This window comes from Aythya marila (assembly GCF_965140915.1).
Source record: "Aythya marila genome assembly, chromosome: 1".
NCBI classification, from domain to species: domain Eukaryota; kingdom Metazoa; phylum Chordata; class Aves; order Anseriformes; family Anatidae; genus Aythya; species Aythya marila.
Window position 1 is genome coordinate 22456793 of NC_139042.1, and position 67903 is coordinate 22524695.

At 48.5% G+C, this 67903-nt stretch overlaps 1 protein-coding gene across 1 annotated transcript; it reads right to left on the reverse strand.

The window, feature by feature from the left end:
• Window positions 1–20933: 20933 nt before the first annotated feature.
• KATNAL1 (katanin catalytic subunit A1 like 1) lies at window positions 20934–53791 on the reverse strand. Its single transcript, XM_082756665.1, has 11 exons — window positions 53706–53791; window positions 48031–48206; window positions 40571–40731; window positions 38420–38588; window positions 32615–32742; window positions 32001–32106; window positions 27817–27975; window positions 26852–26978; window positions 25761–25895; window positions 23312–23438; window positions 20934–22150 (listed from the first exon to the last, which is right to left on the reverse strand). Exons 2-11 carry the CDS (start codon window positions 48190–48192, stop codon window positions 21952–21954), a joined length of 1473 nt encoding a protein of 490 aa, XP_082612791.1. The 5' UTR covers window positions 48193–48206; window positions 53706–53791; the 3' UTR covers window positions 20934–21951.
• Window positions 53792–67903: the final 14112 nt, after the last annotated feature.

Consider the following 67903-nt stretch of genomic DNA (forward strand, 5'->3'; position numbering starts at 1 on the left):
AGGAGAAAAAGAGAAATCCATTCAATTAAAAAAATAAAATAAAATGAAATGTGCTTTGGAGGGCAGATGTCAGAGCCAAGCTCGCCCCATTGCTCTTAGGGATTTGTTAACCTTGAGGATTATTAACAGAAAATTCATTTCCTGTTCCTACATAGATTTCATCTGCAATTTGTTGAGTTGTGTAGGGGTTTTTTAATTTTCTGAAAATGTTTCCTCTTCTCTGCGTACACTGAGAAAATTCCCATTACATCGCCCAAGAAAAAGTAATATCTCAATTAAAAGATAAGATGCTGCGCTCCTTCTCCTCTCAGCGCAGAGTGAAATGTGCGGCCCCATAGTGGGGCCACTCCTTCCAAAACACACATCTTCTTCAGGACTTTGTAAAAGGGGGGGGGGGTGGCACTGTGTGCAATGTGTGGGTGGTTTGCTTCTTTCTGAGAAATAGTTTACAAGCAGAAAAAGAAAAAATAAAAATTAAAAAAAAAAAAAGAAAAATATATAAATAAAAAAAGATATAAATCTTTCCTTTTGGTGTTCATCCCCACAAAAATGAAGGCTGTGCATGGTTTTACCAGGCTAAGGCAGAAAGAAGGCTTTACAATGCTCCACCACTTGCACAGCACCACCGTTCCCATCCCAACCTGTGGGGAAATTCAGGGCAGAGGGCCCCCATCTCAGGATGCTGCTCTCCATCCAGCATGAGCCCCCACTGGCTCCTCTGGAGCACATCATTTTTGCTAAACCTGATAAAACCTCTGTTTGAGGACAGTGTATACATGTGGGCATTTTTCCAAAGCCGCCTCCTTCGGCGTACAGCAAATTAAATTCAGTGTCAGCCTTTGGTCTGCTTCCCTCAGGGTTCTTTGAAGGCCCCAGCTTTTGTGTCATGCCTCAAACTGGTAGCGGTTTACTGTAAAACTTAACAAGCTTAATTTGGTCGGTTTTCTTTTTGTTTCCCCAACACTCTGGCTCAGAGCAGTCTTTGCCATGTCCCAGAAGAGGCTGTTTTGAGCAAAAACATGGCAATATAACATACCCACACAAAACTGGCTGAGGTGAAAGTTTTTCCACTGCTTTGGAAACCTTCACCAAAGCCCACCACTGACATGCCATGAGGTTCCCCTGGACACCCAGGGCTGCAGAAGACCTCCTGAGGACATGGGGCCACCTGGGGCAGCTTTGCACCCCCCCGGGAAAGCATCCTCCCATATATTCACTATGTGAATGGCTGAAGTGCCATTGCAGGTGATATTCCTAATGAGGGGAAGTTCGTTTAAGCTTGGAGAGGAGCCAGAGCTTGTTTCTCTGTTCAGTGACCACTCTGGCTTAACTGGAGCTGTGCGGAAAAGCACAAAGCCAGAAATTATGATGGAGACAGGGACTGCAGGTGAAGGAGGAGGATATTCATGGCTCTCACAGGTCCACAACTCTCTCCCCACACATATAAATAAAAAAAATGTAGAGAAAAAGAAAAAAAGGAGAGAAAAAAAGCGGTGTACTCCACTGAATGCTTCGTGAAGCACCAGCTCCTGTCTGCATTTCCTTGTAACAGCCCTTGCTGAGCTTCCTCCTCCTATTCAGTTCCTTCGACCTAGGCTTCATTTTCCATTATTTCCTGATACTTTAATGCAGTAGCACAAGGTGGAGCTCTGTGTGGAGAAGCACAGACCATGAGGGACCAGGGCCCGAAAATTGGGAAGCGCACCTGAAGGCGGTCTGGGAAGGGGGCAGGAGCATCCCCTCGGTGACACAGGACATCTCTTCCAGCCGTGGCCACGCTGAGACCTGGCTCTTGGTGTGGCAGTGGCCCGGCCACCCGAGCCCCGAGCAGCTCGGGCTCCAGCTTTTATCTTTAGGAGAGGGATTTTGCTAATTTTATAGGCTGTCGAGACTGATGTTTCTCTGACAGCAAAAAATAGTGCCATTAAAAATGGATCGAGCACGTGACTCGGAACTTGAAGTGGGCTGCCTATAAAATTTGGGATTTGTGCTTTAATCTGGCGAGGCTGGTTTATAAAGGAGCTCCGCTTCAGATTCCTGCTTTAATCTCTTTGCACAGCCAGCGCTGAATGCTTACAAATGTTTTTCTGACGGGCTCTTTGTTTGCACCCTCTCTCCTGCATCCCTTAAAATCACAAAGTGAGTTTTTCGATACCCTCTTAGTCACCTAAAAACACAATTCGCACTGAAATTCAATATTTGCAATCTAAGAAAGAGCTGTGACACATAGTAATTAAAGCCTTATTAAAAAAATCCTTTATTTTTCCAAGGAAAATTGCATTCCTCTAGTAATATTTATGAATAAGCTCTAACCATCACTAAAGAAAAGTGCTTATTATTATCTAGGCAGGCTCGATATCATCCCTGAGTGCTCAGGCTCAGGTGTGCCAGACCCTGGCTGGGGTGTCCGGAGTCCTCCCTGGCCAGCAACGCATCCCGCTGGAGGCGAGTCAGAAAAGGGCTGTGCCAGAGAAACCTCGCTTGAACCCTCCAGCCCAAAGTCATTCCGACATCTTGCGAGGCTGGATTTGGAAGCCAAAGTCCAGAGTTGAGACGGGGCTGATGGTTGCTCCCTACCTTAACCTTCCACTCAGTAACGTGCCGAAGAACAAAGCACGAGCACGGGGAAGCGTCAGCAGTGTGACTCGTAGCAAATACCCACCTGCTGATGAGCAATTTAATTGGAGCTCAATTACACGCTCCGGAAGCCTGGTTCCCCGGGATGCAATTACCCAAATTTCCCCCTCCAAAGGCGCTCCACCTCGCACGGACACCCCGGGCTGGGCACGGTGCCCACCGTGGAGCTGGGGTGCCCCCAAGCACCACGCCAGCTCGCAGGGCTCAGCCGCCCGGACCCGCCGCCCACTGACATTAACACGAGCTGGCTGGGCCCCCAAGCTACTGCAATTATATTTGGCGGAGGCTTTATCTGCCATGTCCGGTTTGTATTTAGGACGGGTTGTGCAACGTGTTCCCGTGCTGCCAGGCAGGCACTCGTTTCCTTTGACACCGACGGCAGGACTCACGGTGAGCGAGGAGCTGCTAAGGTGGGCAGAGCCTCGCTTCTGGTTTCACACCCGCTGAGAAAAGCTGGGAAATGTGGCAAAGGGATTCCTCTTCTTGGGGGTTTCCCTCTCACGTTTCAACATCACGGCCAGGTGCAGCCCCGTGCTGGTGCAGCCCCGTTTTGGGAGGACATCATGCAATCACAGGTGGATGATTTAAGCACTGGACACTTCAGCCCTTGTCTTAAATGTTTCTGATACGGTCTTTGGCAAAATGTTTTAGCAGCGATTTCCTCGCTGCGTAATGATTTGTGCCCTGATCTCACTCTTTCAAAGCAAAAGAAGCAGGACTATTATAAACGTAGCTGCAGCAAGAATAATTCCAGCGTAATTGTTTAAAAACGATCAGTGTTGGGGCGTCCACCATGAGCAAGCAGCCGGTATTACTAGAGGTGAATAAAGCCTTATATTGCTTTTATCCACACTCTACAGGAAGACTCGAAGTGATATACTCACAGATCACGTCACAGCAAGCTGTAATACACAGTGTTTGCCATGAAAGCATGGGGAAGAAACATTCCTGCTGTTACAAGATCAGCATTTTGGGGGTGAGGAGATGGTGCCTGGTAAGAGCAGGGTCTGCTCTCCCCTCTGCCATGTCTCACCAGGAGCCTTGCGAGGTCCCAGCTGAGCAAAAGCCTTCTCCACCTTCTCTCCATCACCGGCTCCGTTCTCTGTAAGCATGGCCAAGGCCACTTGCAGCATCAACCTCCAAAACCACCAACTTAATGCCACAGCTTCCCAGTCCAGCTCCTCAGAAAAGCAGGCCTAGCTCCACAATCAGCCTTATTTAGTGTGAAAGAAAAGAAAGAGAGGAAAAAAAAAAAACAACACAAAGGCTATCAGTTGCTGAAGTCAGGTTTACGTGTCCTCGATTTCTATGGCAACTGCCTGCAGTTCAGCCATGACACTGGTGCAGCCACAAGCCCTCGTACCAGCAGCCACCAAACACCACGGTGGAGATGTGGCCGGCCGCCCCCAGAGCATGGGACGGGAACTGAGGGTTTCCAGCACCACCAGGCAGTGGGTCCAGCTGTGTTTTTTCTCTTAAGTCTTAGGAGATCCTTGCTGCAAATGCAAGCTGAAGTTTCTTGATACCTCCAGGGAGTATTTGTCCATACCTTTCCCCCGAGGCTGAATATCTTTAATCCTTTATGTCCTCTTCCTGCTGTCTCATTTCCCAAGTCATCCTCTTCATCTCATTCTCAGCAAATACAGTCTTTAGGCTTCCCGAAAAGCCAAATATTGAAGCAGAAATGGCTTTTTCCCTCCCAGTTCTGTGGCTACCACATCACTGCTTGCTGGGAGCTTGTTGAGGAGGCGAGGGCTGGCCACGCATGGGTCACCTTCAGCAGGAGCCTACTTGGTGACCAAAGTACAAAACTGAAAGTCTGGGCTGGCCTTTGAAGCTAGCCCCAGATTAAATGATTTTGTGATCTACAGTTTCATTGTTCACATGAAAAAAAAGATACTGCAAAAGAACAAAGAAGAGTAAATGTTGTTGCTGGTTGATTTTTGACAGCAAGGAAAAGCAAAGCGGCAGTCTTGACTACAGCTCTGAAATGATTCAGTCTGATGAGCCTGCTGCTGGTTTTGCCTGGGAATAACAAAAACTGCAAAATATAGCTGAGCGTTGTTTATTTTAAACCTAACACCAGATTTTCCTTTTTTTTGTTGTTGTTGTTTGTTTTTTTTTTTTTCCCTCATGAGTTTCCAAGTTCGCACAGGCAGCTCCTGCCTCCCTGGCTGCACCCCTACCAAATTTGCTTTGCTGTACGGAAGCGGAGCCCGTGCAGGAGCTCCTCAAAACCCATTTCCCTGCAGGAGGCTGTGCTTATTCCAGGCGAGCTCCTCGCACCGTGGGGCTGTGGCGTTTCTGATTTGCTGGAGGAGGTCCCGGAGCCCCGTCTGCCTTCCTGCAAGCCGAGGGAATCCTCTCCACCCCACCAGCCGTGGCTTCCCCAGCACCAGGCGCAGCATCAGCCGCGCCTGATGCGTGCCATCTGCATGCTGCTCACGTCGGGCTTCTGAGCTGAGGCGATCAGCTGGTGGTAGGGAGCCCGCTGCTCTCTCTCAGCGTGGACCTCTAAAAATATTACAGCCTGCCAGACGCTCGGGGCCGCATTTTTTGGGGTTGTAACTGGCGTTTCTAATTGTTTCACCAGGGCTGAGGATTTCATCTCAACGAGATCGCCTGGCCGGGTCGCAGCTTTGGATGGGGCGCCCTGAGGGCAATTCCAGAAGCGTGTCTGTGCCCTGTCCCCGTGCCGTGGGCACGGTGCCAGCCCCAGGAGCATTGTCACGGCCTCACAGTGCTCTGTGAGCCCGGCAGGGCTCCTCGGGGGATGCTGGAGGGCACAGGAGGACCAGGGGACACACCAAGGGGACATCTGCCCAAGGAACGTTTCCAGTGACCCATGTAGAAATGGTTACAGCCAAGCAGGAGCCCACAAGTCACAGCAGGCCTCTTCTGCGTGAAGGGGACACACAGCCAGAGGGAGACAGTTCCCACACCCTCCCTTTCTTTCCCTTTTACTATTTTTACCCCCTGCCAAATCAAGAACAAAGCCAGCACCAAGGGAACGCAGCCCACATCTCTCCAAAGCGATGCGCCGGGGAGAAACCTGTGCAGGATCCACACACCGTGAGGGATACATCTGTATTTATATACCTAAATCTACATCAATCCGTGCCCGGGAGGTCTCCGTGTGGCACTGGCAGCCCCCAGGATGAGCTGACCAGCTCCAGCCCAGCCCCTGGCCCAGCAGCAAGGGCACGGGGACGCGCCTTTGCTCACAGGACAGCACCGAATCCAGCTGGCAGGCAGCTCTCCAAAACCCCACTGCAACCGAAAAACCCTCTCAGCCCGCCCACTTGCTCTGCTTGAGCATCGCCTCAGCATCTTACGAGGCTTTATTGATCATTAGGCAGGTAATGAGGAGTGAAATTGTCCATCTCCCCCCTCCCGCACCTGCTTTTCATGGAGTGCACTCGGGGAGCCGAGGCGATGCGATATTTTCATTTCTCACCCACTCGTCTCGGACACGCACACCAAGTGACTACGGCACAAACAGCAGCAATAAGAAGCAAGCACACAGTATACCAAACCCACAATCTGCTTTTTTTTTTTTTTTTTTAGCTGCAGAGTTGTGTTTTAAGCCGGGTGTTACCCGGCTTACTCACCACCTTATTTTAAAACCCAAGGAGAGCGGAGGAGCCCCGTGACTCAGCCCGCCGCCCCGCTCCTCCCTGCTGGCCCCAGCTCCGAGTTCAGCCCCCGGGGAGATGATGCGAGACCAGATTCAGGGCACAGAAGGTAAATGATGGAGTGCGAGCAAACATCCGAGCTCAGTAAAACACCAGCGTGCACGGAAAGTGGCAGGAGAAGGAAGGTGCACGGGTATGTGTGGCTAAGGCTCAGGTTTGGATACCCAGGCTGGGAGCAGAGTCACCGAGGGCTGCAGGGAGGAAGGCAAATTTCGGTCCCCTTGCAGCTGAAGGATTTATCGCTCTGCCTGGCAGCGATGCCCGCAGAGCACTGGCTCTGGCGAGATGCCTGCCTGCCTGAAGCACAAACTGCGCCCCTCTCATCCTTCCGGGGCTGTTCCAGGTTCACCCGAGGAACCTGCCAGCGAGCAATGAGTTTGCTGCCCAGCTGAGGTCTTTTTATTTTATTTTATTTTATTTTATTTTATTTTATTTTATTTTATTTTATTTTATTTTATTTTATTTTATTTTATTTTATTTTATTTTATTTTATTTTTTCCCAGGTGATCTGGCTGCGCAGTCCTGGAAATAAAACCAAGCCTGGTTTTATTTCAGGGCTCACCCACACCACATCTCAAAAGGTGCAGGGCACCCAGGGCACAGTCTCCATTTGGAGTGACCCAGGGGACACCAGACCCTCCGGCATTTTTAATATCCTGGTGTAGACTGGCTTTGTAAGAGGGCTACCAGCCTCTCCTGACCTTCTCATGCTGAGCAGATGTTTCTGCTCTCTCGTTCATGCGCCACAGAGGCTCTGGGTGATGGCTGCCACTGTTCGTTCAGGTTTTTGGATTCCTGCACATGCAGCAGCTCCTGGCTGAGCTCTTTAGTTATTAAAACGGAGGCTGGGATTTCAGCATTAGCTTTTCCAAAGCCCCTGGGAAAAGCTGGAAGTTTGCTGCGAAAAAAAGAGAAAACCACCGAGGGGGATGTTTTCTGGTCAGACAGGAGCGTTCCTTACTGCTAAGCAAATCAGAGATGCCTCAGGGCTACTCGTGAGTGCCTGCTTTTGGGTATTTGCATGGGTGGCCGAGAGCAGGGACAATCCCAGCCAGCTGCCACGCCTCTGTGGGAGCCAAACGTGCCGCTTATCTGATCTCACCCAGGGCCACGTCCCGCGTGGAATCGGCTGCAGGTCGTGGGGCTTCGCATCCCCGGCCGAAGGCGCTGTGCGAGGTTTCCTCCCCAAGGTTGGACGTGGTGCTTGGGGACATGGCTCAGTGGTGACATTGGTGGCAGGGGGATGGTTGGACCAGGTGATTTTGGAGGGCTTGTCCAACCTTAACGATTCAGTGATTCTCCTCATCCCCTGTCCCTCTTGTTGGCGTGCTTCGTGCCAAGGAAGAGGAGCCCTGTCCCGGGCAGGCAGGGCTGGGGTGCAGGTGTGGGCACGTACCTGCAGGGCCACGAAGGCTTCCCACAGAAGCAGCAGGAGCTGTTTATGTGTGATTTCAGACCAGAAGGAGGGCCGGGCTGCTCCTGCAGCGTTTCCGAGGCGTTTGGCCCTGGGGACAGCCCGCGGCTGCTCCCGAGAGCGGGGACAGCAGCACCAGCTGCGGCTGCTTCCCCTTTCGGCCCCTGCTCAGACCCGGGGCAGGAAAATCCCTCCAGATTTCATTTCTTCTTTTGATCATCATTTTGTTTGTTTTGCAGTTTCCAAGGCTGGCACTGCCCTGGGGTCACCTCCCACCGTCAGCTCTCCGTTGTCTCACGCCGCCGCGCAGCCTCACGGGCTGGCCAAAGCAAAGACCACAGAGGGAACAACTTCATAAGGCACGGCAGCCCCCGATGTGTCCAGCACGGGACACTTGGAGCATCCACGAGCTGCCCATAACCCCCAAATTCATCTTCTGTACGTGTGAGGCCAGGTGAGATGGCTCTCCAAGCACCCTCTCTCCACCTCCTGGGGTTTGTGGTTCAAACCCCAAGATTTCTGCCATCCTCAGGTGGGTGATTACCGTCTCACCTGGTCTCAGGGCAGCCCCAGCAACACCTCGAGGTCTGCAAAGAGAGAACAGCGCCAGCTTACCCGGTGTGAGACCCCCTGGTGTTGGATTAATGCGTTGTTGAGCATTACCCATGTAATCAATCGATTTTCAAATCAAATAATCAATAAAACACCTGAACAGGGATCTCCAGACAGCAAAAGCAGGAGGTGGGGGTGAGAAGGAGGCGAAGGTCCCAGACACAGCCCCGGGGTGGCTCCCTGCTGCGGGACGTCCTCGCCTGGCCCCGCTGCGTCACGGCGCGATGAGAGGCTGCCAAAACGTGTCAGAGCAGGGCGGGTGGGGACGGGGCTCTGCTCGCTGCTGGCGTTTTTCTCATTTTTGGCAGCCTGAGTCATTTCAGGCTCATTCAGTGTCTCCTTGTGCTCTGTCACTTGGGTTTGCTCTCTGTCATTACGGCTATAATTGCGTTTATGATATCTATTTTTTGGTTAAATATTAAATAGTAAATACCCACGTTCAGTCATCACAGTAAGAAACACTCAGATTTTCTCTCCTGTCTCCAGCCTGCCCCGGAGCACCCAGCAACATGGGACCTGGGAGCAACGTGTGAAATTGGGAAGCGAAAATCAGAGCATCACCTCTGGGCAAGCCCCAGGAGCCACGGGTGTAGGTCCTCCTTGCTTCCCTCCCCATAGCTACCCGCTTGTGCCTCCACCTGCAGGAGGCATGAATATTCCCCGTGCTATTTATTTCTGCAGTCTCTCATCTCTTCGGCATTTTAGGGTGCTCAAAATGATCTCCAGATGCACTGAGATACGAGAACACCCTCAGCAACAACACCCACGAGGGTAGCGGCAGCGTCCCGTGGCCGGGGCTGGGATCTGTCCCCTCGGGCACGTTGCGATTCCTCATCCCGGGTAAAGACAACACCTCGCCTCGGGTGGGCAGGGGACACGAGGCAGGGATGGAGGGAGGAAGGAAGTCATTAAGGACAGGACAGGAGGTGTCCCATCATCATCGCTGCTGCTGCTGGGCGGAGGTTGTCCCATAACCATGAGCACGGGGGACGTCGTGTGCTCGTGAGCTGTCCCACAGCCCCGGGGCAGGCAAAGCCCTCCGGTGCTGCTTCGTTTTGTGGCCAGTTCCCATTTCTTGAAACCTTTGGGACGGCAGAGCCAGAGCTGGCTGAGTGCCTGCCCGTCCCCACGGCAGGAGGGGACACCTTTGGCTGGACAAGGAGGAATTCCCAACGCGTGGCTGCAGCCTGCCACGGAAGAGAAACCTGACCTGAAAAACACTGGGGGGCTCCAGGGTGTCCAAACGGAGGAAGGATTGACCCGAACAGCAATAGGTGGTCAAACAGCAATAGGAACTCGCCCACGAGAAGGTGCTCGGTCATTTCATGACACCCCGGGGTTTGCATCACCCATGTTGGGCCGGTCATGGCCTGACTAAGCAAGGCCAGGCCCTATATTTACTGCAATTTATATAAATTGGGAGAGATCTCGTGGGAGACAAACAACCGGCCTAATTGCTCCGGGGACAAATTCCTTCTGACACACACACACACACACACACACACACACGTCCGATAACATCAATTACCTGGCAAACAGACTGATTCAAGGGCTGTGGGTGTTTCCAGAGGTGATAAACACGATGGGAGGAGGCTGGAAACACGCTGGCAAAGGCAAGGAGCTGTAAGGCTCTGCATCTGTCGGGAGCACACACTCAGGGGAAACGGAGATGCCAGGGTGTCATTCACGTGTCCCTGCAAGCTTCCAGCATCATAAAAGAAAGCTCAGACCTCCATTTAAAAAAAAAAAATAAAAGGAAAAGAAGAAATCAAAGCTAGGCTGTGCTAGCTAGGATGTCAAAATCTCCTGTGATAGCAGGGAATACGTTGAATAAAAACCATTTCGGACTGCTTGGAGCCCTCTCCTCCACGAGCCCCTTCCAAGCCTCTTCAGCCCCATCCCAGTCTCCGTCCATACCCCACCCCATCACCACAGGTGAGTCCTGTGTGCCTTGGGGTGCAGTAAAAGGGCCTGATGGCAAAGGGGCCACTGGGGCACAGCACTGTGGGACCACCAAGCCGGGCAGGGCACAGCAAATAGGGGCTGTTTGGAGAGGCTCGGGGGGCAAATCTCCCCCCTCAGTGCTCCCTTTGTCCTCAAAGGGCAAGCCAAGCAAACTTTAGTGCAGAGGTGCAAGCGTTGGCATCCTCCTGAAAGCAAAAAACCTCCTTTAGGGGTTTAGTAGGGTTTTTTAGGGGTTCATTTCGGGGGTCATACCAACACCAAGGCTCTGCAGACCTTCCCAGGAGCCGTCCTGTTGAGCGTCTCACTCGCTGCAGGTAGGAAAGGGGAAGGGTGAAAGGGGGAGGAGGAGCCAGGCAGGAATTCAGAGCACTGCAAACTAAGCCTAGAGAGAGGCTAAAAAAAGGGGAAATTTTAAATAAAGTGGCTGGGAAGCAGTAGCTACAGGGGTCCTAGAGGAGTCCTTGGGGAAATAAAAGAGGACGGAGCCCGTGTTACAGCAGCAGGGAGGGCTGAGCTCTCCGAAAGCACTCCCGTGGCTGTGAGAGCTGGATGCCAAAGCGAATACATCATCGCCCACACTCAGAAGCGCTGCAGCAAACCACGGCACCACGAGGCACATCCGTAACTGAGGGACGGGCGGGCTGCAGCTGGGAAGGACCTCCGGTCTTCAGGTCCTCTTCCCAGGAAAGAAAAACCTGAAAACCCTGCGGCCAGCCCCAGGTGAAATGGAGAAACCGAGCGGCAGGCGAATGGAGCTAATTGCTCCTGATTGGAAAGGACTAAAAATAAATCCTGGGGGAAGACCTCGGCAGGCGGCATGTCCCAAGGGGATGCCGACTCCATGGTCCTAAGCAGAAACCTCCCTCATCGCGGCTGCTGGGCTGTTCCTGCTAACCTGCCTCCTATTTACTGCCTCCAGGGCTTCGGCAAGGGGCGTTAGGACTGGAATGCAGAAAGGAGAAATGCGGGCTGAAAGAAATCTCCCTGACACAGCAAGACATGCCGAGTGTGTCCGCGGGGAGATTTTCCGACACCATCAGCGGGCACGGTGTGGATTGAAACACTTTGGGACCTCCCTGCCAGGCACCTGGGGGCTCCTGGGACCTGTGTGTGGGGGGCAGCAAAGATGCAAAATTCCCCCCGAGCATCCTTGGGGCAGGGATGCTGCCACCGAGCAGGGGGAGATGGACTTTGAGCCCCCAGATGCGCTGAGCAGAGAGGTGTAGGTCAAGTGCAGTGGTGGCCACTCCAGAGCAATGAAACTTGAGCAGGTGCCCACCCAGCATAAACCAACCAAAAACTAAGAAAATTTAAAGAAAAGCACTGTGGACCCAGCCCTGGTCATGGACTGCACATTTCTTCCCATTCTCCTGTCCCCAGGGCTGTCCTCTCTGGTACCCAGCGTGGGCACCCAGGCTGGTGCCGCAATGAGGGGCTGCCATGTGCCGCCTGTCCTCTGATTCCCTGAGCCCAAAGCCCCGTGCAGGCTCCTGCCTCACCTCAGAGGCTATCACAGGAGCTGCGAGGGGCTCACTGGGCAGGAGGTGGCACTAAGTCCTTCTTCTCAGAAGGTTTCTGCCTCCTGCGGGCTCCGTGCTGGCTGCCCCTGGGCGAAACCCCAACCTGAGCTACGGCCTCCTGCCGTCCTCCACCCAAACCAGTGCTTGTATTCCCCAGAGCAAAACCACCCCAACAAACTCTTCCCATTCCCTTAAACAACACCAGAGTATTCCTGGAACCTGTGGCTGTCCAACCAAATGGTTATTAATCACAGGAAATTAGGGTGGGGACGGTTCGGTTTCAAATCATCGGTTTTGTCCCGAGAGGAACAACAAGAATAAGTTTTTTTTCCCCGTTAGCACCCCCCAGGCTGTCCCCCAGATCCCCCCAGATTTTGCTTCTGATGCTCTGCAGGAGGCTTCAGGTGTGGCATCGAGCAGGAGGAGAGGAAAGCGGGGTAGGGTGGGTGTGACAAGCGAAACAACAATCCCAGGTGGAGCTGGGACGATTTGCTTTAAAAGCTACTATTTAAATTCATTTCTAAAATTTTATTCAAGGGATTTATTGCCCACTAAAGCACCCCTCAGCCAGCTCTCCCCTGCCAGCAGCAGAAACGCCCTGGGGATGGCATAGGACCACCAGGAAACCCCGAAAGCAGAAGCAGCACCTGGGGACACCCGAGCAGAGACCCTCCATCCTCTCTGTGTCATCCAGGTGCTGCGGTGTTTACAGCTCTGATTTAATTTCCTCCTCCATCATACAGCAGTGGTGAGCCAGGGGAAGCTCCAGACAGCCAAAACACCATTTCTGCACCCTTCCAGGAGAAGATGCCGTGCCGCAGGCAAGAACAGCTCATTTCCAGAAAGCCCCGTTGGCCGCAGAGGAGCGTGCCTGTGCCGGCCCCTTTATATCCTAAATAATAAACAGTACGGAGCGGAGACAGCAGAGGGCAGCTCCACCCTGCCTAACGCACGAAACATTGTGTGCAAGCAGCTGCTGTTTGCATGCTGCATGAGAAGGTGAGGCGGATGATTTTGCAGCCAGGAAAGAGCTGGGATGATGCTCCTCATCCCATCCATCCATCCATCCATCCATCCATCCATCCATCCATCCATCCATCCATCCATCCACCCATCCATCCATCAAGTGCTGGGGTCTGTCACATCGCTGGGGCTGTGAGGGACAATCTGTGGGGTCCTGCCCTGCTGCTGGGGGCTTGATGTGGCCCCGGGGATGTTCCCCTGCAGCCCTGTGTCCTGGGGAAATGCTGGGCTCGTCCCGGTCATGACTCGCACCAGGACCCAGCATCTTCCCATCCACCTGATTTCCCTTCCAGCGACTCCTCCAGCTTTTCTCTTCATGCCATGAAGAAGCAAGTCGGAGACCTTCCCTTTTTTATGGGGTTTTATCCACAAAACGAGCTGTTTCCACAGGAGCATCGCAGCCCAGGGGCTGAGCACAGCTCCTTAAGCTCCTTCCCCCCGAGCCACAGCTCGCCCTCGGTTACACGCCTCCAGCAGAAGGTGGGCAGAGGAAGTTTTGTAGCTCTCAAGCATACAAACGATCACTCAATAAATAGAAATCCTTTCCCAGACACGAAAACGGCGGCAGCAGAGTCCCCGGTGCCCCGGGGCTGTTTGCTCGGCTGTGCAATTGGCAGCGTGGATCCGGCTTTGTAGTGCCCGTCTCTGCTCCAGCACTTCTCCTGCCTGTCTGCTCGGCTCGGAAACAACCAGGAGGCACAGCCTGCTGCTCGAGGTCTCCCTCTTCTCCCTCCGTCCATCCCTTTTGGCTGATCCTGCTGGGTTTGAAGGCAAAGCGTTGCTCCTTGCCTCGTGTGAGGGCACGGCCCTGCACCCCTCTCAGCGCCCGTGGTGCAAATACCCCGCTCTGCAAATACCCATTCGCACTCTTCACGGTTGTCTGATGTTGTATTTTACAAAATCAAGGAAAAACGCACTCGTGCTGGACCAAAAATGGGAATTTCCTGTCAGACAGCCCCTCGACAACATCCCTGCTCGCACCGCAGGCCCCGTTCCCTGCGCTGGGCCTCAGCGCTCCCCCAGGCCGAACACAACCTCCCTGCCCCTCCCTGGGGAGGCTCTGGAGTTATTATAGGATAAAAACCCTTCCCAGCAGGCTCCAAGAGGGCAGCCACGCTATTTGGGGCTGACACGGCCTGGGTGGGTGGGTGCCAGCCCCCTGCTGAGCCCTGTGTTCGGGTGCCCTTCACCCACAGCTCAGTCCCAGCCCCTTCAGGCCCACCTCGTGCTGTGGTGTCCCAGCAGGAGCATCAGGGGGGTGCCACCTCTTGGCATCTTGGCAGGGACAATGTGGTTATTTGGGGTGTCATTTTGGTGTGCTGGTGCACCCGTCCTGCCTATCGGGGTCACCGAGGACAGCCAAGAAATAAGGGGCCAAGCCTCAGCTCCTGTAGGGTCCCGGTGCTCCGTGCCCCGTTACAAGCAGGACATGTGGGGAGGAAGGAGAGGAGCTGTATGCCGTGGGGTTGTGAGATACCTTCAGGAAGACGTCGGGGCTCGTGGCTAATATCTGGCTTCTCGAGCCTGGCAATTAAATGCTGAGCTCCTCATCTAATTTCCTAGCACATTAAGCACACAGAACGACAGCTTAGTCTTTTATGATTGCTCCCGGGGGACGCGGAGCCATTGCGGCATCCTGCAAGATCAGCAGCGAAGGCTGAAGGTTGCCCTCGTGTCTCTGACAACCTCGCTGGGACAGCCAAAAATCCAGCAGCACCCACAATTTGGAGCCACCAGGCTTGTGCCTGCACCCTGCCAGCCAGCTCCCTGGCCTCGTCCATGTGGGGTGGACAGCCCCAGAGAGACCAAACTCTAGATGATGGAGTTTTTTATGGCCATGGGAGAAGGAAATGGTCGTGTCTTCAAGGATTATGACAACAAAAAGGCTAATAGGCAAAAATCATTACTAATAATAATAATAAATAGGTATTTTCTTCCAGGGTTTTTCTTCCACAACCCTAGTGAGCTCCTTTTGGCCATTCATCTCTCCTTGGTCTCTCTGACCTCTTCCTTCCCACCCCAGAGCAAAGCCTCCCACCCCTCTGCAGCCTCCCCTGCCCCCTGCGGCTCTCACAAGAGATTCAGGGCTTTCCTCTCCGTCTTTCTCCTTCAGTCTCATTTCTGCAGCTATCAAGTGCTGCTTAATGCAAATGTCCTCATAGGTCAAGTCACTTCAGACGCTGAGCTGCCAGAGCTGAGAAAAGCAACAGGTTGCTGTGAAGTCTGCTCAGTTTCTATGGCAGCACCGAGAGAGATTTTCTATCAGGCTCCGTTTTTGAGATGCTGCCTCCAGAGCTGATCCCAGGCCCCGGCAGCGAGCGGTCCCCGTCTGACCCAAGGCATCAGGAGCCACCAGACCCATGGAGGTGGCTGCTGGAGCTGGCGGGGTCGGGAACAGAGCAGGGGACATGGGGCTGAAGGGCTATCAGGCAGAAATTTGGGAGAGAGAGTGAAGGGCTAGGAAAACTTGGTGAGGGTGGACTGGTAGATGAACCAGATGAACCAGCACTCGTGCTCCTTCAAGTGGTCTCATCACCAGAGGACACCGTCTCAACCCCTGTGAGCTAACACGAAAAAAACCTGTTTTTACAAAGAGGTGAGATGCTGAACAAGTGACTAAAGGTTTCATCCTACATGGCATTACGCCAGGCTGAAAGGGCATCATCAGATACTGACAGAACAGGGAGACCTTTGCCGTGCAAGGGTGGAACAAAATCTACACATTAAATTTGATTTCGTGTTTCCTATGGACAACCTCAAGCCCACGAGTGGTGTTTTGCAATGAATGAGAACCTGTTGGTGTCAGGGCTAGGAGCGCTGGGTGAGACAGCGGGGCTTTGTACACTCATAGGCATCCTCCAAAATCTTGTTTGGAGATTTCTACAGATACCTACCTGCGACCTCCCCTTGGGTAAGGGCAATACTGGCTCCCTCCTTTGCCCTCTCTTCCTCTCTTTCCTTGAACACCCCCAGGGACAGTGACTCCATCACCCCCCTGGGCAACCCGTCCCAGTGCCTGACTGCTCTTTTGGGGAAGAAATGTCTCTGCCGGGCAGTACAGGAGCACCCCGACCCCACAGCGCTCCCCAGCCCACCCTGCACACCCCATCCCATGGTGCTGAGCCTGCCCACTGCAGAGGTGCCCAGAGAAAACACCCAAGGCACCGGCCTCTACCAGGCTCTGAAGTGGAAGAAAGCATTTTCTCAGCATTTTATTCCAGCTAACGCGTTCAGGCTGGCCTCACGCTGGGCTATTAACGCCGCCCCGGTTTGTAATTCTGCTTTCACGTTGGCTCCATTTTTCTCTTTTAATGCCGCTCTCTAGCCTCGCGGGTCTCAAACGTGGGACCTATTTTTCTGGCTGCTGTAGCAGAAAGAGCTAATTTGGTCCTTCTGTGTATAAGCAAGAGGACTGTGAAGAGGAATAGCGGGTGATTTTATCTCCGCTTACGTCCTTGGTCAGGCTGACACCATCCTGCTGAGGTGCCCATATTTTAAGGAGGACATCACAAAATTGGAGCGGGTGAAGAAAAGAGCCATAAAAAAAAAAAACGGCTTGAGAGCTGAGGAAAACCACTTACGGGGGAGACTTCTGGAGGTCAGCCTCTGTAACTCGTCAGAAAGAAACCCGAGGAGTGATGTGATGAAGTGCGTAAGTACATGTGAGGAGAGGAAATTCGGGATGCTAAGGGGCACCGAAAAGTTCGTCCGAGAGAGGCACACGGCGAGGCAGTGACGGGCTCCAGAGCTGAATTAGGAATCAGACTTTTAATCAGGCTTTTTAACCACAGGGGTGTTCAGTGTCGGAGCAAGGTGGCAAAGTGAGTGGTGGGGTGGAGGCGAGTTTGGGTGCTCGTGCTGCATGTCGGGGCAGAGGTCCTGGGGGAATCATGGTGAGCTTGCCCAGATCCAGCCCGGGAAGGGACTGGAGTTTGGGGAAGGGTACTGCCCATCAGCTCACATCTTCAGTTCAGGGGAAGGCAACAAAATGTTGCAGTGCCCAAATCATCACAGAGATCATCAGGAGCAGGTCTGGCAGACGACATAGCATGCCCACGGCTAATATATGTCTGCAGGCAGCGCTTCGGGCGCTGAAATCACATCCAGCCCCAAACACCAGAGCTGCCCCGAGCACAATCTGAAAGTGCCGGGCATGTAGAGCAACTTTTCCCCCTTAAAACTTCCTCAGGTGCTTACAAATCCCGAAAGCAGGTAGAATATTTTCTCCCCCTGATGATTTCTTGCCCCTGAAGGATGTGTTTTGGCAGACAGACACAGTCGGGAGGACTCTGTGGGCTCCAGGAGTCAAGTGGTCTTCAAGCATTCAGAGCCCAGCACAGCTCTGAAACCTTTCCAGGTTTCTGCAGCCTCTGCATGGTGAAAGAAACGTCAATACCTGTGAACGTGGCACATGCCGGGGAACCCTAAATCAAAGGGTTATAAGCTCTGCGAACACGGCCTTAAAAACGGGATCTGTCCATAAACCACTCTGGCCATGAGAAACAAAGGTTCAGCCACCAAAGCCATACAGACTTGCAGACTCTCCAAACTTTTAGCACGTTTGGAGTTCACATTTCCAGTCCCCTTCCCCAGGAGGAGATCGAGCTTGGCCCCAGCCTGAAGGACGGGGAGACCCGGCTGTTCATATTTGCTTGATTACAACACGCCAATGTGGCAACCTCATTTTTCCTCGCCTTGCTGGGTCCTTGGCCACGTGTGGCTTATTGTGCACCCTCCTTGTGACTGGTGTTAGAAAAAAAAAACAAGCGGGTGCAGGTGGAGAGAAAGGCTGCTGAAGAGGATCTGTCTCATAAAAAAGGGCTGAAGGAGCTCGTGCTAACAAAGCACATGGCGCTGCTTCGCGTGGTGACTATAAATACATCCACGGATTCAGGGTAAGTGTCAGGGAGCGAGAACTCCCACAAGTCAAGCGGGAACAGATTTAGACTGGAGACCAGCAGCGAGTTCCCAAATCACCCCAGAACGCCAAGCCTCTGGAGGTGCCACGCAGCTGGAGAAGGGTCGCTGGCAGCGGTGACTCCATCCCAAAATTGGGTGAGGATTTGGATCCGGGGAGGGGAGCTGACGTGGCAGCGCCTGCACCCTCCGGGCAGCACGGCAGAAATGTCTCGTTAGGCACAGCAGAGGAATCGATATGCATGCTCAGGGCCCTTCCTACACGGGCATGAATTAAAGAAAGGCAAATATTTGCTTTGAGCGGCTGTGCCATATGCTGAGGAAATGCTAATCTGCGCAGAAGAGACGCAGTGTAAATAACCTCCCCTGCAGCACCTTGCTTTCGCCGAGCTTCGTCTTTCCAGGCAAACCAACAAGAAAACAAACCCGAGCGCATCCATTTTCCTCCCCTCTGTAGGAAATTCAGGCGAGATTAGGGCCAGCGCCTCGACGCTATCGCCTGCCAGCCCTGGGAGCAGCACAGGCTGCTTGTGAGGTGCCTGCAGGAGGTACCGAAGGGAAAGAAACTCACTGGGTTCGGCTCGCAGTACCTTCAGCCAAAAGCAACCGGAAAACACTACGATACCCAAAACCCTGAGGACGTTTCGAGGTGGGAAGCGAGCCCTTGGGATTTCAAACCCCTTCCCGTGCCAGGCAGATGTTGCCGTGGCTGTACGAAGCCTGACCTGGAGGCTGGCAGGTTTTGCAGCAGCCAGGCGGGCGATGCAGCCCGTCGGCTTCCTTTGCTCCCCAAGCGACCTCCATCCCCTCACACACATCCTCCTCCCCGGGAAGGACGCAGAGAGCCCCACTTTCACCACCACGCACACCGCGGGGCTGTCGGCAGCTCCTTCAGGCTCTCCCCTTCCCTTTGGGGCTGGATTTGTAAGCCCTGCGCGGAGTTGCTATGGTTTCTGTCCCCGTCGGTCCCGTTGGTATTCAGCGCGTCTCCTCTCACCTTCCCCGCGCCGGTGACCTTTCCTGCAGGAGGAGGATCTTTCACAGTGTCAGTCCACTTGGTGAGCCCAAAATACCTGCCACCGAGCGGGAGAGCACACCTGCAAAAGGCTGGCTGCGAGGTGGATGAACAGTGGTGAGAATTTCCAAACAAACTGGAAGCAGAAAGCGCAACCCAGCGCTATCGGGCAGCCCCTTTTAAAGCCGAGCGAGCTGAAATTTCTCTGCAAAGATTTGACCTCTCCCTGAATCCCTCAATCAGCAATTTCCCCTACTCGCTCTTTCATCTCGGAGGCCTTGTGAGGCGCTGGGAACCAGCCGGGCTTCCACGAGGAAGTCGGAGAGAAAGCTCAAATAATCGACTCGGCCCCAAGAGATGTGGGGGCTCTTTGCAGCCCGGAGAGCTCCTTGCTAATGGGAGTTTGGGTTTTGGAAGCCTTCTGGTGAGCGAGCAGCTGATGATAGCTTCTCTGGAGCCTGGTTAGACGTTCAGCCCAGGGGCAAGCCATAAAAAAAACAAAACCTGCCCAGCTCTGTGAGGTCTGAATCAGGTGCTAACACCGAACATCTGCTGGGGCCGCTGCTCGCCTCTCCCCCCTCCGTCCCTGTGCTGGATGCTGGAACATTTCGGGTTTTATAGCCCGCGGCAATGAAAGGCCAATTTAAGAGGGAAAGCATTGCTGACAGTGTTACCCAAAAAAGAGCAGGCTCTGCTCTAACCGCTCTCCGCCCAGGGTTTTGGTGGATCCAACACCGCTGCGACACGCTGAAACAATCCGCCTTCGGAAACGGAGCCAGGCAGACTCTCCACGTACATTTATTACTTTGTACACCCAAACTGCTCGTTGCACCAAAATTAACAGTGCCACCCAGGCGGGCGTTTCACAGACCTTTCGAAGGGGACGCGGAAACACAGCTCTGAAACCTGGTTTTGTGCAAGGGGAAGCCCAAGCCAGCCAAGCGCCACGCGTGCACACATCCACACACCGACAGACCTAAAAACTGGTTGCAGCAGGCTGTGATGTGCCAGTTTGTCACTCTCTGATGAATCACACAGCCCCTAAGTGAGGGTTTCAACAGGGGGATGTGTGTTGGACTGGTGTAGGGTCTTGCCTTGCTACTGCTGTTGGCCCAGCCTTCCTTCCCTGTTGCTCCTTGCTGCATCCTGGCTCCCTTTTTGAGGTAATAACCCAGCCTCCACGGGCATTTCTGCTGAACGTGGTGCTTCCAGCAGCAGCAAGGGCCCTGCTGTTGCCCGTGCAGAGTAAGCTCCTCGGGCAGCAGTGGTGTGAGACCAGCGAGAGCCTCTGAAGTGCTAAAGTGCTAATCTGGCACCAGCCACGGAAGAGGCAGAGCTTTACGTGTTTCTACTGCAGTAAAAGCAAAAAAAAAAAAAAAAAAAAAAAAAAAAAGAAAGCAAAGCAAAACAGGCGCAGCACACAGCTTTCAGGAGGAACTGACAGGCTGTGCTGTGGCCAGGCTTTCAAAGCGTTCTCTCTGTAAAGATCCAGTTATTCCCTGGGAGGAACAGACTGGCCCTGGGAGGAATTTAGCCCCAAATTACGAAGAGCCAACACGGCTCTGTGCTTGCTCATCTTCCAGGGCACAGAGAGCTGCTCCTTCCACAGCCTGCGAAGCCCAAGGGCTGTTGGTGCCAAGCGGGCAGCCGGGAGGAAAGGGGAGCTTTTATTCTGCCTGCAGGTGAAGAGGGAAAGGCTGATATTCTCCCTGCACTGACCTTCCTGGCCAACAGGTAACTCGAAGATATTCCAGCTCCCCACATCTGACATCTCAGCAGGAAGCCAGAGGGCACAGTCACCCCCTGAACTGCACAGCAACTCACAGCCAACGCGCTGCTTGGCATCCAGCTCACAAAATCACCACGAGTTTCAGAGCTTGTGTATTCCTCTGTAAATTTGTCCTGTCCTTCTCATTCCTTCCATGGGAAACCTTCACCTGTCAGACTTGCAGCCCAGGTCTGTGAAAAGCGTGACAATTATGCTCCAGAGAGGACTTCTCTGCTAGGGTTTATAACCCCTCCCTCCTCATCCTTGCACGTGGGAAGGGAAGTCACAGATAAGAACATAAATGAGATTGTACAGGTTATTTTCCCCTTAAATCAATTGCATTTGTACATTTGAAAGACATCTTCATTAAAAAAAAAAAAACAAAAAAAGCAAACACATTACCAGTTGAACAGTTCTGCAACATAAACAAGTGCAAATTCCATCGCCCGGTAAAGCTAGGAAAGGGCTCAGGCCTAATTGGAAGAACTGGAAGTCCACAGTCACGTAGTTTGAGGACAGCCTTGATATGAGTGTCTTTACTGTATTAAAGTCCTACTTAAATAACAACAAGAACAATAAGGGTAAGATCTAGAAAGCAAAGTACAGGATTCTACAGAAGCATAAAAGTGCACGGTATAACTTAAGTCAAAGTGCCTACTGGCCAAACGGGTACAAACGATGTGCAGAGATCAGGTACGGGCTGAAAGCAGCCAAGGCCCTTCCCTTTTCCTCTCATTTCCATCAGGAGAAGTCAAAAAAGCAACGTTGGTCCAGCCTGCAGTCACATCGATGCCAAACGATGCCCACGTCGTGATGGCAAACTGATCCTCGTTTCCTCCACGTAAATTTCAATTAATCCACAGGCTTCACTCTGGAAATGTGTGCGGAGAACAGCAGCAAGGGACAGCAGCATCGACGCCACGTCCAGGGGAGGCAGAGCGGGAGGCTCACCAAAAATACAGCACGTGGAGCAGGGGGTGCAGCGAGCCCCCAGCTGATTTACTGATTCTAGCCATGAAAGATGACTGTGAGGAGGTAAACAACACCGCTCGTCATTGGGAAAATGAAAAGATCTTTCTCAGAAGTATTTTTTCCCTTCCTGTTTGTCTGATTTTACTATTTCAGACATAAAATATATGTATTTTTTTACAGTATCAGCCTGTTATTGTGTTCGCTCCCTTTAAAGGCAAATGGAGTTTAAAGGATCTTGTCACCAGAAGGGGGGCAGCACAGGGAGGGAGGCAGACCTTTTATTAAACCTTTCTTTTTTTTTTTTTTAAAAAAAAAAAAAAAAAAAAAAAAAAAAAAAAAAGATTTCCAACTCATTTTGCAAGTGAAAACAACAAAAGCCATAAAACTCTAGCAAGGGAGAGCTGTCGGTGAGGCTAAGCAGATCCGAACTCCGCCATCCATTTTTCGTACTTCTCCAGGTCCGCAGCGGAAACAGATTTGGAGATTTTCTTCAGAGCCAGCTCGAAGTCCCCCTTGGTAACCGGCATCTGAAGCTCCTCTTTCGAAAGAGCCCGAATCTCTTCCGGAGTTAAGCCGTTAATACGCCGCCGCATCGCCATCAGAGAGGCATCCCTGGAAATACAGGACAAGGTTTGGGAGCTGATTGCCAGCAGCACGTGCTGTAAGCCTGTGGATTTCATCTTCAGCACAGGGCAGGGCACGGTGGGAGAGGAACTGCACCCAGGGCTATCTATTCATCCTTTTCTTCCCCAAAAGCACTCTGGATTTCGCAGACCCCTCTTTAAGATTTAAGATTTTCCCCTTCTCCCCAGAGGACAGCCAGCAAGTGCCGTGCAACAATTGCTAACACCACGGGACCATCGGTGCCTGTGGCTTCTCGTGCTCTTTCTGCTCCTCCTCTCCTCGAGAACACCGCTCGTTTCTCACGGCACGGCCCACATGCAGCTTGAAATTACCTTTTCTCTCCCCCCAGTTTTTTTCCCAGCAGGGGATAACACAGGCCTCAGGGAGAACAGGTCATTTCACTGTTGCACCGTGTGACACACACCGGGTTTCCAAAACCACGGAATCATTTCACAATCTCAGCAAAATAGGAAAGGAAAAAATAATCCCAAGCCACGTTCTTAAAGGATCAGTTTCTCCTGGCAGGGACCCCATCTCTGTAAGGGACGGACAGCTCCTACTGGTAAGCTTTTTCAAATATCTGTCCTCCCCCAGAAAGGCCTGATTTGTCAAAAATTGACACAAGTTGTGTGAATGGGATGGAAATGAATTCAATACTAATGCTATATGCTATCTGTTATACCCTTGCACCTATAAAATTCCAGCAGAAACCAAGACACTGCTGTGCTGGGGCTGTCCAAGCATACACCATTGGGAAGCCCCAAAGAAGGGGAAAAATTCTAGGAAAAAATCTTTTCCATTGCACAATCACAGAATTGTAGCTCTTCACCTCACAGGATTTAAGAAAAGAATCCAACCCTGTTGTGCACTGCATTAACAAACATCACTAAATGCAGACAAGGGTAACACAAGATTTGCTCAATTTTTTTCCTTTATATCTAAGCAAACCCGCTCACCTCTCATGCAAAACACCACGGTTTTTAGAGTGCTCAACAAGACAGCAATGCACGTTTTCAGTGAATAGATCTGGGCCCCAAAAGTAGTCGCTGTTAGCTCAGCTTCAGCTGTTGTGGGCACTGCCTTTTATCACGCAATGTAAATGACGACTTGCCAGGCAATTTTATTTGCAAATTAAGGGGAAGGAGATACCTGCAAACATTAGTGATGTCAGCGCCAGAATAACCTTCAATCTTCTCAGCAATTTCTTCGAGGCTGATATCAGGATCCAGTTCTACTTCCCGGAGATTAATCTTAAGCAGATCTGCTCTGCCTTTTACTACAACACACAAAAAAATATTTGTTTGAAGCCTTGCAAGAGTAACATTAAAAAAAAAAGAAGATACGAGCACAACTTAGATTTTTCATACAAACAAAAGGCTTTAATATAAGGAAAGGAAAAAGAGACAGAGCAAATCATAAATCTTAGCAAAGTGCACAATCAAATACAGTAGAGTACGTGTTTTAAAATTGGATATTAAAAACAGCATACTCTAGAGATGCCTTCCAAAGGCATACATCATTAAAAATGCCTGTTATGTCTCAGGTGACAAAGCATTTGGTGACACGCTACCCAAAGGCACTAAAGCACAAGGCTACAAACGTCTGCTGCTTCTCGCATCCCTTTGGATTCATTCTCTGCTCGGGTGTTTGATTGCATATTAGTCACACAGTTTCATTAAAAACACAACGAGGATTCTATTAGCAGAGCTTTAAACAACACCAAAGCCCTAACAATAGGCTGAACTTTAAGCATGTGTTTAAGCACTTTACCCAGTTGGGACCCCAGAAAGCTGCTGAAGCCTGATAGAAAACAGATACATTAAGAGGGTAAACACATTCATGTATTTACAACCCAAATGCCCTGGCATCCCACTTTCAGACCTGGGTGCAGCGCACACGAAGGGATAGCCAGCTGTGTAAGTGAGTACTTGCGCAGCCAATTAACCATTTTGCTTGTGGAGAGCACACAGGAGTGTGTGCGTTGGGGTACACACGCTAAAGAGCCCAGGCTTCTAACAGGGAATTCGCATTTGACAGCTCGGGCCTCGGCGTTACTCTGCATAACGGTGCTGAAGGAGGGACAAATGCTTTCCTGGCTTTCGCCGTGCAGAACCACAAAGCAGCTCAGCATCTTCATATCCACAGGGACCAATTTTTACGGCTTTGAAAAGAGGACAGCCATGGCAGGGGAAGTAGCACTAGGAAAAGCTAAAAGTCTGAAGGAAATATCCACGCTTTCTATTCACTGACGCCACAAATTAAAATAAATAAATAAAAGCAGAGGGGAATCAGAAAGCTAATCCAAGGCTGCTGGCGTGGAGAGCTTCACAGACCTGTCAGGAATGCAGGCAGGTATCAATCAGGCAGCTGGCACTGGATATAAAACAGGGATTTACTATTTACAGCAGTGTACACACGGCGTACCTGCAGAGAGCTTCTTGGCTCAGAGAATATTCATCTGATTTTTCTACTGGGATAAGCAAGCCCTGACAGTATCTCAAAAACGAAACACTGCAGACATATACTTGTACCAAATTCTACAATATAGAAGTGTATATATGAAATCTCTCTCTTTTTTTGCAATTAAACCACATCAAACGCCACAAGGCGGTTACAAATGCATCATTTAGGCTTGCACGGAACAGCTCGACTTCCTTATACACAGGATAAACGCGCCGGCACAGAAGGCTGGAAATAAAACAGGAGCCCATCTTGTATGTTGTCCAGGGTGTAATCTACTGTGTCAAAAAACCAATCTTGCTTAATTAGAAACAAGAGCAGGAGCTGATAGGATTTTAAACTAATTGGTCATAAAGACAGGCATCCCGTTAGTAGCTGTGGCTGCCTGTAACCTGCGCAGACAAGCTGTAGGCCTATTAAGTGTCCTTATACCTGCTCAGCTCAATCACAATTGCTGTCAGCTCACACGCAGCATCTTGTTATCTGGAGTGCTCACGCAGGGAGACGAGGCGCCCGCTGCACGGGTGCAGAAACAAAGCCACGCAAACTTCAAGCGCTGGGGATCTCAAAATTAATAGGACAGCTGAGTGACAGCCAGAAAAGCCGAGCCGAGCCGTCGCGAGGCAGGAAGGCAGGAAGGCAATCAGCCCGCTGCATTCGGAGCGGCTCGAAGCCTAGTTTAAGGCAAGCAAGTGGTGATTTACAAGGCACTGAGCCTGGAAGTGCAAATTCACGGAGCCATTTCTTTGCATTCGTCTGCGAGGGCATGGGTGCGTTCGCAGTATTTCTTAACGTGTCCAAAGGGTGCCTTTGATGATCACTCAAGGACTGACTGTTAAACATTTAAAATAATTCCAGGCTCATTAAAATGAGCTCCCTTTCAAAATGTAAGAAGCCAGCAATGGGCTTGCAAAGCAACGCAGCAGCTCTTTGTTTTTAAGCCCCCAAGCGAGCTCTTTTTTTTTTTTTTCCCCTCACTCTTTTTAAATATAAAGCAATCCCACCAAACGATTAACTCCTAAATTTCACTGCTCATCACAAAAGCATCACAATTCCTCACAAATCCAGCAGTCCCAGAGCAGTCCTAAGGCAGGCTTGTAAAGGCCATTTTAAAGAAAAAGGCTTGTTCCAAACGTACCTGTGGGTAGAGGTATATAAATCCTCTTTTCCAGTCTCCTTCGGAGAGCTTCATCGATATCCCAGGGAAAATTGGTAGCAGCTAACACCATGACCATCTTGGAGGGGTCGTCGTTTTCCAGAGCACCACCTACCCCTGCAAGCACAACGGTTGGGAGAAATTTCACTCGAGATGCTTGCTAAGAAACATTGCACAAACACTGCAAAAGCTCAAACAAAGCTCAGCAACTGCTCCTTATGCTCCTAGAGCCACTTTCCAGACTTTCCATGGCTTAGATGTGGCAGGATCATCACTGCCACAGACAGAGGGACAGTTCATTCTTCTGCTGAGTCAAGGAAAGGCTTTCTTTGGCAGTGCTAATAACACCATGTGTGAAATAATGTGTGTTAATAAATATGTGTGTTAATTAATATGTGTGTGCAGCACTGTCAGCCCCACCAACAATTCTCTCTCTGCTAAATCTGGCCACGGAGGTCACAAAATCACCCCCTGGCCTCCCAAATGAGGACTGCAAAGAAATGATCACTTTGGGGCAAAAAGTTGCCTACGCAGGGTGAATATTTGAGGCAATTATAAATGGTGGTTCAACAGCAACTGCAGTGCAGAGGTGATTGTCGAAGCACTACGCCACAAAATGTTCCTCATGGCGGTGTGTCGTGTCGCACAGAACTGGTACGAAATGTGACTTAAAGGGTAATGTTAGCTGCCACCACAGCAAAATGAGATCTGGTCACTGGGTCCCTGAGCAGGAGATGCCAGGAAATAAGAGAAATTTGTTTAAATTGCATCAGAAATGAAGGCCTGCTTTAAACTTCTCAAATTCCCATTATCTGCTTCTCCTAGAGTAAGGTGCCTCTTAAAAAGGAGTTCTCAATTTTCCAGCAAAATGGCTGTTTTAGAAAGAAAGAAAGCAGAGCGCCTTGCTCCGTTATCTGCCTTCAAGCACTCAGAAAACGCACTCCTCCCAGTTTGTCTTATTTCCCCCCACCCACAAAGCTAGGTTTATCCAGCTGGTTCGAGGTTTTTACATCCCCATCTGTAACGGAACAGCACCCCGGCCCCCAAATTACAGCTCAGCCTGGAATCCTTACCGTCCATTTGCACCAGCAGCTCCGACTTGACTCTGCGACTGGCCTCGTGCTCGTCGGACGTGCCTCTGCGGCTGCAGATGGAATCTATTTCATCTATGAAGATTGTTGTCGGAGCGTAAAACCTCGCCTTGATTCAAATGAAAGCACCGCTGTTAAGACCGAAGCAGCAAGCACAGGCCCTCATCTGACCACGACGCAGTTCAGGCAGAAATACCACAGAGTTGACTTCCCCGCTTGCCACAAGAAAACAATTCAATACCTTTGACTTACAAACTGCTTAAGTTTCTGCACTTCAAATTGTGCCCCTCGAGTCAGAGGTCTTTCAGTGTTGGTTGGTTTTCCTCAGAAACCAGCATTGAAAAGGGGAAAAGGAACACAAGCACTGTTCAGGCAGATTTTTTTTAATGTTTAGGTTTTTGTGCTGGTGAGGGCAAGGCACAGGGAACAAAAAGGAACCCGGTCTACCCCAAAATAGAGACGTTTCAACTGAGAGAGTGCTAGAAGCAAAACAAAGATCCCAAAGAGGTGAATGACCCTGCAGAGTAGATCCTGTCTTTCACACAGCCTGCATGATGGACTGCACTCAAAAATTCAGTGAGAAGCTCATGTCCATCACTCAGAGCAGAAACAGAACTCATGTTTGTATTGCTCCTAAAATAACAGCTCCCAGGCCCTTCCAATTTCAAATTACTTATTACTATGGGCTTGGTATCCCATAACTAAATAACTGAATTTCTGTCAAGGTCACCTTTAGCCTGGAAAAAGCTCTCCTGAACACAGGTGATGAACCATTTCCTTCCTAACCCTCAGTGACATATCAGAACAAGATGGATACACACAGATTGTCTTTTGCTGTCTCGGTGCAGCGAGCTCCATGCTTTCAGAGCCCTACTGAGGGGCAGGAAACCGCGAGAGAGGTCCCTGCTCACCTTGGAGCTCCCCAGAGCACATCATCGAGGACGTACCATTTCAAACAAGAGGCGGACAAGCTTCTCAGACTCGCCCCTGTACTTCGATGTCAGCGTGGAGGAGGACACGTTGAAGAAGGTCGTTCCACATTCTGTAGCAACAGCTTTCGCGAGCATTGTTTTGCCAGTGCCGGGAGGGCCAACCATCAGCACGCCCTGAGAGGTGAAAACAAAGGGGATGAACAACAAATGAAGCAAATTTGCACTGTAGCCCTCTACACTACATCTCAATATAATCCCAAATCTGTATTTTAACTGCTTAATGACAATTGTCATCAGTGGAAAACAAAAGAACACCGTATAATGAGAGCAGCATGAAAATGTTCTGCCGTTTCTTTGCCTTACCACTTCACCCGAGTCAGAATCACAACAGGCACCAGCTGCTGCTGCAGCTCTCACCTGGCAGGCAGGTGACAGATTTACAGCCTTGCTCTGAAACAGACAGAGCCCAGACTTGAACTCGGGCCCTTCCCGTCTCACAGGTGGCTGTACACGTGGATGAAGAGAGTGAAGTCATCACCTTTTTGGAACAAAGGCTGCTTCGTGAAGAAAGCTTCACAGAAACCAAAACGCTTTTGCAGAAAGTAGAGCATTTTTCTGCAGAACAACACTTTGCCAACAAATCCTAACCAAGTGCGTGTATGAATCTGGTTGATTTTTACAAGTCAGTGTTTTTTACAAGATGAGATGTTAGGAAGAAATTCTTCCCTCCGAGGGTGGTGAGGCCCTGGCACAGGCTGCCCAGAGAAGCTGTGGGTGCCCCACCCCTGGAAGTGCTCAAGGCCAGGCTGGATGGGGCTTTGGGCAACCTGGTGTGGTGGGAGGTGTCCCTGCCCATGGCAGGGGGTTGGGACTGGGTGGGCTTTAAGGTCCCTTCCAACCCATTCTGTGATTCCATGATTGTCTCAGCACTATGCAAGCAGGTTTTGAGTTGGACACGAGTGTCCACGTAAAGCCTGCAGCACAGAGGTTGGTTAACCACCCTGACTATAAAGCAAAGACAGGCTCTTTAAGCGAGCCACAACAAAAACAATGCAGGTTTCTGAAGATAACTGACCCATCATGAGGTCACTGCTCACTCTCAGCACTAAATCAGGATAACGTTTTTAACTAGTTACCTTCACAAATCATCTTTCCAACCCTTTCAGCACCAGAGCTGGGACAACACATTGTTCCAGCCCCTCACAGCACTAGGAAAGGCCGCTGGTGTTTTGAGCATGCTATGAAATCGCGGTGCTCCAGCAGCTTTTTTTTTCCCCCAACGGCAAGGTCTGACTACATGCTAACAAGAGCTTCCTCAAGTAAAGTTGTGGCGTGTTGCAGGGGTAATGAAATTAGCCGGAATTAGAATTGCACATCATAATGTGCTTGGCAATTAATATCTTACAGAAAACGCCACAGCAGTAAAGTATCTGTTAAATGCAAGCCACGGAGCAAATTAGATTTCAGCTGTTCCCTGCAACAAAAAATTTACTTCAAACAGCACAAAGAATGGCCTGGAAGAGATCTATAAAAACAAATCAACCGGGAATGCAATTATTCAAAAACGAACTCTTCAAAAGCAATCGCCTGTCTGTATTCCATTTTCCATTAACTCTTAATACCTTTATTGCCATTTAACACTTAGCTAATGCAAGCTCAACATACATTCACTGGGAAATTAAGTCAGAAATGTTCATCCTTCCCCCGTGCAGCTAACGGCCCAATGTCACTCTTCAGGCTGCTCAAGGTTCCCTGAATTCCAGGGCAGCAAGCATGAAAAGTAAATTGAGGTTTTTTTTACTCTACACGAGCACTCAGACAGATACGGATTTGAGTTGCTGCAGAGTCACGCTGATGTTGTGATAATATTGCAAGTACAAGCCTGGAGTGCCTGGGTGAAAATCATTCAGCCTGTAACAGAGCTGACTTATCGGCCTCTCAGAGTTTCAAAATGTGCTTATTTAATATTTTAAAACAAGCAGCGCCTCACTTCAAATCCCACTTCACCTGGGTTCAACAAACAGCACTTACTGCAGGACCTAGTGACCCCAGGGGCTAACGTCCTTTCTTTGTGTCCTGGTTTCAGTTTTGGATGCATTTTTAGTCCTCCATCATTCTGGAAGGGCAAATTCCAGCTTCAGCCACACACCCTGCTCCCTGCTGAACCCAAAGCCCATCGCTTCGGGCCTCCTGCACAAGTATTTCAGCGAGCATTACCCAGCACAGGACAGTGGTGGCATTATCTACGTGCCTGACACAGGTGCAAAGCCCAGGGAACACCACGTTCTACAGGGATTTAAAAAGAAAAAAGTCAGCTATAAAAAAAAAAAAAAAGCAGACAAACCTTGAAGACTCAGGAAAACAAGGTGTTCAGGGCTGCAAAGAGAAGCACATCGGATCAAGTTGCTCTTTCTCCTTGCAACTAGGAGGGGCTGCCACTTACTCACTAGTTAAAATCCTTGACGAACACAAAGGCTTCTTTATTCCTCCTCTAAGGCTCTGTTAATCCCAAGTATTCCAATAAGAAGCTGAAACACACCACGGGGAGTAAGTGTTTTGATGAAATCACCGCGGGGTTACTTCTTGTTGTTGTAACAATCACTAGCAGAGCAGTGGGAAGCACGGGGAGCAAGAGGGCCTTCTTGGAACAAAACAGTTCAGAGGACAAGGAGGAGCAAGCCTTGGGACCCTCAGCAACCTGCAGCTGCAAGCACACAGCCCGGTGCTGGATCAGGAAGGCAGCTGGCTCCTCTGTGCCAGGCAGTGTCCTGGGAATGAATGCAGGGGCAAACTGTGAGGGCTGTCGTGGGAATTGTTCTCGGCAGCGTCTGAACATCCCAAGCCAGATCTGGCTGCCTGCTCCCCGAGTTCCTGTCCTGAATGCCCAGGCTCAAACGCCTGCTGCTCCGCTGATTACCGCGAGCAGCAGCCTTCCCTTCAGAGCTTCTCATCCTTGCGGCACAGCCAGAGGTCAGCAGTAGGGAAAACACATGCTGTTCTACGTGAAAAATAAATTCAGGAGAGTTACAGCTTCACAAGCCCCCAGGGAGAAGGCTAACAATGAAGACTCTTCATGGACTCGTCAGAAATCAATTTGCATTTCAGGCTGAAAGGAGGAAATCATCTTAGCATTTTTTTTCCACATCTGCAACCACCTCGCTTTCAGAAGTGATACTGGCCAGCAAGAAAGGATAACCCCATGCAAAGAGGAAGAGACTAACTCTGAAGGTGAGGCTGTTGTTTCTCTACCCACTGACACAATATTTGGAGAGGCAAGGCCATCAGCACTCTACATTCCCTGCAGCCTGCTGAGATACCTGCCTTAAAAGACAGGTGGCCACTGCATGCTCCAGGCCTGTTAGGTGGAAAAGCAGCACAGCAGCTTTTCAATCCCTTAAAAAGCTTTTGAAGGCAGGGCAGGTGAAGCCTCTGTAGTCTATGAGGGAATGGATCAAATTCCTCTGTGCCAAGATGAAGGGAGAGAGTTTCAATAGACACTGAAGAGAAGCATGAGGACCAAACAGGAGAAGACGGGGTTAGTAACGCAAGGTCTGACGTATGCTGCTGAGCCAATGACTAAAAAACTACTCGTGGACACAGCAATCCCTACACACGCCATTTCTTTGGAGACTCCGGATGACAGACAACTTGCAACAGAGTCTGTCCTCCCCAGTTAAATTAAATTAATCATTAAATGCTTCCACATAACCAGAAGGCTCATCTCAGGTCCATCAGGAGCCCAGCCCAGCCCCATGTCCTTGCTGTTGCCTACAGTTGGTGGTCAGAGTAAAAAAGAGCTGCCATGTGCAGAATAAAACAGTTCCCCAAACTGCTTTCCTTGGTGAAATGCTGAAGAGCAGCCGTTCTATTAAGCAGAGCTTCCCATTAAGCGTTTCTGCCTCTCTCAGTGCACTCTATATGCTTGCTAACGTGTACAGGCTGACACACAGAAAGTATTAGCATCGAGAAGCAATCACGGAGTAAGCACAGGAGAATTATTCAGTGTAAAGCCTGCATCCATTCCCAGCTGTTTACTCCTGCACATTTGATGTGAATCATTATGAGAGGATTTCACGAAACAAATTCCTGAACTTTCCTGTTTGGCATTTTAGCCAGACTGCAGTCAGCCACACATGCTAAAACAGCAGACGTGCATAACTAGGGCTTGCCATTTACTCAGACACCAAATAAATCCCCACCTTCCAAGGTCTTCGGATCCCTTTGAAGAAATCAGGCATCCACATCGGAAGGACGACAGCTTCTCTTAATAATTTCTTGGCTTCTTCCAAATCTGCTATGTCATCCCTGGGCGAGAAGAAACTTTTATGAGATTCCCGTACAGCAATATTCCTCCTGCCTTTACACAAGGACAACCAAAAGCTTTCCACCCGCTGCCATCCCTTTTTAGCATGCCAGTGTGTGCCTCGTGAAAGCACTCCTATAATCCCACAACCTAAAACTAAATCCGTTTGTGAAAGGTAGGGGGAAAAAATGATTTTCCCGACTCAAGTTTCTCTGAGCTGCTTAATTAAAAATTGTTTTGGATAACGTGAACACCCAAGCAGTATCTTTAGAGATCTCTGGAGTACGCTTTTATTTCGGCAGCACTTGCAGTGGATGTGCTGCACCGTAACACCAGTTGGCAGCAAGAGCCTGACTGTCATCAAATTAATACACTGTTAAAACCAAAAGATCTTGCTTTGCTCATTTGTAGAAGATTGTGGTGGCTCCCTGTTTTAAAGGCTTAGGAGAAGAACAATTCCTCCCCCTTTCCATGCTGGCAAAACCACTTCAATGGAGAAAATCCTCATACCAATGAATGCTCGGATTCCTTGACACAATATCCCTTTCCAGAGCTTCAACCAAGTCTTTGTCGTAACCCGCTCCGTCAAATTTTGGGATTTCCCCATCACCAACACCTTCCTGGGGTATTTTCTTGCCCTAGGAGTGAAAGTCACACAGGCTCATGAGGACATTTTGCTTTGCACATTTTCTTAACCATTAAAACATTGCAGTGATGGCTGGTTTAGCCTCTGCTGGAGCCACAAGATGATGTGAACCTTTAATGCAGCACCACGATGGGCAGCAAAACCAATGTTTTCACATTGTGTTTTCAAGGTGTTTTTTTTTTTCAAGGTGTGTTTTCACACCTTGCACACCATGAGAAGCCCCCAAACACTCGTGTTTGCTGGTTAAATTAGTGAACCCAATGCTCTTACCAGTGCTAAACCACTCTTTAGACGCCTGACACACTTCTTGGCCAGCCAAATGCATGAATGCAACTCGTGGAAGAACGGAGATGGTGCTGGGACTTCGTGCTGCGCTGCAGCCTGGTTGAAGACCAGACCACTTGAAGCCTGTCTGGAAGATGCTAAACCTGCTGCATCCCCTGCCTGAGCTCAGCCAGGGGCACCCCACCACGACAGAAGAACACAAAGCTCTTACACCCGCTGTCTTTGATGGAGGAAAACTGAGAAGGATCTCTCCTGGTGTTTAAATAAAGCCTTCCTGCCCGGCAATTTCTCCTGCAAGCTATCCATTTCACTTCTCTCATTCACAAGCAAGCTCTGTGAAGAGTTAAAAGCTTCGCAAAAGGTCATGTTTATTTAAGGACGGCACTGAAAGCCCTGAGCAAGCTCCCCGGTCACCCAGGCTTCTTTGAACTCCAGTCATTTCTGCAGCAAGCTGCAATCCATTGAGCAACTGAGTCCAGTCCTCCCTCTGCCCCTGACAGCCCCCACTTTCTGGCTTAATGCCTCCACAACGCCAGCGAGCTTACAGGGTTGAAGCAATATTTTCACTTTGAAGCATCACAGCTCTTGCTCCTCCTTCTCTTGGGCCTCTGACGACAGAAAGTGCCCAAGGAGCTGCTGCAGGACTCTCCAACTCAGCCTCCAAATGCCAGCAGCGAGCAGGTTACAGAATCCCAGCTGGCGGCACAAGAGCAGCCTCAGCAAAGGGCTCAGAGGCAGCTGGAGACACACAAAATAACCTCATGGAGGAGAAAGGAAAAGGCAGTGACTGCACCCTCCTGCCCACCGTTTGCCCCCGAGGCCAGTGAGGGAGCAGATTTATCTCCCCCGTTTTTATTTCTACCTTCTGAGCGAATGTGGTGTTGTTCAGTGCTCCCAGCTCAGGGTTTCTGCGCTGGAAAGCAAGCTGAGGGCTGTGGTTAGCCAAAAAGGTGGCGTCAGAAACGTAATGGCCTGGCATAGAAAGGAAAGGGAGAGAAAAAGCCCCGTGGAGTTCGGAAGGCTTCAGAAGAGAGAAAATGCAATCCAAATGGAACTATAAAAAATCACAGTAAAGCAAAAGGTATTTGCTGTCTTTGTTAAAATCTCTCTCATATCCCTCTGTAAGGAACTGATTTTCCTAGTGGAAGAGTGAAACTGAGCAAGGGCAGCTTAGGAGGCAGGGCAAGCTGGTGGAAGAGGTTGGAGCAGCTCAAACCCACAGCCCTGAGGCAGGGCTGCCTGCTGGAGATGGGTTAGGGGGAGGAAAAGGGATGAACAAATAAATCAGCCCAGGTGATGGTGGGCTCTTAGTGTGGTATACCTGAAAGAAGAAGGAAAAAGGGAGAAAAGGAAAAGCAAAAAAGGGAGAGAGGGAGAGAAAGAAGAGAGGCAAAAGCAACAACTGCCAGATGCCCTCCGCACCCCGTGCTGCTATAGCCAAAGGTGGCAGCTCAGCTGGGCAGCCAGCCCTTCCCAGCACTGCCAGGGAAACGGGGACGTGCCAAACAAAGCTGGACATGATGATTTCTGCTGATACATCCCAGCCTTTCTTCTCCACGGCTGCCGAGCTCCCGTCCTCCAGCAGAAATTGTCCTTACTGCCTCCGAGGGCATGGCTGCTCTGCACCACTGACCACCGACCCATTTCCGTGACATCCAACTCCTCTTGGGTCATCCTCCTCAATGGGATGACCTTTGTGCCAAGGTCATTAATTTAAGGGTAAAAGAAGAGTCCTGGTCCTGAGGAAATCCATGGGTAATTTGCAAATTGATTGAGACTTTCAGTTTAAACTCCTCTTGCTGCTTAATTCCTCCCCAACTCTTCTTCTACACCACACGCCCTTGAGATTAACTAATTAATTCCCATGTGGCAGCCAGGTAGATGAATTTCTTTCCCTAAGACATTAACTCAAACTCTGTTTGAGCTTTCTTTCACAGAAAGTGCTAGTAAAGGCAATACCTGTGCTCAAGCCGTTCATTTTCCCTCCATTCTGCATTTATTCTACAACACTGCATACTGTTTAGATAAAATTAACAACTCCAGTTGCCTGGAACCCTTTTTCTTGTCCCTTCTCAATACAGGCATGGTCAACACAACTCATAATTCCCCTGAGACTAGAGCAGACCCAGGAAGTTTTACTGGAAATCCCTGCTCCCAACCCTGCCATCTACCTACCAGTTCTTTCTTTATTCTGGGATGGAGATTAAAAAGCCTTCCAGTTCCCATTCATGGAGGTCTGTACTTCCACCTACGTGCAGCTACCTCATCTCGCATCTTCTTTTCCATAATCTGCCTTGCCTATATGCTTCTGATGTTGCATGTTGGAATAATCGAGCAAAACCCACTCTTTTATGGTATTTTAAATCACATCTTGATCGATTTTAATATTCACTTCGCTGATAGAGCAGCACAGCCCTTCGCTATTTCATACCCTTTGCAGCACCCGTCTTTGCCCACAGAGGATCAAAAATAATCTGAAGACTACTCATAAAAGCATCCAGGTCTGGTATTATGCAGTTTCTAAAAGACATACAGGGTAACATCCATGCCTCCTCTTTAAGCTGAGCTATTGAACTGAAGCGACGATTCTTGGAAATGATGCAGCAGAAGGTACCTTGAGAACCAGCCCAACAATTTCCCATGGAAATAAGAAGAAAGCAGCACTTGAAAGCAGTATTTTAGAAAAAGGAATGTGTAAATGTAAGGGTTTCGTGGATAAACACAATCCATATGGGTTTCAGGTCCAAATTATTTTACAGAGCACTCTAAAAGGCCATTTACTGGCACAGTCAGGTTAAAACTCCTAATAGCAGGATGGATACAGCCAGAATGAAAAGACGATTTGGCCTGGGAAGGACAAACAGTGATAAAAGGCTTCACACACACAGGCAAAATACTCTTAAAATGTACCTCCTGTAGCTGCTTGAAAAATATTAGAAATAAATATACATATTGCATGGTAGTAATATAGCCAGGAAAGGGTACAACCTACTGCACTGCAGCAAACATCTTAGGAAATGCTTTAACTGCTGTTTTTAACTTAACATAAAGCATTACTGAACTTTGTGATTCAACGTCTGGGGTGACCTCATTGCAGCTTTTCAATACTTAATATTAAAAAAAAAAAAAAAAAAAAAAAAAAGATGGAGAGCAACCTTTTGCTCAGACAGACGATGACAGGACAAGGAGGAATGGCTTTAAACTAGCAGAGGGGAGATTTAGATTAGAGCTAAGGAGAAAATTCTTCCCTCAGAGGGTGGGGAGGCCCTGGCACAGGCTGCCCAGAGAAGCTGTGGCTGCCCCATCCCTGGAGGTGCTCAAGGCCAGGCTGGATGGGGCTTTGGGCAACCTGGTGTGGTGGGAGGTGTCCCTGCCCATGGCAGGGGGGTGGGACTGGGTGGGCTTTAAGGTCCCTTCCAACCCAAACCATTCTGTAATTCTACAAACACACTACACCACGGAGGAAAGTTTCTCTTAGCTTTACTCTAGAATGAAAGCCTGCAACAGTTGCAGACCAAGAAAGAATAAATCTGAGAGGGAAGTTAAACCTATTTTCATGCCAGTGTGTAAAATACAGGAAGTTGCTCTAACTTCTTTCACTTCCCTTGCCTGGCTATTTACTCTTTCATTCAAAATGTTCTTCAAAGGAAAGCCATGGGTTCCTTACATAAATCACCAAACAACGGAAGAAATTGTAACCTGCTGTGATTTTTGCATATGTAGCTTGGACAAAGAAAGCAAAATAACCACCAGGTAGCCAAAAAATGCAAAGAGAAGAGCACGTTTTTTGAGTAGACATGAGCAGCTATTTTCCTTCTGCCACCTAGTGACCGATTTATTCAGATGAGGGCAGCATTTAAGACGTGCCATGTTACACAGCCCTTCAGGACCACCTCTGCCTGACAGCAGCAGTGTCACCAACCACATTATTCCCAGAGAAAAGTATTGTACAAGTCATGTTGTTGTTGGGCTCCTTATAGTAAAGCCAGTAATGCTCATCCGAGGAAATCTCTGAGAGCAGAGTTCAGCTTAATTAGAGCCGAGGCTCTGAAGGCTGCCTCACACACACGCAGCTGGTGAACCTGTCACAAACAACGCCTCCAAGCCCCGGTGTCGCTGGCAGAACTGTAAACAAGTTCACAGATCCTTACCAGCTCTTTATAGCTTGTAGGACATACCCTTGTTATCTTAAATCTTCCTGATGCAGAGGTGATAGATTTCTAAAATGATTACGCTTTAACAGTGCGGTCACTCGGTGGCACTGCTGAAGATGTGCCTGGCCCTACCTGCTCACGGTGATGAGGGCTGCTATTACTCACTGCTTTCCCTGAATATCAGAAAAGCAGTTTATGATGATAAAAGAGGTCATCTTCTAAGTTTTCCCTGCGCTGAGATGCAACCTGCAATAGAAAGGCCACGAAGGGGCCAACCAAAGTCATCTGGAGGAAAACTGGACTAAATATTTTCTGATTTGTCTGCCAAGAGCCATACAATACCGAGCGTGTGCCCTGTAGGAAGGGGCCTCTTTTATCACTGTCTGTCAGGAAGGGAAAGCCACTACAGCACGCTCTGGACTTGAATCACGTATCCCACAGACTCCTCGTGTTCCCAGCACTGACTCCACAGCTGAATTGAAAAATGCAAGCTCCTCAAAAAGCAATTTGCGCACACAGGCATTTTTCTCCGCCACTAAACAGTCCTTCCTATGTATCAGTTGCTTTGACATCATTATTTGACAGTGAGTCGCTGTTTCTCCTTTTCTATCAGTTCAGCACTGCTTCTTTGTCACGGGTCCACAGAGGAAAGAATCCCCAACTTACTCCAATTCACTGCATTGTTGTTTATTTTTTTTTCTTAAAAGAAGGACAAAGCCTTTCCAAGAAGCATCTTCCTAAACACCATAACAACAACAAAAGCTTTTTTTTCATAAACAAAAGAAAATTGAAGTTGCTCAGAGCTTGCTTTCGCTGCATCTCCTTCACACCAATTCCAAATATGTAATTTCAGACAACTTGGCACACATTTACATACCATCACATCACTGACAAAACTCTACTAGACTTGAAAACACACCCAAATTTTACTATGGCATGGCAGCAGCGACAGCACTGTGGAATTAATAATGTAATGATTGAAGGCTAGAGAAGAGCACTGGTCTCATTTCTGTACTTTTTATGTGGAAATCTTGGCACAAGACCTGAATTGACCCATTTTTAAAAAAAAAAAAAAAAAAAAAAGAGGGGAGAAGGGACTTTACCCTGACAGATTAGGGTCAGGATTATTGTGGTTTCTTTTTCTATTTTTTAAATTTGTATTTAATAAGTGGAACTATGAATGCTTCCATTGTCACCTGTGCATGGCAGCTCCTTCCCCCCACGTCTTACCTTGTCATCCCTGCCTCTAGCCCTGGGCTCCCTGTCGCGGCTGCCTGCGGACTTGTCACTCCTGGCCGCCGGGTGCGCTCTGCCTGCGGGCCCCCGAGGCTGCAGGCCTGGGGAGTCCTTCCTCAAGGGCTTTGCTTCTCGGTTGGGACGTTTGATCTGAGGTGGGGCCCTAAGGATAGAAAAAACACAACAAAAAGTAAAGACAGCAGCGTTAAGGAGGAAGGATTCTAGTAGTTCGTTAATGGCTTTTAGTGATTTATCATCTGAGCTGACAAGCCCCGGTGTCTTAGCTCTTGATATCTGAAAACCCAGCAACCTATTTCTGTCTAACAATCAAAAATAGAAAAAAAAAAAAAAAAAAAAAAAAGCAAACACAAAGTTTCAGCAGTGGGGAATAAAAGAAAATTATCAATATTATTGTATTATACCAGCCAATACTGTTATACAAATCTTACAGCAAACCTGTATGCTTGCAACAAGAGAGGAAGCAACTTGGTAAAAGTGCTGGAATCACAGTTTCCTCTGAATACATCAGGCATTACTCAGATGCACAAGTCCTACACAGCCAGAAGACACTGCTAGCAAAAAATAAATAAATGCTGGCTAATAACTCTGACAGGTCCCAAAACAGAAAGAGAGAATTTTAAAAACAACCCTCCTACCTCCAAATTAATTCCCCTGAAAATGTCAAAACGTAAAAAAGTGCCTAGAAAGCAAAAGCAAGCAGAGCCAAACTGCAAGCACCTGTACTTGCGTGCATCACCCACAGTATCAAAGGGAACTCAGCAGTGGCATGAGGAGGCAGAACTGGTTTTTGTGACGAGGTGTCACAGCCATTTTGTTCCAGGGATCAAACTTGAAACAGAAAACTGAAAATACGTGGCCAGAAGTGTCACCCAAGTTTAATTAGAGTTCCCTCCTGGATCTTCTACTTAGCCTTGCTCTGAGTAACTCAAAATTTGCTAACTGCAAAAAAATATTTTTGTGGAACATGACTTAAAAGGAGTACGTATGGATACGCAGCCTTGCATGAAACTGCTGCATTTTGCTTTGTATACATTTTCATCAAGCTCAACGGCACAGGAGAGTGGTTAGTTTTCCTTACTTACGTGCATAAAATTTAAATTTCAGCTAAATTTTAAATTCAGCATTTAAAAATGCAGATGAACTAAGGGGTCCTTACCTCTACTACAGATAGGAGAAGGAATTTATCTTGTACTTCCCATGGCTTTACCATAAAATTCTGATAATCATTTCTACCACTCACTAAAGGAATCGTTAATACCATTTACATTTTTTAGGGCTTAGGGTTTTCTACAAGTGCAGAACAGCTTGTTTGAAAATCACGCAGCACATGAATTTACACACAAACTTGGCATTTCTTTCTGCTAACCCAGATCTTTCACTTTCCTTTTTTTCCCCCCTTTGAATATTCGAGTACACCAACATCAAAATTCTTCGCTGTTAAAATATTAGAAGAATGTTGGCATATTAACCTTTATTCTTGTATTTTAATTAGATTTTTTTTTCTTCCAACAACCTGTGTCAAGCTCTATTAGGGTAAAACCAGGAATCTCACAAAACGCATGTGCAATTTATTTTAAGAAAACTATTAGTTAGCTAAAGTTACTTTTAGAGTGGTTACAAAAGGAAAACCAGCATGTACAGCAGAACGTGGTTAGCAAAAAAATTAACCAGCTGATTAAATAAAGGTCACATCTCTAACTAGGGAGCAGTGTCTAACCACTGTGTCCTTCCAGCTCCTCCAGTTCCAGCTCTTTCCAGAGTCCTCAGCCATAAACAAATTCAACTGCTTAAATAAATTGAAGTGGAAAAGTTTTCTCTCTGCATACAACAAAGGCAACTGTCACCAAAAGCTCACTGAGCTCTCCAGCAGACTCTAGCTCCAGGACTGACTTAGTCCCTCCCACCAGAATAAAAGCCTGACTTTCTTTAGAACTCCAGTAATAAATCTGACTGTAATTTATTTACATTTTTCCCCCCAACGAATTATATTTAAGCTTTATTAGAAGTAACTAGGGCATAAATGAAATGTGATTTTCATGTTACAAATACATTCAAGAAGAAAAGGCACTTGAAACTGTGGCAAACCAGTTTTATTCCATCCACCCTGCCTGAGCCTCTCATTACCTGTGTTCAGCTGGAACAGGAGGGGGCCAAACAGCGGGGTCTCTGTAAGGCTCATCTTGACAGGACACCGGGATATCTGCGGGTCTGTCCATTTTAAAGCTCTCTAAAGTGCTGACAATGCTCTTAACTTGCTCATATTCTTCAACTAATTCTTGCCGGACCTTCAGAAACACATAATTTAGAAATTGTTACAATTCCAACTTGATTTTTAAACCACAGAAAGCAGTTCAAAACATACACTGCCCTCCAGAGCTGAGCACTCACCAACCCCAGCCCTATCAGGCTGACAACGTCATCAAAAGTCAAATCTGTTGGGTTCGTCTTCCTGCTTGTGAGCGTCACGACCAGACTTGGAGATGGGACTTTTCATGACTGCTCCATAATGCGTGTTATTGCCCAGATTTACACATGCATGTTGACACGTATGCACACACACACGTGGTTTTATGGTGTAAGGGCCCATCTTTAACATTTGCAGGTCTTTAACATTGGTATAAAAGAAGCACAAACTCCAAGGTTCTAGTTATAAAACTGAGTCTGTGAAGTAAAATGCTGTAAAATTAACCGTGACGTGCACAGACCTACCATACAGTCGAAGCACAAGACAATTCTTTTTTGGATTAGAAAGACTAGAAGAGAAAAACAGGATCACGAATGCCCTACAGCATCAGTTCAAGTGATAAGTAAAGCACGCGAGCCAAGAACGAGAGGAAATTATGTCTCAAAAAAATGTGGTTGCAGAATTCTGCAGCTGAATTACGTACTTGACTTTTCCACTGCCACTTAGCACTGCTGCAGTGGCTTCAAAATTATTTACTCAATATGGGTTCACTTCACGTTTTCTGTCCATGAAGCCTGGGAGAAATAATCTCTGAAGAAATTTGACAAGCTTTAAGTGATACGGCTTGTTACGAGACGGAGTTTTCCACATTAAGGTCTCTGGTTCTTAGCACATGACAGCAGCCAAAGAAAGGCACTGTGCATCCTCGCTCAGAAACACGAGCTCTCGGTGCATTAGTCTAAGATGTACTTGGATCCACCTAAGTGCTCTTGTATGGCATTTTACCCGTCTCCCACCTATCGCTCACTGATGCTTTCCATCCTGTGGGATCAAGCCCCTGAGAAGACATGCTACAGCAAGGGTATTTGCAGGCTGCACACAACCAGCACACCCCATACCCTGCAGGGCTGAACCTACAGCCAGGAGCAGAAGCCAGCCTGTGAGACAGCCGAGGGAAGACACAGACACCCAGCTGTGCTCACGTCGGGTGTGCACATGAGAAGGAGCTGGGAAAAACACTGCCTGGGAATGCTGCACCGAGGCTCCGCGCTGTGGCAAACAGAGGAAGGCAATCAGGGACAACATCAGCAGATGTCAGTGATGCTGCCTGAAATCCAGACAGTCTTCGCTGTGCGTGTCCTGAGCAGATTCTGCTCAAATCAAGAGGAGAGGAGAAAGGAGAAAGGCCAGCCTGCCTCCTGAGGCGACAAATCTAACAGCAGCAAATCAGCAGGCTACTACAGAGCAGCATCACGCTTCACGAGCACTGTTCCTGGTGGTAGTTACTGATGAAATGATGTGGCCACTAACCTGAGATCTTCTCTTCTCCGTGAGTGCCTAGAAAGGAACCACAACGGGCAAGTGCAGGCGGCTGTGTCTCATCAGCACGTGTGCAGAAGCGTGCCTGGCTTTCACCTGCTTATCCCATTTCTCCCTCACAATCTCAGGACGATCAGAACGGCACCTTTCCTCACCACCCCTGCTCTCCATATTTAAAAGGGCAGCAGTGGCTCTCCGCTTCTGCTGGGAAAACTTCAAGACGCAAAGCGCTGTCTGACATAACCATTTGCTGGGTGTGGGGTAGGAAAAAATGAACAGGGAGTGTTCAGAACCAAGCACGCATCACCTCCTCCTGGAAGTTACAGTTCTCCTAAAATGCTACCAGGTACCTCCTACGGTGATGTCTCATTCTGCTGGGTAATGTTTTCCAGGAACTTCCCCCCACGAAGAAGAAATTAGGACATTTTAGCAGTGCAAAGAAATGCTTCTCTAGACTAAAATTTAAATCCTGTTTAAGGAGAAGAACATATATGACTAGCCTCAGCCAGATGCCAGCAAGGATGGAGGCAAAAATGAAGGGTTAACCCTTGAGGTCTTGCTCAGCTCTTGCAACACCGCATTTAGTTCACCTGGAATTCTCCCTGCATCTGTACGAAGGTGCCCGAGGGCATGGCAGAGCAGCCTTCTTGCTCCTTCCCGATAGGATATCTGCATCTTTCCAAAGATGCAGGACACCCAGCTCAGGCAGGGTTGTTCTACCAAAGGCAGTCAATGCTTGACGTGCTCTGCCACCCTGCTTTGCTCCCTCTGCTTTCTCCTCACACCACCAGCACGCAGCCCGCTCCGGGAGACAGCCGCCGCCTCCTCCAGTGCTCCAGGCACACCGACGGGATTCCTCCTCGCGGCCTTCCAACACGTGCAGAGAAGTTGGTGGAAACGTAGTGGGGAACAACTCACCACCACTGAGGACCAGTGCACCAGAGCAGGAAGGAGGGTGGTATCTGAAAATGCAGAGAAAGTGAGCTTTTGGTGCCTTGGGAGCTGAAAATTTAACAGCTGGCTGTTTGTTATCGAGACCTGAGCAGCCCAAGCTCCGAATTATTCAGCCCCTATCACTGACTTGGTACCTGGCAAGGCAACTAGAAACCCTCAGCGTACTCAGACAATGTAACCACAAAGGAAAAGCAGTTGACAAATTCCCAGAGGCCTTAAAGAGACTGAGTCAGATGAAACAGGTGCAGAGAGAGCTTCCTGTAGTTACGGAGGTGACCGAGCCTCTGAGCGATGAGCACGGCTCTGCAGGAGCCTTGGAGAGCTGCAAACAGGGAAATCACTGGGCTGGGCTCACCCGGTCTCCTTGCACCTTCCCTCAGGTGTACGGGCTCCCAGATGGCTCCAGCTCAGGTTCTAGAGAACGCCCAAAAAATTAGGTTATTCATGTTAAAGTAATTTTAAGAGAAAGCACGGGCTTAACAGCTCACCACTGCCAAACAAGAAGGTCTCGCTCTCCTTACTTCTTCTACCTAACCACGCTCTCCGGGAACTCTTCTGGATTCAATTCTGGAAGAAAACTACCCTAGAAGGGTAATAAACAAGAACATATATAAATAAAGGAGAGTTTTGTGAGGTTAGCAAGCTGCGCTGGCTCACGACCCTGCGATCAGAAGAACACCAGGACAGAGAATGTCAGCGTGCAGAAAGCACGTCCTAGCACATGGGTACAAAACAGAGCTGGGTTCACTCCTCCTTGTGATAGTTCCAAAAACAAAACCCAAAACAAAACAAAAAAAAACATTTCTGAGTTCCTCTGTATTTCAAAATCTTGCAACTCCAGTAACCTTTGGGATCAACAGCTTTTCCACATTATATTGCAGCCTGCACTTGGACACAACTTTCCGCAACGTGGGTATTTTATGCTCTGCTGAATGCACACAACATGCGGGGTTGTTTTTAATTGCATCGTGCTGGAACTAAGCTAATCAAGTTTCTGCAAAAGCATTTTGCAAACCTGAAATTACTGCCTGCAATTAGCGTTAGCTGTTATCTCCATCCAAAAAAAAAAAAAAAAAATGAAAGTAATTCCCCCAACCACTCTGTCTGATCCCAAGGAGTCAAAGCACAGCTCCAGTATTCACGGATCTTCACGAGCTGCCTGCTGAATATCCCTTAATTACTCACGAAGAAATCTGTGAAGCGTTAATAAAACGGGCAAGAGGCAGAAGCAACATAAGCACAGACTGACCGAAATGTGTTTAAGATTAAACATAAAAATTAACCTTTATTCTCTGAGCAAGACTGCAGTGCACCTCATCACCTGCTGCAGCGACCATGGATGGTGAGGTTGTGTTGGTGGCTGCTCAGAGCTCTCCAGGAGAATCCCCGAGCTTCTGCCTCAGCTCCAGCGCCCTCAGACGCCCTGCAAGACGCAGCGGGGTTACAACACGCAGCAGGTTTTGCTCAACAGCCTCTGGCCTTGTTGTGAGCCGGCGCTCTCTCCCGGGGGCACGCTCAGCTGTCGTTCTGCAGCTGCCGACCTGTCACCGAAGCAGCTCCTTCCTACAAGCCAGCTGTCTCGGGAAAAGACCACAGCAGCCAAGAAACTCTCTGGGAGTAAACAGGGGGAATGTCAGAACGAGTCAAGCTCACGACGGCGGTCAAGAGAGGAAATCTACTTTTAATTGTTGGCAAGCAGAGAGAGGGGTGAGGCGCTTTTGATTTTAAACGGGGCGACTCTCAGCCAATTTTTTAACCTCAACCCCTCTGAATTTTCCAAAGGGTTTGAGGAATTCTCATATCGTCGCATTGCTGCTTTGGCAGGCCGCACGCTGACCTCCAGGACGCATCTTTTGTCCTTTTGACATCCTGCAGATTGCCCCAGACTAATCACCTCCCTCCCCTGCTCAGCGCTGGCTCTGACGCCGGGGATGCAGCATTGCTCCAAGCGGAGCTGCGCCATCAGGTCACTCCCAGAGGAGCAGATGATACACGTTCATGGTCCTGCTCCTCCTAATTATCCTCTCTGTGACGAGCACAAGGACTCCTGGAAATCACAGTGCCCAGTTTCAAAGCTGAAGCTGTCCGTGCTTTGGAAGACAAGCTACCAACTAGTCAGATCGTGGCACCGAGTTATTCTGTCCAGAGCAACCTGTACGAATATAAAAACGATGACACCAAGGCAAACAGAGGTGGATCAAGAGTGTTTGGGAGTCTGACCCCAAATCCCACCTAGTTCTGGTTCACCTCTGCTCTACATCCCTCAGAAAACTGCTGGCAAAATCCTGTGTAGTACACAAAGCGATGAGCCAGCTTCACCTAGCATGAGGGAGCTGCCCAGGACGGAGCACCCCTATGGAGAAGTGATCATATGGGGAGAAAATCAGTCAGCTGCACACAAACACACAAAACTGAGTTCCCAACCTGAGAAGTGAAAAGAAAAATCACCCTGTTCACAACCATACAGGAAGAGCACGCTTCATGTTGCCAGATTTCCTCAGCGTCCATTTCCCAGGAATCCTTCAGGGGGTTCGAGGAGGAAGGCAGGTTGGGAAGATGCATACAGCCAGCAGATCCCAAAGAACTGGTTTAAATAACAATCTTTTCTTCTCCTCTGAGCACGCCGTGGATCACACCCACCAGTTAAAGCTCTGCCTGCCTAGAGAATGCCAAACTCCACCTCCAGCAGGTACCAGTGGCATTATCAGGTTCAACAGGGGACGAAGAACCTGAAGTAACTAAAGAACAGGTTTGTGCCGTGTTCCAGATGAGACAGAGTTTAAGACAAGACCCATCAGCATTCATCCCCTTAACCACAACCTAAGGTTGCTTTGCTTCTGGTGCTACCTACAAGAGGACACAAGGGCATAAAAATATTCTAATTTTGTGCATTATTGGGTTAGACCTGAATTTTTCTAAATCTATGTGTACAAATTCTGGTCATATATATGGTGATATATATATTTTTCTTTTACTTTTCTCGTAAGAGGCAGTGTGCCTGACAGCTACTGCTTGTGCCTGGCAGTTTGGAGGCAGCCACCGTTGGAGCTGGAAAGCAGCATTAACATCCAGATCATCAGAGTCCCTCTTACTCTGTCTCACTGAGTGAGAAGACACTGCAATTATTTATCTAGAGTGGGCTAGAAAGCACGTCTACCTCTCCAGATCCTAGCAGAAAAGGGGAAGTTACGGAAAAGCTGGCAGGGTTATCATCTGCTCCCAGGGCTACAGGGAGTCCCATCAATTTACAACAAGGCAAACGACCTGGGGATGAAGAACAGTATGTTTTTTTCCACCCCATGCTTCTTACTCTTTGGTCCCTGAGCCAAGGGTGGCACCAGTAATGGCAAAGCCATGTTCTGACCAAGTTTATCCACCACTGCTGAGCTAGGAAACTTCAGAACCAGCACGAGCACGCAGCATGACAGGCACTGCCCCACCTGCTGCTGATCCTGCTGGGGATAGTTCTCTCTAAAGCGTAAGGGACGCTGTTGGGGCCGTTCTGTTTTTCTTTAAAATGGGGTAATTTCTGAGGAGGTGCCAACTTTAGATCCTCTGTTACGGAACCAGCTGCCTTCCCCAAGGAGTAATCCTGCAGACTGTTACTGGCCCCTTTGTGCTTGAGGCTTGTATGCAGCGTGGAGCATCCAGTCCATGCTGCACAGGCTTCCCTGAAGCAGTTGGAACAACACAATGTCATGAGACTTGAAGTAATTTTCCCAAGACAAGAGCTGTTAAAAGCTTAATGGAAGAATCAATGTAATCAGAGGAAAGACAAAATACTGCCAGTGAAGCCGATGCAGAGCCACAGCTGCAGAACAAGGAAAAAAATCATGTTCTACCTTCATGCCAGCTACAACCTCAGCAGGAACTAAGGACATGAACAGGAGATGAACACCTCTCTGTACCAGAACGGCCAGGGGTGAGGAGGAGCTAGAATCCATACACCTGAATGTGAATATCTCCTGTCCAACCTTCAGCTTGTTACAGCATCAGGACAGCTAAGCTATCACTGCTGCTTGTATGCACACACATTTTGCAGGCAACATCTTCATGAGCAGACAGACTTTTAGAGTGTCGTGATAAAGACCTACGAGTAGAATGTGATTAGGAAATGATTGCTAACAGTTTTAGCTGTCGGTATTCAAAAAATGCCAGACACTTGAAGCACAAAATCATGACCAAAGCACCTGCTGCAATAAACATAAAAATTTGCTTCCACTTTAAGCGACATTAGTTAAACACTAATAGTTAGAAAAACTCTCCTTGAAATCTCTTCACCCACTGCAGAATTTTATCTTTATAAGGGGCTATGTTCTTTCAAAAATAACACTTTCACAATATGATTTTTTTTCCTGGAATATACCTTTACATATTTATCCTCTGAGTATTACTATTTCAGATGGAGTGCATTTTCTACAGAGAAAAATATACACATGTAGAAGGCTGATGTACGTGATACATGATCCAGATTAAGAATATTACCTGGGGTTTTGGAAACCTGATCTGAATTTGTACCTTGTAGTGTCATAGCTACCTACTACTCAACCACTCTGCTGATGCTAACCCATTCACTCACATCTTAAGTTTACTGGATAAAAAATAAAACAGCAAAGAGAAGTCTTCAGCAAAACAGTTTTGCCAAAGTAAGCAATCACACACAGACAGACCAGTGAGTAGTGATGAAACATCACAAGAGAAAGCAAAAAAGGTTCAATTAGAATAAAATGATCCTTTTAAATACATCAGAAGAAATATTTCCCCATAAATAGCAACCAAATATTGTGAAGAAAATGTTAAAAACTTGGTTGAAATATACATCCTCTATACCACAGAAGTTTGGGGATGTAGAATGTATTTTTCAAATTTCAGATAACAGTGGGCAAGGAGCCTGATTTCACCTTACCTGTTGCCATTTGCCCTTTACTGCTGGATCTCTGATCGACTGGCAATGCCTCTGGATCTGTTGGATTACACCCTGGTAATAGACCATCGAGGAGTCGTAATTCCCAAGGAGCGCGTATTCTCGTCCCTTTTTGGCATTATCACAGATCTCTGCTAAATTCATCTTCACTCAGAAGTCTACAAAAGAACACAATCATCAGAAAAATTATAGACTGTAGAGTAATTCAGACCGTGAAACCCCAGTTTTGTTATTTCTCTCATAGCTGAATTGTTGTTTGTTTTTTTTTCTTTACCAGTCATTTAGCTCTTGGAGTACCTCTTTACCAAATTAAGGTGAGGGATCATACACCACAATTCTTTTACAGTGATTAAAAAACAATTAAACACACAAAAAAGATGATGCAGCTTCTTCACTGCCTTTGGTCCCAATCCCGTTAAATGAATGCAAGAAAATTAAGAGCCCTGCCCACACCGAACTTCAAGGACTTAACTAGCCAAACTTCCATTCACCACAATGGATGAGCAGCCCTCAGCCCATGAATCACAGCTGGCACGAGGCATTAAATTGCTTTTTATGCTTTTTATACATGCCTACATGCTCCGAGCAGCACCAGGGACGTCTGCGCTTAGCTCTTTCAAGAGCCCTCACCCTAATGAGACCACAATGCTGCTGCACGGCAGCCCCACTAGAGGCAAAGCTGGGAACCTCCTTCTGTTTAAACACTCCTGCAAAGTACTCCAACATCCACAGGTTGACTTGCACCTTTTCATTAAATTTGGCATGTCACTTGGGGGTTGATGGCAGTTCAAGGCTCCTTAAAACAGCAGTTCCCAAAGCACCGCCTTTCCCTCGCCCCCAGAACGAGACACCAGCGATGCCTGCCCCTTTAGTTCACCTGAATCCCACACAGCCCAACAGCTAGGGCCTCGCCACTCAAAAAAAGCACCAGCTCCAAAGCAGGTTCCCTAGAGCAGGTTGCTCAGGTGGGCGTCCAGATGGGCCTTGAATATCTCCAGAGAAGGAGACTCCACAACCTCCCTGGGCAGCCCGTCCCAGTGCTCCGTCACCCTCACCGTGAAGAAGTTCTTTTGCATGTTGGTGTGGAACTGCCTGGGCTCCATCTTGTGGCCACTGCCCCTTGTCCTGTCCCCACAAACCACTGAAAAGAGGTTGCCCAAATCCCTCTGTCCCCCACACCTCAGATATTCATACACATTGATGAGATCCCTCTCAGCCCTCTCCAGGCCAAACAGCCCCAGGTCTCTCAGCCTTTCCTCATAGGGAAGATGCTCCAGGCCCCAGATCATCTTTGTGGCCCTCTGCTGGACTCTTTCCAGGAGATCCCTGTCTTTTTTGTACTGGGGAGCCCAGCACTGGGCACAGTACTCCAGGTGAGGCCTGACCAGGGCAGAGCAGAGGGGGAGGATCACCTCCCTTGACCTGCTGGCCACACTCCTTTTAATGCACGCAAGGATGGCCCCAAAATAGTTTAAACAAATCCCAAACCTCTTACACATATCAGCTACAGCACTCTTACTTCAGAATAGCCAACTTCCAAAGCAAGTCAGAACAAATATACCCAAAATTAAGGGGAAAAAAGTTCTTTTGGGGAAGCCGATCTCTCCTGGATGGTTTTCTGACCAACCCCATGCTGCAGCACCAGGGCTGGGAGGAGGTAACGAGATTCAGGGATGGATTTTTTCCATGCTGTGTGTGCGTTTTTTATTATCTGTTCTACATCCTACTGTGGAGTTCATACGCTGTATACACCAAAGAAACCAGAAATAGAAAATGTATAGTTTGTGGTTCTTTGTTTTGTTTTTAAATATTTGTTTTTCCTGCCCTATCACAGCCACCTGTTTTACGATGCACAGCGAGGGACGAGCGTTGCCAGCACCCTCAGAACAACTCACACCTTCCTGGTGACACCAGCTGTCCATCCGACCATGGTGTGGCTCTGTCCTGCACCACCAGACAGCTCCATGGCACACCAAGATCCCTTCTGAGATCCCTCAGCTCACGGATCATCGATGAGGAACTGCCTACACGCAGGATCTTACCCCACTCGTTAAAAACCCTGCAGCAGCAAGGCTAAAAGGCTGCAGGGGATATTAACGCCGTGCCTTGGAGCATAAACCCAGCTTATCCACCCCTAGCTGGGGTCAGGAGAGAGCTGACGTGGTGCAAAGCAAGGAAGGCAGCTCCGTGTTACGAGGTTTTGATTTTTGGACTTACCCACCTTTCACTTGCACCCATTTCCATTGCCAGAGTCTGAGTGAAGTGGTGGCTGCTCCTCTCTTCTTACTGCTTGGAAGCTTTTCCTCGCGATTAATCTAAAGCTGCCCTTCTTAATTTAAGGCCACGCTGTTCTTCTAAGTCAGCTCTGACCAGTTCCAAACACACTCCTCTCCCTCAATCATAATTTCACCAAATACAGCCCAACAATCTTATTTTCCACCTTTCCCTTCAAGGTCAAAATTCATTAAAATAGAGGCACGGAACAGTATGGCAACAGGGCCTTACCTGGAGAGGCATCACCTGCAGCACTAACTGGAACGATGTCAGAGGAGGAGAAAACATTTTTACCACATCCCCCACCATCCCCACCAGAAGCCTGCAGAAGCGTATTTCTCTCAGACTCATATTTCTTCGTGTGCCTGATGTATTTCAACTGAGTTTTAAGGATTCAAAGATGCAATTTCAAAGAAAAAAATAAGTCTTGCCTGTTTTATTAGAAAGATGGTCGCCTTCATTTTGGCACGCCAAAACCAACATTTTAACCCCTCACCATCGGATGAAGCAAAAGCAAACAAAAGGGCTTGCCAAGTTCCGCAGCTGAATTATTTTTTATCTTTCTCTAGCAACTTGGCTTTGCTTAAATTTGCAGCTGTGGCTCCATGGACCTGGATGTGCACTAATAATTACTACCTCACTGCATCCCAACTTCTTTTTGGTTTATATATATATACACATACATATATGGTTCTTTTTGTTATATATATACACCTGTGGCTCAGTTCCAGCAGGTCTGGATTTAAATGGTGATTCAAGAAGCCACTTAAATAAAGGTAAAAAGTCTTCTCTAAGATTTTTTTAATGTTTCTTTTTTTCCCCTTTTGCTGTACACATCAGCAGTGGCACGTACGGACACAAACACGGCGGTGGCAGCAGCAGGTAATGCCGTCAGAGCGTTCCCTCCTCCTCAGAGGTGTCGATTCGAAGAGTACTCACTGGATAAAGTGTGTGCACAGCACAGCCCAGGAACCCCAGCACTGAGGGGACTGGTTTTTGTCATCAGTTGTTTGGCTTCTTTGCACTGAAACTCTGTTTTGGAATAGAGTTAATAAGGAAACATGCATGGGAATGGAAGAGACATGCACGTGGGTGTCAAACAATGTGTGTGTGGATTCTTCTGAGAGCTAACTTAAAATATAAAGGGGAAAAAAATCTTTAAATGAAGTAAGAACAATCACCACAAGTTAAAGGAAATCACAATTACACAACAAACCACTGAGCGAGGTGGTCAGTGCTTCAGAGAGAACATGCTATTGCACTGAACAGCGAGCATCCTGGAGAACGAAACGACCATGTGCAAAGCCTCTGAACTACAGCTTTCTGAAGAACTAGAAAGAGAAGCACCAGAGACTGCTGTGCTGCTCCTGAGACTAATTGCAAACTGTACTCTCCTCCTGAGCGACTCACATGCCAACTTCAGGCATACCCACAGCCACATCTGCAGGTCTTCAGGTGCGCATCACCCAGACGAGGTAACAGAAGTGAAAATGGCAAACACAAGCACTGTGGGGCACTCGATGGAGCATAACTCCACACATACACGGGTTACCTTGCAAGAAGATCACCACCTTCCTTGCTGTCACAGCCCTGCTGACCCAAGCTCCTCTCTTCCCTATGGCACACCCTCCTGGGCTTCTGGCATTAGCACCACACCAAACCCAAACCAGCATCAAGCATCCACATGGTACCAACCTTCTCCGACAGGATGCAGGGCTAAGATAACCTGAAGGCTTTTATAAAGCCTGTCCGGAGCTCAGCCCAGCTCAATAATCCCTCTGGCTCCTCACGGAGCCACCTGCATCTCTGCACATCACACCCATAAGCACTTCTGGCGGAGCAAACGTGCCACCAAAGACTCCCAAGATGGGTCTGTGCGGAGCCAGCTCGGGTTCAAAGCGTTTATTAGGTCAGGCTCTGAGCCAGGGAAGTTAAAAAGCTTCTGCACCTGGTGCTGGATATGGCATATCCACGTTCCCACACCGCTGTGGCTCGTCAGCCCTGCCAGCCCGCAGCCAGCTCTGCTCAGACTCAGCCCTGGTGCTGCCACATTCCTAGCGCAGCCGATCTGCAAACCAGATAAACTTTCCACGAATAATCGCAGGTTTAAAGGACTCACATGTGTTTATAACCCTGACTCATAAGGTCAGCATTCAGGCCTGGATGCTTTTCCTCCTCCTGAATTCCCGTTCTGAATGCCGGAGAATTGGCTCCTGAGGACTATGACCACATATCTTGTGGAATTCTGCTTTTTAAAAGTTCTTTTGAAGAATGTATTCCCCAAGTAGAAGAATTTTGAAGAATGCATTCTACGGATGCATGCTTTAATACATAAATATGGATGTATTTATATACATCCTGCTGTTAGAGATACAGCCTTCAAGTCATCGGATTCCTCAGCTCATCAACACCAGAATGAGCTGTTTGGCAATTATTTACCTCAAAAGCCCCAGATAAAGGCCTATTGTTATCTCCCTACCTTCCCCTCACTTCTCAATCTTAAAATTGTGACTGGCTCAGGGCAGGGTCCGCTCCTTAGGAGGAGGAGGAGGAGGAGGAAAACACCTTCAGCTGCAATAAAACCAAGCACACACTGGCCAGAATCCCCCCTCTGAGGGGATTAATGCTGTATATACGTGTGAAGCTGCACAAAACTGGGGTAGATGCTCAATACTGATACCCAATGGGGCACCACTGCAGTGATGCTTGCATGACACAGCTCTCCAGGAACACTTTAGAAAAAAAAAAAACACAACAAAACACACCTCCACACAGCATGCCAGCAACAAACACGTACATTTTAAATACCCCCTCGATCGGGAGCTGCGGTTTTATTGGTTTTATTGCCCTGCCCCTCCCTCCTGCCTGTTGAGCGGGATAACGCCAAACCCATCGCCAGGGGTAACGGGGTGAGGGGCAGCAAAAACACCAAAAAACAACGGTGGGCACGACCAAAACCCGCAGTTCTAAGCACCTGAGGGCGTTAACACCCCCTCACGGACCCCTCCAGCCCCAAATTCCCCTCTTCTAACCCCAAAATCCCCTCTTCTAGCCCCAAAACCCCCTCCCCAAGCCTCCTGCCCCCCCATCCCCTCACAGGGGGCTCGCGCCCCCCCCCCCCGCCCCTCAGAGCCCTCTCAGCGGGGGCAAAGCCGCAGCGCCCATCCCCGCGCATGCCCGCTGGGACTTGTAGTCCCCCCCCGCCTCCCCCCCCCGGCGGTCAGCGCGCGGCGGCAGCCGCGGGACTACATTTCCCAGCAGGCTCCGCGGGAAGCTGCCCCCACCTCCCTATACAACCCCCCCCAGCTTTTTCCCTCGGCTCCGCCGCGGGGCCGAACCGCCTCGGGCGGCGCCCTGAGGGACCGCTGGGGCCCCGCCGTTACCTCGGGAGCAGCGGGGTGCGTGGCCGGGCGCCGGCGGAGCGGGGAGGGGGCGCGGCCCCTTCGGCGCGGCCACACCGGGGGGAAACGGGAGGGGAGGGAGGGGGGGGGGAGGATGGGCGACGGGCGGTTGCCATGGCGGCGGGGGAGGGGGCGGGGCTTCGAGCGGGGGGCGTGGCCTCGCCTCAGGGCGGGCGAGCGGGCTCGGGGAGGGAGGGGGCGGCCGCTGGCGTTCCCTGGGGCGGGGGAGGGCTGAGGGGAAATGTGCCCTTTAATCCCTATAAACCTCTTTTTGGGGGGTTTTGGGGCCAGCTGGAAGCAAATTAGGAGTCCTCCCGCTTGTTGGAGGGTGGTTGGGGGTGTTGTGGACATCCATCCCCACCACACACACACACACACGTTGAGCGCCGTTTTTATGTGGTGATGAAGGAATAAAACGTGGGGTTTGGCAGTTCTGGCACCACAGCGGTACCCGGTGAGGGCTGACCCAGGCTGTGGCGTCTGAGGGTGGACATAACCTCACATTTCTGAGCTCTGGTGCCCGTACAAACCTCTCCCTACCCACATGGCCACCAGAAAGTGCAGCTGCTCGCTGCCACGGCTCCAGGAGCATCCCACGAACCACGATCTGCCCATAGCTCCCAACGGCCACACGTGATTTCTCTGGAAAAAACGCAAATTGTTATCTTAAGGTAGCAGCGCGAGGCTGCGTCTCGCAGCAAGAGCCTCGGAAATGGGAGCTGACGCGAGCAAAAAGAGCCGGGGCTGAAAGCCCACGCTCAGGACGCCTCTTAAACAATACAGCATGTGTGGATGTGTCACTCGTGCATGTACATCTCTTGCTTCCCTCAAAATCATGTGGAGATTCTTATGCCTTTGTGGAGCATTTTAGAACTGGAGCCAAAATCGTGATGAATTCGTAACAGCTGCAACTCTGGCTTCCCCTTTTTTCCAGATTTCTTCAAACTTGCCTGCCCGTGACTCCGATTCCTGCTGTGTTTTTTTTTTTTTTTACATACCCAAAAGTGTAGATGCTGTGCAGACCTTACAGAGCTCAATGTTTCTGAAGGGGGAGCAGATCATACGCAGCCTGCCCCCTGTACCACCATAACACCCATTCCCACAAGGCTCCATCCCTCTGATCCCATTAGACAGCACATAAACTGCTTCGTCTGGGGAATCATATCCCTCAGCTGGTAAACTGTGACAGGGAAAAGGTTGGGTGGTTAGTCATAACCTCTCTCTTGCTTCGTTTATTTTTTTTCCCTTCAACTTTTTCTGTAATACTTCAGTCGAGTTGGGCTGCTTCCTTGGGGCACTGGGTACCCTTGCTCCCACTGACCTCCCTCTGAAAAGAAGTCGCTGAATGCCATAGCAATACCTGAGTCACTCTGGTTGGACCCCTCAGAGGGAAAATTTGTTTTGGGAGGCATTAGTTTGCACATTTAGCCAAGATCTGCTGAGTGGTTGGGACAGAAGGGAGGGAACCACATCTCCAAGCTCCCACCCCTGCGCATGAGCTGTTCTCCAGGCTCATAGGATAGCTGAGGCTGGAAGGGGCCTCAGGAGGTCGGCTGGTCCAGCCTCCTGCTCCTCCTCGTGATCGAGCTTGTAGCTATCCTGCTGCCTGGTCTTTGGTACAAGAAGTGACAAAAGGAGGGGGAAGGACTAACAGGCCATCGGGAATTCATAAATTTGTTAATAAAGTGAAAGACTGGTAACCATGAGGGTGATATTTCATAGCTTTTCCTACTGCCACGATCAGACAAACTCCAGCAGTTTTGGCTGGAGAGACCCAAGAAATATTGCTCCCCTGACCCCCTGTTCTGCCTCCTTACTGAAGGTTCCTGCTCCCACAACAGTCCCTGGAATGGAAACCACTCATGCTTCTAATCCATTTTAATACGAAATATGGCATTAAACTCATCTTTATCAGCAGTTTAAGCTAATTTGCTGGACCTTGTATCGAAACAGCTGGGACTCGTGCACGTATTTCATTTCAGCAGCTCCGCTGTCAGGCAGAGGGAAGGTACAAAATGTCTGTGCGGGGGCGACACTCCAAACCACTGCAACTTCTTCTCCTCTGAGTGTGTTTTCAGGGCTTGCATCCTTTTATTTTTCGACAGAGGCTGTCTACCTGGCAGTTCTGGGTAAGGCGTGATGGTGGTGGGTGTCAGCAGCTGTGGCTAGATGGGCTCCAGCTGTGCTGGTGGAGAAGGGCATTACTCACAGCAAGACTCCAGGGACTTCGTGTGCCCCTTTCAGCAATCTGCAAATCTGCCAGCTGAGCTGATTGCATGCCCTCTCTCTCTGATTTATGCTAGGCAGTTCAATCAGAAGCTGATACAAATTAACGTAGCTCTTTTGCTGCGAACGTTTGATTTGGTTCAAAAGTGTCTCTTAAGCTAGAGTAATTGCAGGCTCTGCCAGATAAGTTTAGAGCTATCCACGCTTAGGGTCTGTGTCAGATTAGCAAAGATGGTTTCCAAATTGATTTGGTTATTGTTACATAAATTCTGTGTCTCACTTAGATGGCTGGTACAGGCATTTAGGACAAAGTTGCAGGGATCTTCATCTGTAACCTTCTCCCACACACAAAGTTCTGCAGGAGGAGGTTGAAAGCCCAGGAGGTATCCATGAATTATCAGCTGCCCTTTGCTGTTGTCTTCCCTTCCCCTCGCAATTATTTTTAACTAGAGTGCCAGCATTATTACGCCTTCATAATATTGTTTAATGCTCACATGCAAACATAACCCCTTACCAAAGGTCTTACAGGTTGCGTTGAGAAATGCTGTAATAAGGGGAGGTAAAAAAAAAAAATGTAGGGAAGCAATAAGGAAAAGAGGGAGCATGTAACATATTCATGGACGTTAACCTTGGGGAACCTAAGGGAAGTTGTGTACAACTCAGTAAAGGCATCAGTAGACACACTGTTAATATCAATGTATTCGTGTAGTGATTCTTCTGCCTATGTGTTTTTATTGTATATTTATCAGAAAGATGCATCCACCAATTTTTCTTCTAGGAAGGAATGTCAGAGCCTGAGCCTCCAGAATCTGTGATGGAGTGGCAACACAGAAGGATCCAGCCAACATCTTTCACACCAGGTGTGTCTCAAATGCTATGGATTGTTTGTGGGAAAGCAGTTGATTTTCAAATGAGACTTCAAATTAGCCAGAAAACGAGAGTAGACATGGATATAGTTTATTGTATTTAATAGATCAAATGTAGACACCTGCCTTGTAGACTTGTGCATCTGAATTAGCCTTCCTCTTGGTTTTCTTCATGATGGAGAAAGGTGCTTCCCTCTTTGACCAAGGTGGACTGTCTTCAATGTGTTTAATATTTTTTCGAGTGCTTATTGAAGGGCTTAGCCAGTCACCATAAATGTGGGTGTTTGCAACTGTAGATGCATAAAGTTAGCTGAGAGGAGTGCTACCTAATGTGCTCGTTGCATCGTTAGAGCCAGAGAGAGAGAAATATGTCACAAGAGTTATGACTAGGTTGATTAAAATGATGAAGAACGAGCCAGTGACAAATTAATGGGAAATACGGGTAGGAGGAAAAAAAAAAAAAAAATGTATGTCTTTGAGATTGGTTGAAATAAGCTCCCAGCAGGCTGGGGGGGAAAAAAAAAAAAGTAATTCTGCTTGGAGTCTTTGGACAGAAATTGAAAGAATTATCAGAAACGAGGGTACTGTGTTTCTTTTCTGTGTATACTTAATATGCAGAAGCATTTTGCATCTGCTACAGTATTACTCTTTGGAGAAGGATTAAGAAAGCAGTTTACAGAGGTCAAAAAGAGAGTAAGGCTTGGACAGAAATATCAGAGAAAGTGGAGCCAGGTGGAAAGTTGAGCCCACGAAGCTGCATGGCAGCAATTGGTACCTGAAAACCGAGGGCAGGAAATGAAAAATGCAGTCACATCACCCCAGCCCTGTGGCAGATCACCAGTGTAAGGTGGCAGAGTTGTGTCAGTTTCATCTGTGTGCGAGGGTTGACAACTAAGAAGAAACCTGTGATGCACGATTAAGCAAAAAAGTGTTTGGCAATACAATTCTTCTGTGGTAGGGTGTGGATTTTAGACTGGTTTGCTAGAGATAGACACTCTGGAGTTGCACACTGTCCCACTGCAGTGATTTTGACCTTCATTGGCCAATTTCTACCACCTTTAAGAAAAGGGTGGAAGCCTTAATGCTAACTGAGTTCATTTTGGTTTTCAGTAAGTGGCCTGGTAGAAAGCAGGGGCTCAGCTGGTGCCTCTGCCGAGCACAAGGTAGGCAGAGCTTAGCTGTTAAATATTTCATCAGGCAACAAGCTGCCCAGTCAGCGTGCATAAGGGGACTGACCACTCCGTGCTGACTGCTGCTTGCACGGTCGTGGTGTTACGCATGACCCGCAGGCAGCTGTTTTACTGAGGTGTGAGGGCTGAGGGGAAACCATCACAGAACCGTAGGGTGCTGACCTTCAGGAGTTTGAACCGAGCAGTTATCGCAGTCGAGCCTGTTACCTCAGACACAGGCATAAATTTAAGTCATACTGGTATGTATTGTTCTCCTTCCCTTCTAAATATGTCTCCGACTTAAAAGTGGAGGTTTCAAATAAGGGAGCAGTTGGGCAGCTTTTTTCACACACTACTTAGATGTGCAAACCAGTAGAATAAACACAGCACGGTCTAACACGTATTAATGCTTTGTCCAGTGTTTTCCATTTCTTAGGCATTTTAGATGCAGTTCTGCACTGTGAGATTTTAGAAAACAAATTGGCTTCAACAATCCGTTCCTGTAAACACATCAATCCAGAACAGAAGATAGCTACGTCTAAAAACTGTTCTTTAAAATATCAGGAATCCTTTTCAGGATTGTCTTGAACAGTCCTGTGAATAGTGCTGTGACCAATGGCAGTGAAGGTGGTTATGTACAGGGAAAAACACACTGAAAACTTGTGTTCTGCTGCGTGCCTAAGAATCAAGAATGTGCAAGTCAGGAGTGCAGGAGGTAAGAAAACAGTGCCCATGCATCAAAACCAACTTTTGTCATTTATCCATGACTTCTTCCTTCCATCAAGTAACGTGTAAAAAGTTCTGAGCAGATAGGAGCAACGTCCTGAATGGCAAAATGTAATTACCAAAATGTAATTAGCCAAAATTCTCCATGAAAACTTTTAAAAATTGCTTAAGGAGAACAGAAACGTGAATAAGATGTGCTGGTGATCACTTCAATAATCACTTTGTCCCTTTCTGATTACTGTAGGGAACATGGCGTGGTTTCCATGTGAACGACTTAATCTGGTTTGTATTTTGTGAGTAAAACTGGGAATCTTTTTTTAACTTCAAAATTTGGACTGCATGTGGAAGATGTGCGTTTCTTAACTTTGTTCGTTTATCTAACAAATGAGAAACGTTACAGTGTCAGTGGAGGGTCAGTGGCACACAGACAGCGTCTTGTAACAGAACAGACGTGGTTATCAGAGCTTTGGTTAAACATATTTCAAATTATTATAACATCCCATTCACATTCTCGGGGGAAATATTCACTGCATACGTTTAAACATCTAACTTACATGCCTAAATTAGGAGGCTTGTCTCCCTAGATGCCTTGCATAGCTGAAGGAGTGAGAGAGGCTCCTCCGGGGAGCAATTCAGACTATGTTAGCGAGGCTTCTGCTCTGAATTATCATCTGGAGGAGCCTCTTCAACTCTGAATGCTGTTCTGTGCTATTCTTTGCATCTTTGCCTTGGCAACAAAACCAAGTTAGCTGATCTCCACCCCTCAACACTTGTTCTTGCTTTTGCTTATCACTCTGTTGCCCGTGCTGCTACAGCTGTTTGTGCGGTGGCACTGCCGGATGGGCGGGTGAAATCAGCTGGATTGAAAGGCACCCTTTGAAAGAATCACAGAATTTCTAGGTTGGAAGAGACCTCTAGAAGTCGCTGCTTTTCACCCAGACCACAGCTCGGACCTGGTGCGTTGTATGATCCTGTGAACAGCTAAACCTACACATCCGAGGCAGCGAGGAGCTTTGGCAAGAGGCAGGAATTAATCGAACTCTTGGACCTGTTTGCCAAGTGTCCTACCAAGAAAAAGATCTATGCAACTTCAGGATTTTAGTAAAGGAGACTAAATCCTTTATCAAAGCATGCGTGTTTGTGTATGTGATTTTTATGCCATCAGTGTTTCACAAATATCCCGGAGGTTTGTTGTAGATTGCATCGCTGCAAGAAGGAGAGAATCTGACCTTATGTCTCTGTTATTCTTGTAAAAATGGCCATCACTTACAAACAAAATAGCTTACGGGGTTTACAAATGTACCATGAAAAGGTCTGCCGAACTAAAACTTCATTTTCTGATTATCAAATCCCTTCCAGTTCAGAGGGATTTACTGCCAGTGATGACCACCACTGGGACACTTCTGCAGTCTCCAGCGGTTAAGATATTTAGCGTTGTTAGAGAATTAACTGTCATGTTTGAAAGCAGCGTGCTTTTAAAGCAATTAGGAATGCTGGCCACAAACCCAATGAGCTGAGAGAATGGTTAATGGCTTGTAATGGTTAATAATTTTACATGGTATCTGGGGCGCCGCTTTTTAAAAGTTGTGTAGCCATCAGGACAGGCTTCTTAATAACCTGTGAAGAGATTGGTTAGTTACATATTTATCTATCACATTCCACATACGTTTACCTACGACGTGACCTGGCTAATTGCTTCTTCTAGCTGAAGCCTCACCTCTTTCTGGTCCTTCTCCACATGAGACTGAAGACATTCCTCAAGAATCACTGGCTCACGCCCAGCTGCTTAGCACTACTGCAGTGCCCTTTCCACGACACAAATCCCTCTACCCTGGAGCTTGTGGCATCCTCCTAGCCCTGGAGCAGAATTATTGTTTTAATGTGTTTTTCAGCTTACATTGTGATATGTCAGGGCTGTGCAACAACCTATCAGTGATGTTGTTACAGCTTGAAATGAAACGTATGTATTATGTGCACTGGGATACAAATAAGTGTCTGGGTAGAGGGTTTGCTGAGCCTGCCAGAATGGCGTTGGACAACACCGTGGATCTGAGGGAGCCAAATAAAAAGTTTGTGGCCTTATTTGTGCTTGGGAGTAATCCCAAGAGCAAACTACCCGAGATCCATGCCTTATCCTGAAGACATGAGATGAACCTCGATTGATTCCCAAGGAGAACACGAACAGGTAAGTAGGAAGCTCAGACTCGTTCCCTCTAACTGCACTGTAGACACAGTGTAAATGTCTAAGTGCCCAATTTAGTCTCCTGAAGGAATGGGTACAATACAACTACACAGGTTCAGACAGATTAACTGAGTGCACGTGGTAAGTGTAAACAGATTTGGGGAACAGAAGTGGTTAATGCCATATATCACAAGCACCTGAACGGTTCATACATGCTGCTGAATTAAAGCTGCTTGCATCCCCGGTTAATAGCTCTACCTGCAATTCAACAGAGCTTTGGCTGGCTCTTGGATCTAAAAATAAAGTTCTCCTTACTGAGATACCGTGTAATTGAGTGATATTCGCCGTAGGAAGGGAGCGTAGAAGTGGAGTAGGTTATATTTAATTGCCGTGTGGAAGCCTCTCATACACTGCGTAGGAAACTTTTATTGTGTTCTTGATTGCACCATATGGCATCCAAGTGTAATGTGATAAAATTACTAATACAGGACAATAAATAACGCCGTGGTTATGTGTGCCGGGTGCCACCCCATCCATGCAAAACAAGTAATTATAGCTGGAGTGAAAAATGGAGGTGTGAGTGTTGTATCTAGGAATACATTAGAAGTGACAGAGTTTGCTATTAAGGGTGGGAGTTTGTCTCATCTGACTCCATGGATTCAAGAAGTAGGTGTCCACGCGAAGCCAGTCATCTGCAACTGCGTCTGTGATCAGCGGAGAGGAACAGGCACTTCGGAAGATAAACGGCCCCTCCGGTCTTAGACAAATATTTTCAGAGGAATGGATCTCAAAACCTCGCACAAACGGAGAAGCTTCAGCAGTATCTTCCCGAGTGAAACAGAGAATACATCCAGGAAAGCCTGGTCACACACGGTAACCTTTCTCAAACAAATCACCGAGCCTATTCTCCGCTCCAGTGGACAGTCATCAACAGCAAAACTTTGGGTAATGTTTATTTACATTTTTTTACACATCCCAGCAATGAAAATTTCACCATTTCTCTGGGCAGTCTCTAGTAATGCTTTATCTTCCTTAATCCTGGACAATTCTCTAATATTTAATGTAAATGTCTTTAACTGCAGCTTAACTTCATTGCTTGTGGACACAGGCAGCAGTCTCCTTCGTTCTTCTTTGTGACTGCTTTCTGCAAATTTGGAGATTATTATTCCCACTTCCCTCCAGTTTCCTCTACTCTTGGCACCATTTGTATCGTGACACCGAAATGAAGCGCTGTTGTGATACGAGCAGGATTTACGCGCAGTTAAGCCTCTCAGATAAAGCATAAGTGGAGTTGAGGTCTGGAGACGGGGCTGGGGGAGGAGGAAGAGGAGGAAGGTCTTTCTCCATCCCAGCCTCCTGTCTTGTGGCCGATTTGACCTGATCCTGGGCTGTTCCTGTTCCTGTCCACCCCCCTGTAATGGATGTAGTGAGACAAGGTGACGCTGGGGCCCCGGAGCCTCCTCCTCGTTCCGCATTACTTGAATTTAGGAAGTAAACCAAACCAACACCTCCTCTCACCTGCCCTTCCCGGCCCCCAGCAATCTCCGTGATGCAGAAACTCCACGAGAGCGCTGATATTTCCTGGTATGCTCACGATTGCAATACCATTGTGCTGTTAGTCTGTCCCTCAGCGCTAAGACTGAGCAATCCCAGGTCACTCTGTCCTTCCTGATACATCAGGGGGAGGAGAGGATTAAGAATTTGGTTGTTTCTGTCCCTCTTTTCTGGCCTCTGACTGGTTCACCACTTCCGAAGGCACAGTGGCTACACTAAACAGTGAAAATATTGGGGCTTGTTAGGCTGTTTTTACAAGCATAATGTAATTTTTGTATCTTATCTTCCTTTTTTTTTCCCCGCTTGTTGTTTTCACTGAGTTTCTACGCTTTCTAATTTTAAACAGCAATCCAGCCATTTTATTTGTGTGTACTGAGCATAAGGATGTTGCAAGTTACCTCTAATACAGCACGAATCTCAGGGCTATACGGTACACCACAGAAATATCCTCAACAAGTTAATTTGAAACATATTTTTCTTTAGATTAGTTCATAAAGAGGGAGGAAGGAAGATGTTTAGCTCCAGACAGAATTTGCAATAGAAATTGGTTATTTCTGTACAGCATCTTTCCTTTGAAATATCACTAAATGATTTCCAGAGAGAGGAAGAATGTAATTTAATGATCCCTTGCACAGCTCTAACACCTTTCAGCAGAGCATCTCAAAGCACTTCAGGCAAGCCTGAAAGCTTGTCTCCTTTTCCCCAGCTATATCAGTTGGCCTAATAAAAGATATTTTCTCTTCCTACACACCTTGTATTGTTTAGCACTCAAAGTATTATCGTGCTTGTTTTACAGATAACTAAAAAGAGACCCCAAATCCGTGTTGTTTGATTTCAGGCAATGAAGCCGAGACGAGCTCTGTGGGGTCCCATTTTCGGCGAGGCTCCAGGACCTGCAGAATGCGCCTTCTCCCATGGCAGTCAGGCGTGTGGAGCAAAGCCTTCGTCCCCCTGATATTGGTGGCAAGCTTCTCCTGGATCTGAATTAGGTTGAAATCACCGTGGAGGGATCCAGCTGCCTGTTATGCATGTACATGTACTTGGTGCTGACAAAACGAGCCACGTGAGAGCCCTTGAATCAGCTCGTCCTGACCTGGATGCGTGCTCTCCTCGCTGGTGAGAGACCCAGGTTCCAGCTGTGCTGCCCAGACTGCTGCAGAGACTTCTCTTGTCCCCTCTGTCTTTGTCCTTTTCTGAGTAAAGGCCAGCCTAACCTTGTGGAGCACACGGAGAGATCCCTTCCAGCTTCATTTTTTGCCTAGTTAAGGTTGTGGGTTTGGGTCTACAGCACCCAGTGCACCTAAAGCCGAGTGTTGTCTTGGGAAATTGCAGTCTGAGAGAATAATCTTTCTGCTGAAATGTCCTTGGAGTATGCGCTATCGTTAGAAGCTACATCCTACAACAGAAACACTTCAAAATACAGATTTAAAAAAGGACACAAAGGGAGAAAATGCCTCTGTGTGCAGTGTACAGCTGTCATCTCTTGCTATCAAGGATGGCTGAATACAGTGCTGGTGAGGAAAAGGGGATTCGTTCATTCTCTCTCCCCACATTGTCCACTTGCCCCTTGCTGCAGGAATCTCCTCAAGCCTGATGGAGCTGTGGCCACCCAGTCTTAGTATGTTCTTGATGATTTTCTTGCTGGATGTTCAGGGAATGCTCCGGCTGTTGTGCTAGCCTGAGAAAAGAAAGCTCTTGCTCATCTGGCATTTGTTAGCCGCAGCTGTCTTTCCCTCTTTCACAGCATTTCAGGTTATGGATAAGCCGGAGGAAAAGCAAAGGGAGTTTTTTTCATGGCACCAGTTTCAATTTGGAGCTGGAGAGCACCAAACAGCTGAGGTCTGAGGGTGACTGCTGGTCTCACAGAAACACTCTCCTGTCTTTTGGGCTGAATTAAACATCGGTCTCCCTATTACATCTGGTGTTACGAGCTGCCTGCAGATCTTTCTATCTGCTCGTTCCCTCGTCCTGCTGGAAAACAATACGTGGGAGTTTCTTTCCATACCAGATCTTTGCGGGTTACTTGCTAGTAAACTAATTTTACATGACTCAGATTTAAATAATAAAAAGGCTTAACTCCAGTCTGAGCAGAGTTTATTGTCCACAACTGTAGCCTAGAGACAAACCCCAGCACCTTTGGGACTCGGCTGAGGCAGCAATTAGGCAGCATTTTATTGTGATGCAGTGAGTGCGCAGAAGATGAAGCTGGACTACTCTCAAGAGCTTAGAAACAAAATTGGCTTCCTGGAGAGAGAACATAAGAAATCTGGCAACCTAAAAATATTTAAAGAGCTTAGGGTTCCCAGGGGAGAATTTCAAGCTATTGAAGTGGAAAAGACTGAGCATTTGCTAAGATTGGAAAAAAAAAAAAAAAAAAAAAAAGGGGGAGGGGGGAGAGAAGGGGCTACATGAAAAACGACAAAGTGTACAGATTTTTTTTTTTACTGTAGCATGTTTCAAAGGGGAAAATATAATAAACCTGAAATCAATCAGTAGCACAGACTTCAATGCAGCCTTCCAAATCAAACGGCCTTGGTTTGAAAACCAGAGTCGAAGTGGGATTTTTTTTCCTTTTTTATTTTTTTTTTCTCTTTTCAGTTCAGAATTACGAGTGATCGAGGCCAAGGAAACATTAAATGAGGTGAAAGGTCTGGGCTACAGGGCATCTTGAGCAAGCCTAATGAAGTCACGGTTGCTTCAGTGGCCGCGCTCCCCAAGGGTTTGGCTGTGTCTGGCACCGCTCCGTGCCTCTACGCCAGGCACCCTGCTCCTGGCAGCAGCCCCACAGCGTGCAGCATCCCCGTGTCAAAACACAGAGGTGTGAAAGGGGAGTTATCTCACCCAGCACTCCCAGCAGACCTTTACCTGTGGGCTGGTCGTGCCCGACTGCCTTTGCTGGCAGCAGAGAGCAGCGGGAGCTTGCGAGGCGTGATTTAGCCCAACTGAGGGTGAATTCCTAATGCCTGCTAAAAATGCCAATTTCTTTGCGACTTAAAATGGGGTCAACTCGCAAGCGGACACCCCCAAGTTAAATATCTCCGTTTGATCCACGAGCTCTGCCCACACGGCTCCCATTCCTCTGGTGCAGGAGGTTTCTCTGCTGGCTTTGGGCTCCCCCTTTGCGTTGCGTTGGCTTTGACAGAGCTCCCCTGGTAGGCAAAAGCAGTCCACGTTTCTTCACTAGTCCCATAAGGAGTACCTTGTAAAGTGTGCCTTGTAAAGCCATCCTGCTCCTGCTTATTGCGAAATTGCCCAGAATCCATCCCTTTTTGTTTGCCAGAAAGGAGGCACCTCCGGTAAACCATCACCAGCAGGGAAAAGGACGGCGTTATCCCCTCCGAAGCCTGCCAGCAGAGCATGCCAGCTGCACTCAGCGAGCAGAAAGCAGGCTGCTGGCTGGTGGTGTGCAAATGGAGCAGCAAACACGGCGCTCCCCAGGGACGCAGACAAAGTGGGAGCAGCTCTGGAGGAGCAGAGGACATGCGTATCGCGGCGCCTGCGTGAGGCTGGGCTTCTGCTATTCCCTGCTGCGAGGCCAGATACGTATTTAAGGCATTTCCTGCTGCAGCATCGTCTGCTCGCAGTGTGAGCCACGCTTCCTAGGTTGGGTTTCCTGCCCCGTCGGTGCTGAGGAGCCACACACACCACACGGCTCCCCGTGGTGCTGAAGAGGGGACGGGGCCGAGGAGCTGCTCCAATACACCCATTGCTGACTTCTCCAGGTAACCCGCTTCACCCTCCAGATCCTGCTCCTTGCCAAAGTCACCTGGAGGAGAGGCAGTGTTCGGGTTCGGTGGGATGTGGAAACGCTCAGCACGGGCTGTGAAGGGAGATGGGAATACCTTAAACGTGTTTTCTCGCTGACAGCAGCAACCTGCAGCCCCAGAGCCAGGGCCTCACACCAGGAAGAGCCACCTGCCCTACAGCACCCCATTTCTTATGGCAACAGACCTTAGCTTCTTGGCCTTAAAGATCTGGACCATATTACACTAAGTGTTATGTGTTGATGCAGAAAGGTCCCAGAGTCTTCCGTGAGCTCTGCTTGCGGCCATAAATTTGGTGCTCTCACATTAACCCAAATTTGAGATTTAGAAACAAGCAGGCTCTTTGGAAAGTGATGTGGTTTTTTTGTTGTTTATTTGTTTATTAATTTATATAAATTATTTTCCTTTATTCTATGCTTATGTAATAAATAGTTCAGCCAAATCAGGGTTTATTTTTTGGTGACCTGACTGGGGACCAGCTGTGCAGAGTGTCAGGTCAGCAAGGGTTTGTTTAGGGCCCTTTAGTAGCGCTTCATACTCCTGTTGAGATGTGCTTTGACCATTTCAAACCATCCTACAAACCGAAGAGTTAAACCTGACTCTGCTGTGAGAGATCTCAGCGTCGCTCCTATTACAGACAGAAAAATAAAAAAAAATAATAATAATAATAATTAAAAAAAAAGGCAGGGATTTGTACTTGTCAATGGCTGGGGCTGGATTCTCTCGTCCTGATTTTTGGGTCTAAGCACCAGATGCGTTGTTTCATCGGTGTTATCGCAGCCAGCCCTTGGAGGACAAACAGTGGGGCAGGAAGCTAAAGCCTAATGAGGCCGATGTTCTCAAGGCAGAGTGATACTAATGGAGCTGGAGAAGCTGCCTTGAAATTACTACGGGCTGACACCTCGTTAGAGTCAGGAAGATGAAGAACGGCGCATTTTGGGGAGGAAAGAAGTCCTATGGGCAGAGCTCGCACAAGACTGAAAGTAGCTGGAGGGCTGGCTTCTGGTTACGGTATCAATTTCTCTCCTCTTCATGGTCTAACTGAGTTTGATGAATGGCTTTACTCTCCTTGTTTTACTGTCATTTGGTACCTGGAAACTCAAGCTCCAAGGAATCATTCACCGGGTGCTCTGAAAGCACCGTGCCACCAGGACACCATCACCCCGTGCTGTTCCCGAGCAGGATGTGCAATAAACCTGGCCAGGGAGATGGAAGAGGCAAGGCAGCGTGCGTCAGGACACCGAAATGAGCTGGCTCCTTGATCTCCTGAACGCCGGGACGCCGCCTGCCTCTCTGCAGGCATCCAGATGAGCAGACCCAGCTTTCCAAATTACAGCTCCCAGGGCATGGGGCAGAGGGAGAAGAAACCAAGCTAAGATCCTTTCCCAGGCAGCGAGGAGCCCAGACAAAGTGCTGCACGTGCCATGCAGAGGGGGAACAGCTTTTTATAGTCTCTGTCATGTGGTCCTCTTGCAGGAGTGACTTTCCCCGAGCGTCCCTCTCGGCTCCCTGCTCTGCCATGCTCCTTGCCCTCTGCTCCCCACACCCCTGTCCGGTGGCAGACGCAGCCTGGCCATGCCTCGGAGAAATCAGCTCCTCTCCAGGACTGCACGCTCCTTTTGGAGAAGAAGAGGCCTGTGCTTATTGCTCCCAGAAGAACCGTAATAGCTATTTACCCATGGCAAGAAAATGT

Coding starts and splice junctions, on each gene's coding strand:
- KATNAL1 (XM_082756665.1), bottom strand. CDS start 48,192: ATGAATTTAGCAGAGATCTGTGATAATGCCAAAAAGGGACGAGAATAC. Junction 32,743..38,419: donor CTAGAGGCAGGGATGACAAG/GTAAGACGTGGG, acceptor TTTCACTCCTAG/GGCAAGAAAATACCCCAGGA. Junction 27,976..32,000: donor GGATCCGAAGACCTTGGAAG/GTGGGGATTTAT, acceptor TTCACCTCTCAG/GGCGTGCTGATGGTTGGCCC.